Source organism: Phyllobates terribilis, unplaced genomic scaffold (assembly GCF_046119375.1).
Source record: "Phyllobates terribilis strain yellow unplaced genomic scaffold, ASM4611937v1 Scaffold_1__5_contigs__length_1240528914, whole genome shotgun sequence".
NCBI lineage: Eukaryota > Metazoa > Chordata > Amphibia > Anura > Dendrobatidae > Phyllobates > Phyllobates terribilis.
The window spans coordinates 45,156,941-45,229,029 of record NW_027362761.1 but is presented as its reverse complement, the minus strand read 5'-3'; the positions used below and the strand labels follow the sequence as shown (position 1 = coordinate 45,229,029).

At 46.5% G+C, this 72,089-nt stretch overlaps 1 protein-coding gene across 2 annotated transcripts; it reads right to left on the bottom strand.

Moving 5' to 3' along the window:
* Window positions 1-43,094: 43,094 nt before the first annotated feature.
* HOPX (HOP homeobox) lies at window positions 43,095-60,801 on the bottom strand. 2 transcript variants are annotated; one of them, XM_073661210.1, is made up of 3 exons: window positions 60,628-60,801; window positions 54,608-54,804; window positions 43,095-43,374 (listed from the first exon to the last, which is right to left on the bottom strand). In XM_073661210.1, exons 2-3 carry the CDS (start codon window positions 54,770-54,772, stop codon window positions 43,297-43,299), a joined length of 243 nt encoding a protein of 80 aa, XP_073517311.1. In that variant the 5' UTR covers window positions 54,773-54,804; window positions 60,628-60,801; the 3' UTR covers window positions 43,095-43,296. The 2 variants fall into 2 exon arrangements, with proteins under 2 accessions (XP_073517311.1, XP_073517302.1); XM_073661201.1 differs by lacking the exon at window positions 60,628-60,801 and adding an exon at window positions 60,454-60,613.
* Window positions 60,802-72,089: the final 11,288 nt, after the last annotated feature.

The following is a 72,089-nucleotide window of genomic DNA, read 5'->3' as shown; positions in this document are numbered from 1 at the left end:
CTTGGGAGAGTCCTGAAGTGCACCCTTCACCCTACAGTGCCCTGGATCGTGCCTGAAACACCACCAGTAAAGGTACTGAAGTGAACTGTTGTGAGTGTGCCTATTCTTCTCCTGAACTGGCTGGGTCCCCTCTGTCCTGCATCCCCTCTCCTACGCTGCCCTGAGGCCCTGCTCCACCTGTGGGGAGCCGCACCAACTAAGCTGCCTAACCACTGGCCTCAGAGGACTGCAGCAGCGCTGGTGATCCTCACCAGACACCACGGGTGGCGTCACAAACTTTTCCTATCCCACACACCTTTCCCCCATCTTCCCTTGTTTTTCTTTAAGAGTGACCCCAGGGTACGGCCCCGGGAGCCAGCCACCGCGGCATCCCCCAAAACCAAACAGCAAGGCCCGGGCGCCGAGTCGCCCCCATCCCCTGGGCGCGTCACTACTGTCACCCCAATGCTGAACCACTGATGCCTTATGTGTCCCTATTGCTGATCCTTTTAGTACCCCACATAGTAATGCCCACAACTGTGCCCCTTACAAGTAAAATGCCTCCTTTTGTTCCTCTAAAATCGGGAGTGGGGAACCTTTTTTCTTCCATGGGCCATTTGGATATTTATACCATCCTTCGGGGGGCCGTACAAAACTATCAACTTGAAAATTAACCTCCTATATTTGGTCAAACATTAAACTAACTCACCCCTAATGTGATGGCTGGAACTGCTTCTTTTTGGTGCGGCGTGTGTTGCTAGGTGGTATGGATGATGTTGCTACTCATAACTGCTTTTCATGAGGCTGCGGAATATACATCACCGGAGACCCTGGGTTAGGCATATACGTCACTGGAGACACTGGGTTGAGCTTATACATCCCTGGAGACACTGGGCTTGGGCATATACTGTACATCATATATACATCACTTGAGGCACTGGGTTAGGCATATACATCATTGGAGATACTGGGCTGGGGTCATATACATCATATATACACAGGGTCGGACTGGGCTGGCGGGGTACCGGGAATTTTCCCGGTGAACCCCGCCCCTTGCTACAGAGGAGAGGGGGAGAAGAGAACGAAAAAAACCCCAAAAACCTGCGGTTTTAAGGGGCATGGGCCCTTTAAAAGCGCAGACACAGTGTATGCAGGGACGCGCTCATGCGACGTTTATTACCTGAACCTCTGCGGCGCACGTCCCAGTGAAGCAGCTGAAGCTGCACGTCTCCCTTCGCCGGCCGGCATATGACGTCATCATCATGCGCCTGCTGTGAAGGAGGCACGCAACTCAGCCTCCAGAGAAGGAGGACACCGCACGGGAGCGCAGGAAGGTAAGAGGAATCTGTGTGTGTGTGTATGTATGTATGTATATGAGTGGATGCAGAATGGGATGGGCCCCTTCCTGGACACACAAGGGGCAACTCTGGCTTGATACACAAGGGGGGGCCCAGCTGGACACACAAGGGGGAACCCTGGCTGGACACACTAGGGGGGGCCCGGATGGACACACAAGGGGGAGCCCTGGCTTGACACACAAGGGGGGCACTGGCTGGACACACAAGAGGGAACCCTGGCAGGACACGCAAGGGGGAACCCTGGCTGGACACACAAGGGGGGGCCCAGCTAGGCACACAAGGGAGGGCCCGGCTGGGCACACAAGGGGTGAGCCGGCTGGGCACACGAGGGGGAGCCCTGGCTGGACACACGAGGGGAAAACCTGGCTGGGCACACAAGCGGGAATGCTGGCTGGACACTCAAAGGGGAACCCTGGCTTTAAACTCAAGGGGGAACCCTGGATGGACACATGAGGGGGAACCCTGGCTGGACACACGGGGGGGGGCCCTGGCTGGACACACGAGGGGGAAACCTGGCTGGACACATGAGGGGAAACCCTGGCTGGACACACGATGGGGGAGCCCGGCTGGACACCCAAGGGGGGACCCTGGCTGGACACACAAAGGGGCCCTGGCTGGACACACATGGAGGGACCCTGGCTGTACACATGAGGGGGGGCCGGCTGGACACACAAGGGGGAGCCCTGGCTGGACACACAAGAAGGAACCCTGGCTGGACACAAGGGGGACCCTGGCTGGAGACACAAGGGGGAACCCTGGCTGGACACACAAGGGGGGGCCCAGCTGGACACAGAAGGGGGAGCCCTGGTTGGACACACAAGGGGGGCCCTGGCTGGACACACAAGGGGGAACCCTGGCTGGACACACAAGGGGGAACCCTGGCTGGACACACAAGGGGGGGAGCCTGGCTGGGCACACAAGGGAGGGCCCGGCTGGGCACACAAGGGGTGAGCCGGCTGGGCACACAAGGGGGAGCCCTGGCTGGACACTCAAGGGAGAACCCTGGCTGGACACACGAGGAGGGGCCCTGGCTGGACACATGAGGGGGGAGCCTGGCTGGACACATGAGGGGGAGCCCGGCTGGACACATGAGGGGGGAGTCCGGATGGACACATAAAGGGGGGCTGGCTGGATACATAAGGGGGGAGCCTGGATGGACACATAAGGGGGGGAGCCTGGCTGGACACATAAAGGAGGGAGCCTGGCTAAACACATAGGGGGGGGAGCCTGGATGGACACATAAGGGGGGGAGCCTGGCTTGACACATAAGGGGGGAGCTTGGCTGGACACATAAGGGGGGCCTGGATGGACACATAAGGGGGGGCCTGGATGGACACATAAGGGGGGGCAGGATGGGTGTATGGGGGGCAGGCTGAACACATGGAGGCCAGGACAGATATATGAGGGGGCAGGCTGGAGACATGGAGGCCAGGATGGATATTTGGGGGGGCAGGCTGGACACATGAGGGGCTAGGATGGATATGTGGGGGGGCAAGCTCGATACACATGGGCTAGGATAAATATATGGAGGGGCCACGCTGGACATATGGGGGCCAGAATGGATATATGGGGGGGTGTCAGGATGGATATATGCAGGGGGGAAGGGCAGGATGGATATATGAGTGGGCAGGCTGGACACATGGAGGCCAGGATGGATATATGGGTGGGGGGGCAGGCTGGACACATGGAGGCGAGGATGGATATATGGGGGGGCAGGCTGGACACATGGAGGCCAGGATGGATATGTAGGGGGGCAGGCTGGACACATGGAGGACAGGATGGATATATGGGGGGCAGGCTGGACACATAGAGGCCAGGATGGATATATGGGGGGGCAGGATGGACACATGGAGGCCAGGATGGATATATGGGGGGGCAGGCTGGACACATGTAGGCCAGGATGGATATATGGGGGGGTAGGCTGGACACATGGAGGCCAGGATGGATTTATGGGGGGCAGGCTGGACACACGGGGCGCTAGGATGGATATATGGGAGGAGGCAAGCTGGACACATGGAGGCCAGGACAGATATATGGGGGGGAGGCTGGAAACATGGAGGCCAGGATGGATATGTGGGGAGGGGGCAGGCTGGCCACATGGGACTAGGATGGGTATATGGGTGGGGGAAGGCTCGATACACTTGGGCTAGGATAAATATATGGAGGGGTCACACTGGACATATGGGGGCCAGAAGGGATATATGGGGGGTGTCAGAATGGATATATGCAGGGAAGGGGGGCCAGAATGGATATATGGGGGTGCCAGGCTGGACAAGGGACTTAATTACTGTTTGGGGGCCAGATTGAGGAACATACTTTATTAGTTTATGGTGGCCAGTGGGGAACATTATTATTTTAGAGTCCAATTAGGGACATTATTACTTCTGTAATATAATTTACTTTTTAGGAAATTGTTTTCCATGGGATGGGACAAAAGAGGGGTCCTGTTACTGTGCAGGGCGGCACTATATCGCTTTTTTTCTTCAACTGGTGTAGTGTAGAAGTTGTGGGGGGAGTGGGAGTGTGCTCTAGAAGAGATCAGTTATTGATAACTGTGTGTTATTTTCTGCAGAGATGATTCCTGGCTGGAAGAAGTGATGGCCGTCTGTGCCAGATGAAGAAGGAAAGTGAAGATGAAGGACTTCACCTAGTGACGTCACTGGTGAATGGTGATGTATTACAAGCATACTTACACTACACACGTGGTCAAAATTGTTGGTACCCCTCGTTTAATGAAAGAAAAAACACCAATGGTCACAGAAATAACTTAAAAAGTAAGTAATAAAAATAAAAGTATTAATAAATTAAAAATCTATGAAAATGAACAAATGAAAGTCAGACATTGCTTTTCAACCCTGCTTCCACAGAATTTTTAAAAAAAATTAAACTGATGAAATAGGCCTGGACAGAAATGATGGTACTCTTAACTTAATATTTTGTTGAACAACCTTTTGAGGCAATCACTGCAATCAAACGATTCCTTTAACTGTCAATGAGACAGATATTTTGGCCCACTCCTCATGAGCAAACTGCTCCAGTTGTCTCGTCTTTGAAGGTTGCCTTTTCCAGATGGCATGTTTCAGCTCTTTCCAAAGATGCTCAATAGGATTTAGGTCAGTGCTCATAGAAGGTGACGCGTCCCCTGGGCCGAGTGTGCACGCGTGTGGGTTACCCGGAGCCGGGTCTCTGGGGGTTGTAGTTTCCATGGCGGTGACCCGGTCCCGTGGCTCAGGGTGGTCAAACCAGTGGCAGTCTTTATAGGGTTTTTGTGGTTTAATGTCCGACTACGCCACCCGTGGATTGCGGTCAGGGTGTACCGCCGCTGTGAGGCAGTCCGCTGAGGCTGGTGTGGTGTGCGCAGCTAAAGATGGGATAACTCCCCACGGGAAGAGTATGGCCTCAGGGCAGGGAATGTGGATGATGGGAGTGATGGTGTGCGGGCGTCCCAGTACTAGTAGTGCTGTATGCGGTGAGAAAGCAGGAACGACTCAGAGTCTTTGCAGTGCAGTTCAGGGTCTTTACTGATGATATTAAGGCAGACCCTCCCGGGAGTACTGGCTAACATAAGGGGCCTGGTCAGTCTGCGAGCAAACAGGAGTTCCCCTGGCCAGGTGGAGTTGTAGGCCTCCCCGTCTATCTGCACTCTTCCTGGCTACCTTGCTGTAAGCGAGTGGAAGTAGCCCACGTCCCTGAGTATACCGTGTGGTGCTCACCCGCATAGCTGGTGACTTGGGGCCTTCTGATAGCCTCCGCTCCTCGATGGCGGTGCTGGTCCCTTCCTTGTGACTGAGCCTCTGGGCTTCTATGGCCAGAGGACCTGGAATCCCCTGCCGGCTGGGTTCTGCTGCTGGACTTAGAGGTTCCCACAGCCTCGGACTCCGTTGTCCGGTAGTAGTCTCTTCAGCCAGGACGAGCAATATATCTGCTTCCAGTCCCGGGCATTCAGCTCCTGCTCCTACAGAGCTCCTGCTGTTTCTTGCCCTGTGTCTGGAACTTCACTCCAGGCTCTGACTCTGACTAACCCCGCCCCAGACCCAGTTTATATAGGGCAGATTCCTCCCCTCCCAGGTCTGGGCAGGAGGTGTTGCATGCTTAAGGGCTCCTGACCAGGAAACCTCCCACTTGCTCTCAGACGTAATATTTCTATTACTGTTGTAACCAGACCCCTGGGGTGCCACAAAGGCCTCTTCAGAATAGTCCAATGTTTTCTTCTTAGCTGTTCTTGGGTGTTTTTAGCTGTGTGTTTTGGGTCATTATCCTGTTGCAAGACCCATGACCTGCAACTGAGACCAAACTTGCTGACACTGGGCAGCACATTTCTCTCTAGAATCCCTTGATAGTCTTGAGATTTCATTGTACCCTGCACAGATTCAAGACACCCTGTGCCAGATGCAGCAGACCAGCCCCAGAACATAAAAGAGCCTCCTCCATGTTTCACAGTAGGGACAGTGTTCTTTTCTTGATATGCTTCATTTTTCCATCTGTGAACATAGAGCTGATGTGCCTTGCCAAAAACTTCCATTTTTGTCTCATCTGTCCATAGGACATTCTCCCAGAAGCTTTGTGGCTTGTCAACATGTAGTTTGGCAAATTCCAGTCTGGCTTTTTTATGATTTTTTTTCAACAATGGTGTTCTCCTTGGTCGTCTCCCATGAAGTCCACTTTGGATCAAACAATGACGGATGGTGCGATCTGACACTGATGTTCCTTGAGCTTGAAGTTCATCTCTTTAGAAGTTATCCTGGACTCTTTTGTTACCATTCATATTATCCGTTTCTTTGATTTGTCATCAATTTTCCTCCTGTTGCCACGTCCAGGGAGGTTGGCTAGAGTCCGATGGATCTTAAATTTCTGAATAATATGTGCAACTGTAGTCACAGGAACATCAAGCTGCTTGGAGATGGTCTTATAACCTTTACCTTTAACACGCTTGTCTAAAATTTTCTTTCTAATAGTCTGAGACAACTTTTTCCTTTGCCTCCTGTGGTCCATGTTGAGTGTGGTACACACCATGTCACCAAACAGCATAGTGAGTATCTGTAGCCCTATATACAGGCCCACTGACTTATTACAAGATTGTAGACGCCTGTGATGCTAATTAGTGGACACAACTTGATTTAACATGTCCCTTTTGTCACATTATTTTCAGGGGTACAATCATTTCTGTCTAGGCCAATTTGATGAGTTTCATTTTTTTTTTAAATTCTGTGGAAGCAGAGTTGAAAAGCAATGTCTGACTTTCATTTGTTCATTTTCATAGATTTTTAATTTATTATTACTTTTGTCAGATTCAAGTTATTTCTGTGACCATTGTGGGTTTTTATTTCATTAAACGAGGGGTGCCAACAATTTTTACAACGTGTGTGTATCACTGGAGACACTGGACTGGGGCATATACATCACTGGAGACACTGTGCTGGGCATATATATCACTGGAGACACTGGAATGGGGAATATACATCACATATACATCACTGGAAACACTGGACTGGGCATATACATCACTGGAGACACTGAGCATGGCATATACAGTACATCTCTGGAGACACTGGGCATATACATCTCTGGAGACGCTGGTGTGGCACCCCAAGGGTCCGGTTGCCACAGTGGCATTGCCTCTCTCACAAGGGGTGATGCCATGCCTGGAAGCAAGGAGGGGTCCTCTAATCAGGTTTACCAGCATACAACACTTTCCTGGCTCCAGACCAGAAAGGGGAGCTCCTTCCCTTAACAACTGGAATCTGGAGGCGGGGTCAGTAGGAGTGAGTTGAAGAGGAGTTGGAGTCAGGCTGCGACGAGGAAGGACCTGGTGAAGGGAGCTGTGAACAAGCTCGCCCCAGAGGAGAGAAGTGCAAGTGAACCAGACACCGGAGTCCGTGGTTGTGGGGCACTGAAGGCCCAGCAGCTAAATCTGGAGGGCAGGAGACTGCAGGTCTCCTAGCCCCACCAGACGCCCGGCGGCACAGCAGCACCATAGGACCCAGCACCGCCACGTGGGAGCGACACTTGAGGAAGGCCCGAGCTGCCTGCCATATGGGTGAGGAAAAAGACGTTTTACTCAGGGACGAGGGCCACAGCATAGCTTCAAGCAGCAGGGCTAAAGAGAATAGCGCAGAGGGAAGGCTTACAACTCCACCTGGTGAGGTGGATCCCCAACTTGCTTCCTGGCCGCCTGGACCTCCACTACCAGATAGCACCCGTGCCCAGGTCTGCTCTGCCAAACTGCAAGTAAAGCTAAGAGGAAACCGCCATTAATGTGTTGTCTGTTCATTACTTGTGCCCTCAGCCCTGCACGACACTGTCCTTGCCGACAACATCTACTCTTCAAATCATCTACACTGCCCCGGAGTTTCGATTTGCCTGTGGAGAGCTGAACCAAATCTGCTTTAATTGACCGCCCTGGGTCACGGACCAGGTCACTGCCACCGAGACATTCCCCAGCATCGAACGGCCCGGCTACTTAGTACCCCACGGCCCAGGGGGCGTGTCATACTTGGCGTCACGAACAGGATAAACGAAGCCCGGTATAACCGGGTACTGTGTGCCATAGACTTCACTGAACTGTATCATCACGTCATTTGCCGTCAGCCGAGGGGAAGCAGGAGGCCCCGATCCGGAACCGCCGGGTAAGCGATCCCTCTCGCCGGCAGAGCAGCATACTGGTACGTCAGCAGAAACCCAGGACCTGACTGAGGTTCACTAAGGGGGAGGAAGATGCTCAACCTGGGAGAGGATTCAGCCGCGGGCGCGGCCGCCGCCACTGTAATGTCATTATCAATGCCATATATACCAGGGGCGGCGTGGTTGCCCCAGTACTCAGGGGAGTTGCACACGTTGAGTGACTTTGAGGAGAGACTGCGCAGTTTGTTCCAAGTGTACCCCCTGTCTGAGGAGCAGAAAGTCAGCATCCTTATAGGCCAGCTAATCGGTGCAGCCCAGAGAGAGGTGAAGTCCTGGCCGGGCAGGGACAAAGGCACTATTAAGGACATACTGGCGGATACCTTTGACACCCGCACAGCAGCAGAGATTAAAATGAAGTTCTACTGGTACAAGCAAAGGGTGCAGGACAGTGTACGGGATTATGCTCTAAACCTGCAGGAGGCGCTGTAGGCCATTAAACAGGTAGACCCCGACAGTGTGCGAGACAATGACAGGTTGCTAACCGAATAGTTTATTGAGGGGCTCCTGTATAATGCTCACCGGACACAGCTGCGCATTATGGCTCTGCAAAACCCTGATCTGGACTTTGTGCAATTTAAAGACTGGGCCATCCGGGTGCTGTGAGAATCAACCCCAAGTGGCACTGCACCCCTCTGGCGCCCAGCTATCACATACCACCAGGAGGTGGCGTCCTTTTCCCCGGCACCTGTGGAGGCTGACGCGCAGACCCTAGAGAATGACCCGTCTGCAGACCTACTCCTTCAGGTTCAGGAGCTGACAAAAAGTGTGGCTACACTAATTAAAACCGTGCAGGCCATGCAAATGTCTCCAAAGGAAAGAATTCAACTGGCTTCAAGTCCAGATGACGTCCCGTGGCGACGGCAGAAAAGAATTCCACAGACCAGAGGGAGAAACAGCGATCGCTACGACCAGAACGGACAACCCATCTGCCGCCGCTTTAAACGGCGGGGCACCTCGCAAGATTCTGCGATTTAAAACGAGCAACCCCTGGGGCAGAGGGCTAACCCCCAGGAGTAACACGACCAGGCCCACAAAGCTGGCGAGACAAGTACATGGGAGGACGACCGGTCCTACCTGCGTGCTTGATGGCATCCCGATGAACGCATTGCTGGACACTGGTTCCCAGGTGACAGCAATGCCATATATACTTTATAAACAATACTGGACTGATCCAGACATCACCCGCGGTCCAGATGAACATATTAACATTAGTGTTGAGCGAGCATGCTCGACACTGCTCTGTACTCGCCTGAGCTTCTCACTACTCGGGATGTTCGGTGAGCACCAAGCATTTCTGGGTTACTCGGGCGGGAGCTCGGGTCTCCGCCCTGCACGTTTGGCGCTCTTTACAGAGCCAATGAACATGCAGGGATTGCCAGCCAGTCACTGGAATGCCGCAGCCATGTTGTTTGTGGGCATTACAGTGATTGGCTGGCCGCACAGCGTCACCTCGAGTATTTAAAACCGGGCACCACCATCTTGGACACAGTTTATCTCTATCAGACAGTGTAAGGAGAGTGCTGCTGAGTTAGGGAGAGATATATAGTGCGAAATAAGTAGTGTAGGGTCTCTAAAGCCTGCCAAATCAAACAAACAGTCCTTCTCAGGACTAATATCCATCACAGATATCAGGCAGGCTGTATAGGAGACGCAGTGGTTATACCAGCAAACGCTGCATTACAGTCCTGTGTGCTCCTGTTGGTCAAATTGCTAGACTTATCCCCCGGTCTCAGGGGCCAGGAAAATTCCTTTTTTTTTCATCTAAAAGCTGTATTTTTTTTCCTAAGTCAAACTGTACAAATACGCATCTTATTAACCTTTTGGTATTTCCCCCCCCAAAAAAAACAATTGAGTGTGTCTGTGACTGTTCAGACACCAATATATCTGTTTAAGAGAGTCTGGTGTAGGCCAGAGAAATAGAACTGTGGTTTTGCAGTTCCACGGGTCAAATCTCTGTATTATTCTGCTTTTGGCATTTTTTGCCGTAAAAAAAAAACTGTAATAGTGTCTCCCTGACTGGTCAGACACCAGTATATCTGTTTAAAAGAGTCTGGTGTAGGCCAGAGACATAGAACTGTGGTTTTGCAGTTCCACGGGTCAAATCTCTGTATTATCCTGTGACACCCCAGGGGTCTGGTTGCCACAGTGATAGAGATATTATGTCTGAGAGCAGGTGGGAGGTCCTTTGGTCAGGGATCCTGTGCATGCCACACCTCCTGCCCAGTCTTGGGAGGGGAAGAACTTCCCCTATATAAACCCGGGGCTGAAGCAGGGTTAGTAGTCAAGGAGAGTAGAGACAAGAAACAGTCACAGGAAGAAACAGCAGCAGCTCAGTGGGAGCAATACTACTACAAGTCAGGGGCTGGCAGCTGCAGAGCTCGCCCTGACTGAGAAGCTTTCTTACCGGACCCGGCGTCCGAGGCTGTGGGGACTAACTCTTACCCAGCAGCAGAAGCCGATCGGCAGGGGATTTCAGGTCCTCAGGCCCAGAAACCCGAAGGCACGGTCACACGCGTGGGACCAGCACCGCCATCGTGGAGCGGAAGCCATTAGAAGGCCCCGAGTCACCGGCCATACGGGTGAGCACCGCACGGTACACTCAGGGACGTGGGCTACTTATATCCGCTTCTAGCAAGGTAGCCAGAAGAGTACAGTCAGTTTGGGAGGCCTACAACTCCACCTGGCCAGGGGAGATCCCATCTGCTCAAGGACTGACCAGGCCCCGTACACTAGCAAGTACTCCGGGAGGGTCTATCGTTGTTACCAGTAAAGACCCTGAATTACACCGCACCGTCTCTGAGTGGTTCCTGCTACCCCCATCATCCACATCTGCTGCCCTGAGGCCATACCCCTCCCGTTGGGGGTTATACCATCTACGCTGCACCATTCATCCACCGGCCTCAGCGGACTGTTTTGCAGCGGCAGCTCCATAGCTGCATTCAACGGGTGGCGTAGTCGTCCTACATCTACCGCTGTTACATCGCCGCTCAGTTTGACTTCCTGGGCACGGACCGGGTCACCGCCACGAGACTACAACCCTCAAGAGATCCGGCTCCGGGTAAGCTCCCGCGTGCGCAACGCAGCGCGACACAGGCCCAGGGGCGCGTCAACTTTGGCGTAGTCGGCAGGATTTCGTGCCCGCAACCACCGGGTACTGCGTGCCTGAAAAAGAGACTTTTCAAACTTACCTGTGGTGAAGATTCCCGCCATCCGGCGCCATCTTCAGCCTTCTTCCCGCCATCGGTGAAGTTTCCCGCCATCCGGCGCCATCTTCTGCCTTCTTCCCGCCATCCGTGGAGTTTTCCCGCCATTGGACGCCATCTTGAGGACGCCGCGCGGGAAGAAGAAAAACTGAAGCCCCGCCTCACGTCCGGACGTTGCGTAAGGTCCTGGAAGGAGCCCAGCAGACGCCGACGTCACAGGAGCGCGACGGAAGGTCCTCAACCCTGACGATCCACTGCGGAGCCGCGGCCTACGGAACAGGATCATCGCAAGGTAGGCCACGGTCCACTAGGGGGGAGGAAGATGTCGGATACGGAGGAGAGCTTCACTGCCTCAACCCCCGCCAGCGCTACCGCTGCTGCAGTTATGCCCTTCACCATGCCCTATATCCCGGGAGCAGCTTGGCTACCCCAGTACTCAGGGGAGTCACATACCCTGCATGACTTTAGAGAAAAGCTGGATAGCCTCTTCCAGGTGTACCCCCTCACAGAAGAGCAAAAAGTGAGCATCCTGGTGGCCCAACTAACCGGGGCAGCCAAAAGGGAAGTAAAATCCTGGCCACCTGGGAGGAAGACTGTCGCAGGGATACTAACCCGGCTGAAGGACACCTTTGATACCCGCACCTCAGCCGAGATTAAGCTTAGATTCTACGGGTGCAAGCAGCGAGCGCATGAGAGTATAAGGGACTATGCACTAAACCTACAAGAGGGCCATTAAGCAGACCGACCCTGATGGAGTGGGAAACGAGGACAGGCTGTTGACCGAACAGTTTATAGAGGGACTGTATTGTAATACCCACCGAACCCAGTTGCGGGCAATGGCCTTACAGGATCCCCATCTGGGCTTTGCACAGTTCAAGGACAGAGCCATCCGGGTGCTCCGAGAACCGGCACCGGGTGGCGTTGTGACCCACAAGCGCCCTGCTATCACTTACCACCAGGAGGCGGCGCCCTTGTCGGCAGGGCCTGTGGGAGCTGATGCGCAGGCTTTGGACAATGACCCGGCTCCAGACCTACACCATCAGGTCCAAGAGCTAGCTAAGAGCGTTGCTGCGCTAACCCGAACTGTGCAGTCTTTACAGGCTTCCACCCCAGGGAAGATCCAGCTGGCATCCGGACCGGAGGACATCCCGTGGCGTCGACCAAGGAGGACCCCACCGGCCAGAGGAAGACCCAGTGACCGATACAGCGAGGACGGACGACCCATCTGCCGCCGCTGCAATCAACCTGGACATATGGCAAGGTACTGTTCTTTAAACGGGCACAACCTGGGGTAGAGGGCCAACCCCCAGGAAAAAGATCACCAGGCCCATCGAACTGGCGCGACAGATATGTGGGAGGACGTCCAGTCTTGCCTGTGGTACTGGATGGCATTCCCATGAGTGCCCTACTGGACACCGGGTCACAGGTCACCACCATCCCGTACGTGCTCTTTAAGCAGTACTGGAATGACTCGGATATTACCCGCTACCCTGACGACGACTTGAGTATCATCGCCAGCAATGGCCAGCCCGTGCCACAGATCGGATTTAAAGAGGTGACCATCAAAATCGGTAGAGTCGAACTGGCAGCACAGGGACTGATCATTGTAGATATTGACAAACATGAGAGTCACCCAAAAATAACTCTAGGAACTAATGTAATTGAAAATTGTCTTGCAGAGGTGATTTTCCTTTTACAGCAGGTTGCCAAGAACGCCAGCTCCGGCGAGCAGCGGGTGCTCCAGAAAGAGATCCGGTCACTGATGCGACGGCAACAGGTGGAACTCTCCGGCGGTGAGATTGGTAGCGTAAGAATGTGTGACCCTTTTCCTATTGCCATGCCCCCAAAAAGTGAAATGATGATTTGGTGCCGGGCAGCTATTGGTCTGAGAGGTAGAGATTACCAGGCAATGGTAGAACCAGTTTACTCAGACAGTAGGCCCACCATTTTGACAGCACGGGGGGTGGTCAATGTACGCCATGGGAGGGTGCCCGTTCGCATAATCAATATCGGGGAGAGGGAAGTGTACCTGCCCCGGTATGCCACGCTAGCCAAATTATATACCATCAACCAAAACTCTATACAGTCTGTGGAACCCTTGCCTCCATCTCACCCGGAGGAAGGTAACGGCTCTAAGAAAGTAATGGAGGATTGGTGTCAGCAACTACACTTGGGAACTGACTCCACTCCCTCCCACCAGAAACAGGGAGTCTACCGGGTGGTTCAAGAGTATGAGAGAGTGTTTAGTAAACACCCGTTAGACTTCGGGCGAGTCAAGGGGGTAGAACACCGCATCCCCACGGGAGATCATCCTCCCATAAAAGAGAGGTATCGACCCGTACCCCCTGCACATTACCAACACGCCAAGGGGATGCTTAGAGACATGAAGGAGGCTGGGGTAATCCGGGATAGCTGTAGCCCCTGGGCAGCCCCACTAGTTTTAGTCAAAAAGAAAGACAACACTATGAGGATGTGTGTAGATTACCGGAAAATCAACCGTATCACACACAAGGATGCGTACCCTTTACCAAGGATAGAGGAGTCTTTGGCTGCTTTAAGATCTGCTAACTTCTTCTCCACCTTGGATCTCACTAGCGGGTACTGGCAGGTTCCTGTAGCAGAAGCGGACCGGGAGAAGACCGCATTCACCACCCCGATGGGACTTAGCGAGTTCACCTGCATGCCGTTCGGACTCTGCAACGCTCCGGGAACCTTCCAACGACTAATGGAGTGTTGTCTGGGCCACAGAAACTTCGAGACGGTCCTGTTGTACCTGGACGATGTCATCGTATATTCCAAGACGTATGAGGACCACCTGAAACACCTGGCGGAAGTGTTCGAAGCTCTGGCAAGTTACGGCCTAAAGGTGAAACCCTCCAAGTGTCACCTCCTGAAACCAAAGGTGCAGTACCTGGGACACGTGGTGAGCGCTGACGGAGTGGCTCCCGACCCTGATAAGATCACCGCAATTAAGGAATGGCCAAGCCCCTCCAGCGTAAAAGAAGTGCGGCAGTTCCTCGGGTTGGTAGGCTACTACCGAAGGTTTATTCCCGGTTTCACCAAAAAGGCAGCACCTATGCAGGACCTCCTGATAGGCCAGTCCCGGAAGGCCAAGAACCAGAAGCCGCCCTTCAAATGGGAGGAGCTGGAAGAAGAGTCCTTCCGCCAGCTGAAGATGGCCCTCACGGGGGACGAAATCCTGGCGTACCCGGATTATAGCCAGCCCTTTATTCTCTACACCGACGCCAGTAACATCGGGCTAGGAGCCGTACTGTCCCAGATCCAGCAGGGGAAGGAACGAGTAATCGCCTACGCCAGCCGAAAACTGCGACCCACCGAAAGGAACCCCGAGAATTACAGCTCATTTAAGTTAGAGTTCCTGGCCGTAGTATGGGCAGTCACCGAGCGCTTTAAGCATTACCTCGCTTCTTCCCGGTTCACCGTGTACACGGATAACAACCCGTTGACACACCTGGACACGGCAAGACTCGGTGCCCTGGAGCAGAGGTGGATGGCCCGTCTGTCCAACTACGAGTTCACAATCAAATACCGGGCAGGACGCTCCAATACCAACGCGGACGCCCTGTCCAGGATGCCCAACCTGCCGGACGGAGGAGAAGATCCGGAGGGACTGGAAGAAGTTGAACTCCCTGCGTTCCACCGTCATGGGACTATCCAGTATTCCCACCGGGTAAGGAGTAAGCAGGCTGCTACGTTGAACCCCTTACCCCACTACAACTGGGCGGAAACGCAAGACAGCGACCCTGCCGTCCGACTGGTGAAGGAGATGCTGACTCGGCCGGAGGCTCGCCTTGAACCAGACGCTCCGGAGGAAGCCAAACAACTATGGGCAGAGAAGAGTCGACTGTTCCTTTACAAAGGGAAGTTGTGCCGCAGAATGGTTAACTCCCGGACGCATGAATTACTCTGGCAAGTAGTGGTGCCACGAAGAGATGCAGCCATGGTGATGGAGGCATACCACGACGGAGCTGGACACTTCGGGTGGAAGAAGCTGGAGTTCCTGCTGCGCGAGCGGTTCCACTGGGTAGGCATGAGGGGAACCATCGAGAAGTGGTGCAGAGACTGTGGCCCGTGCAACCTGAGAAGGAAGGACCGTGCCAGCCAGAAGACTCCCCTGCAGTCCATCGTCACCCGGCAACCGTTGGAACTGGTAGCCTTGGATCATGTAAAACTGACCCCAAGCAGAAGTGGCTACGTCTACGCGTTAACCATCGTGGATCATTACTCCCGGTTTCTGGTTGTCGTCCCCGTCAAGGACTTAACGGCTCAAACAGCAGCTAGAGCCTTCCAGCAGCACTTTTGCCGTCCACACGGGTACCCGGACCAAGTGCTGACAGACCAGGGACCTGCCTTTGAAGCGGAGGTCTTCCAGGAATTCTGCAATCTGTATGGCTGCCGGAAGATAAGGACGACACCCTACCATCCGCAAACTAATGGACTTTGTGAGAAAATGAACCAGGTGGTAATGGATCTTCTAAAAACGTTGCCCCTGGAAGAACGCAGTCTGTGGCCTGAGAAGTTGCCCGATCTGGTGGACCTATACAACCACATCCCGGTAGGTTCCACCAACTGTACCCCGGCTTACCTAATGAGGGCAAGACCTGGTAAGTTACCTGTTGACCTGGAAATGGGAGTCCTGACACCCGAGGACACTTCACCAGAAACAGACTGGGACACAGAGAGGCAGCAGCAGTACCGGAGAGTACAGGAGAGCGTGGAGCGAAGTCTCTGTCAGGCTAGGGAAAGACAAGAGAAAACTTACAACCAGTATGCTCCCGCTGTTCCCCTGGTACCCGGAGAGCAGGTCTTGAAGAGGAAGAGACGGCTCCACAAGTTGGATGACCAGTGGGAGAAGGACCCGTACACCGTACTGCCCTCAAGCCACGAGAACCCGAAGGTTTGTACCATCAGTAAAGACGGAGGGGAAACCACAGCCATTGTATCCCGGGACCACCTGAAGAAGTGTCCCGAACAACTGAGGAACCCTGAAGAGGAACAAGAAGACCATCGACCCGTAGAGGAAAGGGAAGATATGGTTAGTACTGTGCTCGGGGACTTCCCTCGGTCTTGGACTCAAGTCAATGGTGCAGTTGTGGTACCCGTACTCACCTTCCTCCAACCAGCATCCCAAGCACCTACGGAGCAACAGGTAGAGCTGGAAGAACAGCCGGTCCAGGAGGCAGAAGACTCCACACAAGCAGGACAGGAGGATCAACCCTCTGCTTATAGTGAGCCTGCCGTACCCCTAGTGAGACAAAGAGCCGGTAGACAGCTGCCCAGTTTACCCTTGACAGCTCCTACACCCTGTAGTTCAGGGCCAGACAGTCAGCTCCGTAGGTCCACTAGGGCCACTAGAGGCCAGTTACCCGCACGCTGGAGGATTTGAAGTGTATAAATTGTTTTATTTATGTTTATCTGTGTATTGTTGCTTGTGTATAATTTTGTGTTTCCAGTTATTTTTAGGAATCCTTGGTGGATTTACCGGGAATCCTTGTACATAATTGGAGCGTAACCCAGGATGGACTAGAGACTGTTAAGGACTCGGGGTAGGACAGACCCCTACCTGGTTACGTCTCCCTGTTTTGGTGAAATGGACACCTTGCTTTTCAAAACTGCACCCGGTTGCGGACACGCCGTAACCATCTTATGTGTTTTTCTTTATTGTATTGTTATTGTTATATCTTGTTATGTTTTTCTAAAATATGTTTAGTCCCGGAGTACTAAATTTCACTAGGGGGGAATGTGACACCCCAGGGGTCTGGTTGCCACAGTGATAGAGATATTATGTCTGAGAGCAGGTGGGAGGTCCTTTGGTCAGGGATCCTGTGCATGCCACACCTCCTGCCCAGTCTTGGGAGGGGAAGAACTTCCCCTATATAAACCCGGGGCTGAAGCAGGGTTAGTAGTCAAGGAGAGTAGAGACAAGAAACAGTCACAGGAAGAAACAGCAGCAGCTCAGTGGGAGCAATACTACTACAAGTCAGGGGCTGGCAGCTGCAGAGCTCGCCCTGACTGAGAAGCTTTCTTACCGGACCCGGCGTCCGAGGCTGTGGGGACTAACTCTTACCCAGCAGCAGAAGCCGATCGGCAGGGGATTTCAGGTCCTCAGGCCCAGAAACCCGAAGGCACGGTCACACGCGTGGGACCAGCACCGCCATCGTGAAGCGGAAGCCATTAGAAGGCCCCGAGTCACCGGCCATACGGGTGAGCACCGCACGGTACACTCAGGGACGTGGGCTACTTATATCCGCTTCTAGCAAGGTAGCCAGAAGAGTACAGTCAGTTTGGGAGGCCTACAACTCCACCTGGCCAGGGGAGATCCCATCTGCTCAAGGACTGACCAGGCCCCGTACACTAGCAAGTACTCCGGGAGGGTCTATCGTTGTTACCAGTAAAGACCCTGAATTACACCGCACCGTCTCTGAGTGGTTCCTGCTACCCCCATCATCCACATCTGCTGCCCTGAGGCCATACCCCTCCCGTTGGGGGTTATACCATCTACGCTGCACCATTCATCCACCGGCCTCAGCGGACTGTTTTGCAGCGGCAGCTCCATAGCTGCATTCAACGGGTGGCGTAGTCGTCCTACATCTACCGCTGTTACATCGCCGCTCAGTTTGACTCCCTGGGCACGGACCGGGTCACCGCCACGAGACTACAACCCTCAAGAGATCCGGCTCCGGGTAAGCTCCCGCGTGCGCAACGCAGCGCGACACAGGCCCAGGGGCGCGTCAATCCTGCTTTTGGCATTTTTTGCCGTAAAAAAAAACTGTAATAGTGTCTCTGTGGCGCCCCTGAGGGTTCAGTCGCCACAGAGGTACTGCACCTCACCCAGAGGTGTGGTGTCTCCTTCTCTCAGGTAAGGAGGGAGTGCTGCCCGGAACCCCAACACCCACATTCAACACTACACTACTCCAGGCCGGCTGGAAGGGCAAGATGCATTATGTTCCTGCTGAGCCCTGTCCCTGGTTGGAGTGGGGGGAACCAGTAGTGGGTGTGGGTGGAGGATGTAGACTAGGGGAGCACCATTGTAGGAGGTATGAAAAGGGAAGCCATCTTAGGGTGGCAGAACAGAGAGGAGAGAACAGAGAGTGAGCAGTAAGGAGAGGAGGGGAGCAGAGTCTCTTCAGGAGCTCTGCTCCATAAGTGGGGCCTAGTAATAGAGGCCCACGAGGGGAGCAGAGGAGAAAGGCTCCGTTTTGCAGAAGGGATCCCAGGGGGTACGATGAGTGCAGGACGGCAACCGTACGCCCCGAATCTGCCAGGTGTCAGAGGGATCAGCCCGCAAGAAGGGACCTGTCCCTGGCCCAGCCGTTTTACTCCAGGTCTCGGCTAGAAAAACCGGAGGCTTCTGCACTTCCATGGTGCACTCGCCACAGTCTCACTCTAGTCACCGTGAAGATCAAGTAGGTCCGAGAACTCCAGGTTGCCCAGAGGGACTTCAGAGCACCCGATCGGGACTGTGTGTGGGAAGCGCAGGGCAGGAGGGAGAAGACCCAGCGCGAGAAGTCGGTCTAGTAAGGAGCATAAAGAAAGTGGGGTTCCGTCAAGCGCTCCTAATAAATTTGAGAAAGTGCTGAACCCCTTATCTGGTAGACGCAGCGCGACTCGGGAAGCTGACACCCGTACAGTGTACCTGAGAACCTTGAACAAGAACTGCGAGTAAAACTCGGATGACTGCAATGCACTGCCTCTGTCAGTTATTCCTGCTGCGCCATCTCTCCTGCACCACAAGTCCCAGCATCACCACTATTTGCACCTACACTGCCCCGGGGGCCCGCTCCGCCTGTGGGGAGCAGAAACATCCCTGTTGCCATCCCATCACCCCCTGGATGTCTGCAGCAGCGCAGGTAACCATTACCGGAAACCACAGGTGACGTCACAAGACAAACTGTACACTAAAACCCCTTTTTAAAGAGAGACCCAGAGTACGGGCTCGGGAGCCGACTGCCGTGACCTCATAAACTAGGTAAAAGGCCCGGGTACCGAGTGCCCTATACTCCCCCTGGTGACACATCTCCCTGACTAGTCAGACACCAATATATCTGTTTAAAAGAGTCTGGTGTAGGCCAGAGAAATAGAACTGTGGTTTTGCAGTTCCACGGGTCAAATCTCTGTATTATCCTGCTTTTGGCAAATTTTGCCGTAAAAAAAAAAACGTTAATAGTGTCTCCCTGACTGGTCAGACACCAATATATCTGTTTAAAAGAGTCTGGTGTAGGCCAGAGAAATAGAACTGTGGTTTTGCAGTTCCATGGGTCAAATTTCTGTATTATCCTGCTTTTGGCATTTTTTGCTGTAAAAAAAACTGTAATAGTGTCTCCCTGACTGGTCAGACACCAATATATCTGTTTAAAAGAGTCTGGTGTAGGCCAGATAAATAGAACTGTTTTTTTTGCAGTTCCACGGGTCAAATCTCTGTATTATCCTGCTTTTGGCATTTTTTGCCGGAAAAAAAAAACTGTAATAGTGTCTCCCTGACTGGTCAGACACCAATATATCTGTTTAAAAGAGTCTAGTGTAGGCCAGAGAAATAGAACTGTGGTTCTGCAGTTCCACGGGTCAAATCTCTGTATTATCCTGCTTTTGCCATTTTTTGCCGTAGAAAAAAACTGTAATAGTGTCTCCCTGACTGGTCAGACACCAATATATCTGTTTAAAAGAGTCTGGTGTAGGCCAGAGAAATAGAACTGTGGTTTTGCAGTTCCATGGGTCAAATCTCTGTGTTATCCTGCTTTTGGCATTTTTTGCTGTAAAAAAAACTGTAATAGTGTCTCCCTGACTGGTCAGACACCAATATATCTGTGTAAAAGAGTCTGGTGTAGGCCAGAGAAATAGAACTGTTTTTTTGCAGTTCCACGGGTCAAATCTCTATATTATCCTGCTTTGGGCATTTTTTGCCGTAAAAAAAAACTGTAATAGTGTCTCCCTGACTGGTCAGACACCAATATATCTGTTTAAAAAAGTCTGGTGTAGGCCAGAGAAATAGAACTGTGGTTTTGCAGTTCCACGGGTCAAATCTCTGTATTATCCTGCTTTTGGCATTTTTTGGCGTAAAAAAAAACCTGTAATAGTGTCTCCCTGACTGGTCAGACACCAATATATCTGTTTAAAGGAGTCTGGTGTAGGCCAGAGAAATAGAACAGTGGTTTTGCAGTTCCACGGGTCAAATCTCTGTATTATCCTGCTTTTGGCATTTTTTGCCGTAAAAAAAAACTGCAATAGTGTCTCCCTGACTGGTCAGACACCAATATATCTGTTTAAAAGAGTCTGGTGTAGGCCAGAGAAATAGAACAGTGGTTTTGCAGTTCCACGGGTCAAATCTCTGTATTATCCTGCTTTTGGCATTTTTTGCCGGAAAAAAAAACTGTAATAGTGTCTCCCTGACTAGTCAGACACCAATATATCTGTTTAAAAAAGTCTGGTGTAGGCCTGAGAAATAGAACTGTGGTTTTGCAGTTCCATGGGTCAAATCTCTGTATTATCCTGCTTTTGACATTTTTTGCCGTAAAAAAAACTGTAATAGTATCTCCCTGACTGGTCAGACACCAATATATCTGTTTAAAAGAGTCTTGTGTAGGCCAGAGAAATAGAACTGTGGTTTTGCAGTTCCACGGGTCAATTCTCTGTACTATCCTGCTTTTGGCATTTTTTGCCGTAAAAAAACCTGTAATAGTGTCTCCCTGACTGGTCAGACACCAATATATCTGTTTAAAAGAGTCTGGTGTAGGCCAGAGAAATAGAACTGTTTTTTTGCAGTTCCACGGGTCAAATCTCTGTATTATCCTGCTTTTGGCATCTTTTGCCGTAAAAAAAACTGCAATAGTGTCTCCCTGACTGGTCAGACACCAATATATCTATTTAAAAGAGTCTGGTGTAGGCCTGAGAAATAGAACTGTTTTTTTGCAGTTCCACAGGTCATATCTGTTAGAACCTTGCTCTTAGGTTTTTTTTCCTTTGCTGGTCACATGACCTTGTTGGCCTATTTAATCCTGCTCCGCCCTTCTGGCTTTGCTGGACTTCATTGTATATCTACTTTCTAGCTAGCCTGTGCTCTGTGTCTTGCTCTGTTAGTTTGCTTGGTCTACTGACCTCTATGTTCTATACTTTTTGTTTGTTCGTCTGTCTGCTACTATTTCTGTTAGGAGGTGTCCCATATTCCTCCCAGTCCTTAGTACTTGTAGGGATTCCTTCCCCACATCTATAGGTCTCCGTACAGACTAGCTTAGGACTTTAGCAGGTCTGATCGCAGGATCAGGTCCCCTGTTACATCGTAGGGATTAAGCTGAGTTCTATCGTAGGGACAGATCTCCTCTCTTTCCTTAGCTCTGGTAGCAGAACATAACAGTAAGTCCAGCCAGCAAATTCTCTAAGGAAAGATTTTTCTGTTCCATCATGGTGTCGGTTCAGGATTTGGTTCATCGCCTGCAGGGACTCTCTCTGGAGGTGGCCGAGCTCCGTCAGCACGTGAGTAACTGTCCTGGAGCACATTTCTTGGAGCCTAAGGTATGTTTGCCGGATTTATTTTTTGGTGAACACCGAGAATTTTTTTCATTCAAAAATGCTTGCTTATTGTATTTTCGTTTGAGACCTAAGTCCTCTGGGGATGAATCCCAGCGCGTAGGGTTCATAATGTCACTTTTGCGCAAAGAGCCTCAGGAGTGGGCCTTTTCTTTGCAGCCTAGTGATACATGCTTCAGATCAGTGGATAGTTTTTTTTTCTGCTTTGGGACTATTATATGATGATCCTGACCGTGTCGCATCAGCTGAGACTGAGTTGAGACGTTTAAAACAGGGATCAGGTAATGTGGAAAAATATTGTACTCATTTCCGTCATTGGTCTACTCAAACAGGGTGGAACGATTCTGCTCTGAAAAGTCTATTTCTTGCTGGGCTCAGTGAAAGGGTTAAAGACCTGCTAATTGCTTATCCTACACCTGAAGATTTGCAACAGGCTATGCAATTAGCTATACGGGTGGATAGGAGACTGCGTGCTAGGGTTAATGAGAGCAAATCCTCTGCTATGTCAGTTTCTGGTTATGAGAATGTGTGTACTAACAGTGGTGAACCGATGGAGATTGGATCGGTGGCACCTCGCTCTCAAGAAAAAGACCGTCGATTTTCTGAAGGCTTGTGTTTCTATTGCGGAAAATCTGGTCATTTGATTAAAGGCTGTGAGCTTCGTATGAAGAAAGAAAAAAAAATGGTCAGTCACGCCCGTATTGCCTGTTTAAATTCCAAGGGTATATTTTTAGCTGCTTCCACGATTGCTCAGAAAAAATTAATGGAATTTCGGGTGTTTGTTGATTGCGGGTCTACTCTGAATGTAATTGATGGGGGATTCGTGGAAAGACTCAATTTAAAACCCGAACCTTTATCATCCCCCATTGCTGTGGTTTCTGTGGATGGTTCCCCTTTGAAGAATATTACTCTCAAGGTCTGTGAATTTCCTCTCACTATTAATGGTGTTCACCATGAGAAATTGGATTTGGTAGTGTTGAATAACTTGCCTTCTCCAGTAATATTGGGATTGCCCTGGTTAAAATTTCACAATCCTGTACTGGATTGGTCTACCAGTGAAATTAAATCCTGGAGCCATAAATGTTATGACAAGTGTTGTAACGGGCGTATTGCAGCTTTGGATAGGGGATAATTGCCTGTTCCTATTCAGGATTTTTGGAGAGTTTTTTCTGAGAAGGAATCGCAGGTTTTGCCTCCCCATAGAGACTATGATTGTTCTATTGAATTTGTCCCTGGAGCGACTCTTCCTAAAAGTCGTTTATTTAACCTTACTATTCCTGAGAGGAAGGCTTTGGAGGAATACATACAGACAAGTTTGGCCGCCGGTCACATTAGGCCCTCTAAGTCTCCTGTGGCGGTTGGATTTTTTTTTGTAAAAAAAAAGGACGGCGGTTTACGTCCTTGTCTGGATTTTCGTGAGATTAACAAAATTACTGTACGCAATCCTTACCCACTGCCATTGATTCCTGATCTGTTTAACCAGTTAATGGGGGCCAAGTGGTTCTCTAAAATTGACCTTAAGGGGGCATACAATCTGTTGCGCATGAAGGAGGGTGATGAATGGAAGACTGCTTTTAACACTCCTGTGGGTCATTTTGAGAATCTGGTTATGCCTTTTGGTCTTACTAATGCTCCTGCATTTTTTCAGAATCTGATTAATGACATCCTTAGACCTTTGATCGGCAAAAATGTGGTTGTGTATTTGGATGACATTTTGATTTATTCGCCGGATCTGGAGTCTCATTGGCGGAGCGTGCGTGAGGTATTACAGTTATTAATGGACAATTCGCTTTTTGCTAAGCTGGAGAAATGTGAGTTCGCTGTACAGAGAATTAGTTTTTTGGGCTACATTATCTCCAGCAAAGGTTTTGAGATGGATCCGGTTAAGGTTCAGGCTGTGCAGGAATGGCCTAGGCCTATTGGTTTGAAATCGATACAGAGGTTTTTGGGTTTCACCAATTACTACAGAAAATTCATAAAAAATTTTTCTAGTATTGTCAAACCTCTGACTGATCTCACCAGGAAAGGTGCTGATGCGGTTCAGTGGTCTTCTGAGGCCATTGAAGCTTTTGTGTATCTCAAGGAGAGGTTCACCTCTGCTCCCATCCTTATGCAGCCTGATGTGACTAGGCCGTTTTTGGTTGAGGTTGATGCTTCCTCTGTGGGGGTTGGCGCAGTATTGTCTCAGGATAACGGGGATGGATTACATCCCTGTGCCTTTTTTTCAAAAAAATTTTCGGAGACTGAACTGAATTACGATATTGGTAATCGGGAATTATTGGCTATTAAACTCGCATTTGAACACTGGCGCCACTTCTTGGAAGGTGCGGAATTTCCCGTTCAGGTTCTTACGGATCATAAAAATCTGATATATCTTGATGCTGCCAAGCGCCTGAATGCCCGTCAGGCTAGGTGGGCACTGTTTTTCTCGCGGTTTAATTTCTCCGTTACTTACATCCCTGGTACTAAGAATGTTAAGGCGGATGCCTTGTCTCACAGTTTTTCTCCCATAGTCGGTGCTGAGAAAGAGGAGAACATTTTACAAGAAGGTGTTGTGATAGCTGCTTTGGACTCCGTTTTGGAAAATGAGATTCTTAAAGCACAGGAGAATGCCCCTTCTAACACTCCTCATGGGAGGTTGTTTGTGCCTGGGACCTTTAGGAGAGATTTGTTTGTTGAGTGTCACGAATCTCGGTTGGCAGGTCATCCCGGAATCTCTGAGACCAAGAGACTGGTGGGTCGCAGTTTTTGGTGGCCTGGATGGCAGAAGGAAGTCATTAAGTGGGTGCGTCAATGTACTATATGTGCTAGATCTAAGTCCTCACATACTCCTGCTGTGGGGTTGCTTTGTCCTTTGGAGGTTCCCAGTGCTCCTTGGACACATTTGGCTATGGACTTTATAACTGACCTTCCCCCCTCTGAGGGTTTTACTGTCATCTGGGTGGTCGTGGACCGTTTTAGCAAGATGTGTCACTTGGTTCCTTTCGTCAAACTGCCCTGCGCTAAAACTCTCGCTAAGGCCTTTGTCAAGGAAATTGTCAGACTTCATGGCGTTCCTACTGACATTGTTTCTGATAGGGGTCCTCAGTTCGTGGCTCGTTTTTGGCGTGCCTTTTGTGATAGGTTGGGAGTTCATTTGTCGTTCTCGTCCGGATATCATCCTGAATCTAATGGCCAGACAGAAAGGAAAAACCAGGATGTTGAGCAGTTCTTGCGTTGTTTTGTGGCAGACAATCAAGAGGGGTGGTCTGAGTTTCTGCCACTTGCTGAATTTGCTCTGAACAATCATACATCTTCTTCTGCTGGTTGTTCGCCTTTTTTTTGTTGTTCTGGGAGACATCCGTCGTTTGGGTCGTTCTCCAAGTTGGGATCTGCCGTGCCTGAGGAGGAGAATTTTTCCGGTGATTTGGAGAGAGTTTGGACGGATGTGCGTGGTAATCTTCAGGAGGCCAACAGAAAATCTAAAGGCTACTTTGATAGGAAACGACAGGAGGTTTTGTTCGCTGTTGGTGACATGGTTTGGTTGTCCTCTAGGAATCTGCGGTTGAGGATTCCTTCAAAGAAATTGGGTCCCAAGTTTGTAGGGCCCTTTAAGGTGCTTCAGGTTGTCAACCAATCTGCTGTTAGGTTGGAGGTTCCTACCTCCTGGAGAATTAATCCGGTATTTCATGTCTCTCTGTTGAAAAAAGCTGTTGTATCGGATTGTGACGCCTCTGCCTCTGTTCCTCCGGTGGTGGAGGATGGGGAATATGAAATTTCTCGCATCCTTAACTCTAGACGGTATAGAGGTAGTTTGCAGTATCTTGTGGCCTGGAAAGGTTTCGGTCCCGAGGATAACTCTTGGGTGAGGTCGAATGATGTTTCCGCGTCCAGACTTATCAGAGCATTTCACAGGAGATTTCCTGATAAGCCTGGTCCTAGGGGATCCGGAGGATCCTCTTAGAAGGGGGGGTACTGTTAGAACCTTGCTCTTAGGTTTTTTTTCCTTTGCTGGTCACATGACCTTGTTGGCCTATTTAATCCTGCTCCGCCCTTCTGGCTTTGCTGGACTTCATTGTATATCTACTTTCTAGCTAGCCTGTTCTCTGTGTCTTGCTCTGTTAGTTTGCTTGGTCTACTGACCTCTATGTTCTATACTTTTTGTTTGTTCGTCTGTCTGCTACTATTTCTGTTAGGAGGTGTCCCATATTCCTCCCAGTCCTTAGTACTTGTAGGGATTCCTTCCCCACATCTATAGGTCTCCGTACAGACTAGCTTAGGACTTTAGCAGGTCTGATCGCAGGATCAGGTCCCCTGTTACATCGTAGGGATTAAGCTGAGTTCTATCGTAGGGACAGATCTCCTCTCTTTCCTTAGCTCTGGTAGCAGAACATAACAATATCTCTGTATTATCCTGCTTTTGGCATTTTTTGCCATAAAAAAAACTGTAATAGTGTCTCCCTGACTGGTCAGACACCAATATATCTGTTTAAAAGAGTCTTGTGTAGGCCAGAGAAATAGAACTGTGGTTTTCCTAACTGACCCAACATGGCAGGAGGACATGCAGAGCGAGGCCAGCAGCACACAGGGGGAGGGAGGCAGAGTACCCCAACAGGCAGGAAGAAGCAGTGTGGTGGCCACACACAGAAGGCAGGCAACAGTTCCCCGTAACACCAACACGAGGGACGTTGCCAGTACAACCGGTAGGTATTCCAGAGTCTGGAATTTTTTTAAAGACTCTGCTGATAACCCCAAAAAGGCCATTTGTACCACCTGCCATGCCAGCATCAGCAGGGTTGACAAAACTACCAGCCTGACCAGCACCAGCATGATCAGGCACATGTCAGCAAAGCACCCGACTTTGTGGGGCGAACCCCAGGGTCCACGACCAGTGTCAGCGGGTGTCACCACTGCTTCTTCCGCTGTTGTGCGTGTAATAGAACACCCTGTTGTGCGTGCAAGGCAATCCCCTGTCCATACTGCATGCAAAGATGCCCCCTCCTCTCAGTCTTCACTTGTTCTCAAGAAACAGCATCAACGTCCACGTCCACTTCCCACCGCAGCGTTCAATTGTCCATATCCCAGAGCTTTGAATGAAAGCACAAATTCGCAGCCAACGCCCCACATGCCACAGTCCTAAATTCGCACATTTCACGACTGCTTGCGTTGGAAATGTGGCCTTTTAGGCTGGTGGAGACGGAATCCTTCCGCAACCCTATGGCGGGGGCCGTCCCTCGGTCCCCAGCCGACACTATTTTGCGCGGTGTGCCATCCCCGCACTACACAAGCACGTGTCCCAAAACATCTGCTATGCCCTCAACAACGCAGTTACTGGGAGAGTCCACCTGACAACGGACACGTGGACAAGTGCTTGTGGCCAGGGACGGTACATCTCCCTGACGGCACACTGGGTAAACATAGTGGAAGCCGGGACCGAGTCGGACCTTGGGACGGAACACATCCTCCCCACACTGAGGATTGCGGGCCCTATGTCAGTCCGAGTAGCCCCCACAGTGTACAGCTCCTGCTCATCATCCTCCTCCTCATGTTCAGCCTCCATATCACCTAATCAGTTACAAGCTGGAAGCACTGCAGTACTGCCTCAGCCAAGTGACAACAGGCTGTGCTGAAACTCATAAGCTTAGGTGATAAACCTCACATTGCTTGTGAGTTGTGGACAGCTGTGAAAGAGCAGGCAGATCTGTGGCTGAGACCGCTGAACCTACATCCAGGCATGGTCGTGTGTGACAATGGCCGTAACCTGGTGGCGGCTCTGAAGCGAGGCGAGATCACATACGTACCATGCCTGGCTTATGTGCTTAACTTCGTGGTTCAGTGGTTTCTTAAATCGTACCCCGAGTTGCCAGATCTGCCCGTCAAAGTACGCCGCCTGTCAGCTCATTTTCGGAAGTCGGCTACAGCTTCCGCCACCCTTGCTGTGTTGCAGCAGCGTTTGCAGCTTCCGGCACACCGACTGGTGTGTGATGTCCCCATACGTTGGAACTCTACCCTCCACATGTTGCAAAGGATTTGTGAGCAGAAGAGAACAGTTGTGGAGTACCAGCTGCAACAAGGCCTTCGATATTCAGGTCAGACTCCACACATAAGACCTCAGGAGTGGACCTGGAAGTCTGACATATGTACCATCATGACAAACTTTGAGGAGTCCACCAAGATGGTGAGTGGTGATGACGCCATCATTAGCGTCAGCATCCCACTTGTCTGTCTTTTGCAACGCTCTCTGCAGAGAATTAAAGAGGAGGCATTGCAGCCAGAGTATGATGAGATGGATTAAGAAGCCGTAATGGGCGATTACACACAGCCCAGCCTCATCTCATCCCAACGTGCATTGGGGGACAATGAGGGAGAGGAGGAGGAGGAGGAGGAAGAACAGGAGCTGGTATCATGCGCTGTAGACAGTAGTACCTGTACAACTGTCATACAGTCGGTTCAGCGTGGGTGGCCTGAGGATAGGGGGGAGGAGGAGGAGGAGGAGAGCATGGTCAGTCGTCATCTTGGTGAGGACATGGAAATCTTACCCATTACCAGTCTGGCACGCATGGCTGACTTTATGTTGCGCTGCCTTAACCGTGACCCTCGCGTTGTCAAAATGTTGGGTGACATTCATTACTGGTTGGTGACACTTTTAGACCCCCGCTACAAGGAGAACTTTCACTCTCTTATTCCTGAGGTGGAGAGGTCTACAAAAATATGGCAGTATCAGAAGGCCCTTGCTGCAGAACTGTTAAAAAAATTTCCAACTGAACATGCTAGCGGCAGAGGTTACAGTTCGTTGACCAACCAAGGCGTACAGGCGAGAGAGACGCAACTCCAATCCAACAGAGGCAGGGGAACACTGTCAACATTCTGGGACAGTTTTCTGAGACCCGCCCAGCTTACAGGCCCTGAGGCGCGGGTTACTCTCACAAGGAGTGGAAAGTTTCAAAAGATGGTGAGGGAGTACTTAGCCGACCGTACCAGCGTCCTCCATGATTCCTCTGTGTCTTTTAATTATTGGGTATCCAATCTGGACACTTGGAATGAACTCGTTCTGTACGCCTTGGAGGTCCTGGTCTGCCCTGCCACTAGCGTGTTATCGGAGCGTGTTTTTAGTGCCGCTGGGGGAATTATAACTGATAAGCGCACTCGCCTGTCAACTGACAATGCTGACAAGCTGACCCTTATCAAAATGTACAAGGGCTGGATTGGGCCAGACTTCTCATCACAACCAAATGACAGCAGAGTAACCTAAAGTCAAATCAACTGTGTTATTTCGGGAGGTGTATTCCGATACACCGCTTCTCACCCACACATGGGTATATGCTTCCTCATTTCGGCTGTATTTTGCTCTTCTCCTTATCCTCAGCCTCCACCACCACTATACCACCAGGGTGACCATGGTCCGTGTTGTCAGCATTGCAAGTTCCTCCGTCCTAATGTTTGCCAGCTTTTGCTTGGAAGGCATAGGCAAAAACTATGGGAGACCCACTCCCCAATAATGGGAATGATGATTTTAATATGCTGTACTGCATGGCTCTTGTAAGGGGCCTGAAAACCGTCTTGCTAAGCTACTGCTACCTCTACTACTTTTCCAAGGGGCATTGATATTGTCTTTTTATTCCACTGCGACCTCCACCATTCTTCCAAGGGGCATTAAAACCGTCTTGTTAAGATACTGCGACCTCCACATCTCTTCCAAGGGGCATTAAAACCATCTAGTTAAGCTACTGCGACCTCCACGTCTCTTCCAAGGGGCATTAAAACCGTCTTGTTAAGCTACTGCGACCTTCACCACTTTTCCAAGGGGCATTGATATTGTCTTTTTATTCCACTGCGACCTCCACCATTCTTGCAAGGGGTATTAAAACCGTCTTGTTAAGATACTGCGACCTCCACGTCTCTTCCAAGGGGCATTAAAACCGTCTAGTTAAGTTACTGCTACCTCCACGTCTCTGCCAAGGGGCATTAAAACCATCTTGTTAAGCTACTGCTACCTCCACGTCTCTTCCAAGGGGCATTGAAACCGTCTAGTTAAGCTACTACAACCTCCACGTCTCTTCAAAGGGGCATTAAAACCATCTAGTTAAGCTACTGCGACCTCCACTACTTTTTCAAGGGGCATTGATATTGTCTTTTTATTCCACTGCGACCTCCACCATTCTTCCAATGGCATTAAAACCGTCTTGTTAAGATACTGCGACCTCCATGTCTCTTCCAAGGGGCATTAAAACCGTCTAGTTAAGCTACTGCAACCTCCACGTCGCTTCCAAGGGGTATTAAAACCGTCTTTTTAAGCTACTGCAACCTTCACGTCTCTTCCAAGGGGCATTAAAACCGTCTAGTTAAGCTACTGCGACCTCCACGTCTCTTCCAAGGGGCATTAAAACCATCTTGTTAAGCTACTGCTACCTCCACCACTTTTCCAAGGGGCATTGATATTGTCTTTTTATTCCACTGCGACCTCCACCATTCTTCCAAGGGGCATTAAAACCGTCTAGTTAAGCTACTGCGACCTCCACCACTTTTCCACGGGACATTAAAACCGTCTTGTTAAGCTACTGCGACCTCCACCACTTTTCCAAGGGGCATTTAAACCATCTTGTTAAGCTACTGCGACCTCCACGTCTCTTCCAAGGGGCATTAAAACTGTCTTGTTAAGCTACTGCGACCTCCACGTCTCTTCCAAGGGGCATTAAAACCATCTTGTTAAGCTAATGCGACCTCCACCACTTTTCCAAGGGGCATTGATATTGTCTTTTTATTCCACTGCGACCTCCACCATTCTTCCAAGGGCATTAAAACCGTCTTGTTAAGATACTGCGACCTCCACGTCTCTTCCAAAGGGTATTAAAACCGTCTTTTTAAGCTACTGCAACTTTCATGTCTCTTCCAAGGGGCATTAAAACCGTCTAGTTAAGCTACTGCGACCTCCACGTCTCTTCCAAGGGGCATTAAAACCGTCTTGTTAAGCTACTGCGACCTCCACCACTTTTCCAAGGGGCATTGATATTGTCTTTTTATTCCACTGCGACCTCCACCATTCTTCAAATGGGCATTAAAACCGTCTTGTTAAGCTACTGCAACCTCCACGTCTCTTCCAAAGGGCATTAAAACCGTCTTGTCAAGCTACTGCGACCTCCACCACTTTTCCAAGGGGCATTGATATTGTCTTTTTATTCCACTGCGACCTCCACCATTCTTCCAAGGGCATTAAAACCGTCTTGTTAAGATACTGCGACCTCCATGTCTCTTCCAAGGGGCATTAAAACCGTCTAGTTAAGCTACTGTGACCTCCACGTCTCTTCCAAGGGGTATTAAAACCGTCCTTTTAAGCTACTGCAACCTTCACGTCTCTTCCAAGGTGCATTAAAACCGTCTAGTTAAGCTACTGCGACCTCCACGTCTCTTCCAAGGGGCATTAAAACCATCTTGTCAAGCTACTGCGACCTCCACCACTTTTCCAAGGGGCATTGATATTGTCTTTTTATTCCACTGCGACCTCCACCATTCTTCCAAGGGGCATTAAAACCGTCTAGTTAAGCTACTGCGACCTCCACCACTTTTCCACGGGACATTAAAACCGTCTTGTTAAGCTACTGCGACCTCCACCACTTTTCCAAGGGGCATTAAAACCATCTTGTTAAGCTACTGCGACCTCCACGTCTCTTCCAAGGGGTATTAAAACTGTCTTGTTAAGCTACTGCGACCTCCACGTCTCTTCCAAGGGGCATTAAAACCGTCTTGTTAAGCTAATGCGACCTCCACCTCTTTTCCAAGGGGCATTGATATTGTCTTTTTATTCCACTGCGACCTCCACCATTCTTCCAACGAGCATTGCATTTCCTCCTAATTTTAGTCAGCTTTTGCTTTTCAATGCTTAGGCGAACAGTAAGGGAGACCCACTCCCCAATAATGGGTAGAAGGTTTTTAGTATGCTGTAATCTATGTCTGTTTCAAGGGGCATTGCAGTTCCTCATAATTTTTGGAAAGCCTTCCATTCACTGCTTAGGCCAACAGTGCACAGGAGACCCAGTTGCTATAAATGGAAAAAACGGTTTAGTTAAGGCCCTCTGACCTCCATGTCACTTCCAAGGGGCATTGGAGTACCTCAAAATTTTTGGTAGGCATTGCACTCACTGCATGCCCTATAACTGTGTAGCCGAACCGCTCCTTTTGGTACAGAAACATATCCTACAAGACATGTGTGGTTGACTGGCCTGATATTGATGTGAATGGTCCCTGTTCCTCCTGCTCTTTCTCCTTTGCCACCACCTCATCCATCATTCATCACCTGAAGCTTTGTTTTAATGGAAGTCATAGAACTGGGATAGTAGCAGTTAAACATCCAGAAATCTTCAGAGGAGGTAGGATATGCGCCAAAACGCTGACCACCTCAGGCCTATCCGCTACTACATACATGCGCTTGCATTCCAAGAAAACAAAGCAGACGCTTACTTCTATCATCATCATCATTCTCCTCACCTTGGCACTCTCAACTCCCCTGATGGAGAAGCCAGGGCCCACCGGAAGAGTCTGGTTCTCTGGTGGGCTCGTCCAATGCTGCCGTAAAGCAGGCCAGGCTAAGAAAAGTGCGGGGGAAGTTCCCAGGAGAAATAGGGGCGGCTGGGGACCGTTTATGGACACCCGGCCGCCCCCAGGCGGCTGGGGACCGTGTGTGGACACCCGGCCGCGGGGCGGCTGGGGACCGAGTATGGACACTCGGCCGCCCCCTGGCGGTTGGGGACCGAGCGTGGACACCCGGCCGCCTGGCGGCTGGGGACTGAGTATGGATACCTCGCTGCCGAATCAGCCATGAGATAGTGGTCAGCTTCGGCATCCTCCAAACTAAAAGGCCCCATTTCAAGTGCAAGCTAGCAGTATGGTATTGCAGCCTGGGGGTGGGTGGGTGGCAGGCTGCATACTTGCGCTTGCATTGCAAGGAATGGGGGAGGTACAATTGAACACTGCCCTGGGACAAGGACTTGCACGGGGATAGTTGCAAGTCTGCATCTTCTGATGCGGACAGGATCACTTCTGATGGGCACACTTTTAGGCAGTGACCTGGGTGTCAGAGATGCTTCCAGGGGTCTTCCCCATGCTGTTCCCATGTCTTTTCAGCACTGTATACATGTGTCACACAGCACATGGCCAGATAAGATTGTAAAATGTTAAAATGACATTTCCCGGGGAATGCATTTGTCACGGTTGAAAGCAATACAAAAGTGCAAAAACGCATAAAAAATGCTACTTGTGAACATAGCCCAAGGTGTGGAGGAGTATTTTTGCTTTTGGTTATTTATTTTACCTTATACACAAGTCTTTACCCTGGAAAGGAAGTTCCTTAACATATTTCACAGGAAAACCGTTTCAGTTTAGTTTTTGAACATTTTATTGTGAGGCCGTAAAAGTGGCTTAATACCTCTGACCACGTTGTTGACAGCAGTGACATGGGGGTCAGAAATGCTTCCTGGGGCGATGCCCATGCTGTCCCCATGTCTTTTTAGCACTGTCACTATCGTTTTGGGCACTTTTTAGGCTTTCTACAGACTCCCGGGGGTGCCGCCGCAAAAATGCTCGGGTCTTCCATAGACTAACATTGGGCTCGCTGCTCGGGTCGAGCACCCAAGTATCACGGTGAGCTCGGCCCGAGTTTCGAGTACCCGAGCATTTTAGTGCTCGCTCAACACTAATTAACATCTGTGCCAGCAATGGTCAGCCCTTGCCTCAGGTGGGGTATAAAGAGGTGAACATAAAAGTTGGCCGAGTAGAATTGCCATCACAAGGGTTGATTATTGTAGATATTGATCGATGAGAAAGCCATCCTTTGATAACTTTAGGCACTAATGTGACAGAGAGTTGTCTTGGGGAAATGATTGTTTTGTTGCAACAGGTCGCAGAGACTGCCTGCTCTGGTCAGCAGCGAGTTCTGCAGAAAGAGATCAAAGCCCTGATGCAAAGACAACAGGGAGAGCTGTCTGGAGGAGAAGTCGGCAGTGTCAGAATGAGTGATCCATTCCCCATTGCAATGCCCCCTAGGAGTGAAATGTTAATATGGTGTCGGGCAGCAATAGGTCTCAGGGGTCATGATTATTAGGCCCTGGTAGAACCCGTGTACTCTGATAGTAGGCCCACCATCTTGACAGCCAGGGGTGTAGTTGATGTCCGCAAGAGGAGAGTACCGATACGCATCCTGAATTGTGGGGAGAAAGAGGTCCATTTACCCCGGTATGCTACCCTTGCTAAGTTGTTCACTGTCAGTTACAACGCAATAAAAGCAGTGGAACCCTTGCCTCCGTCCGAACAGGCGGAAGACAATGGCCCCAAGGGGCAGATGGAAGATTGGTGTCAGAAGCTACAAGTAGGCACTGACTCCACCCCTTTGCACCAAAAGCATGGAGTATACCGGGTGGTCCAAGAATATGAGCGAGTCTTTAGCAAACACCCACTTGATTTTGGGCAGGTAAAAGGGGTCCAACATCATATCCTCACAGTAGATCATCCGCCCATTAAAGAGAGGCACCGGCCTGTACCCCCAGCTCACTATCAATGTGCTAAGGGAATGTTATGGGAGATGGAGGCTGGGGTGATCAGAGATAGTTGTAGCTCCTGGGCAGCTCCATTAGTCCTCCAAACTGTAAAATTGCTCCCAGTAGTCTCCCCCATACTGTACAATGGCCCCCAGTAGTCTCCCCCCACACTGTACAATCGCCCCCAGTAGTCTCCCCCACACTGTACGATGGTGTCCAGTAGCCTTCTCCACACTGTATGATGACCCCAGTAGCCTCCCCCACACTGTATGGTGGCCCCCAGTATTCCCCTCCTCCATGATACTGTATGGTAGCCCCAAGTACCCCCCTCCACCACACTGTGTATGGTGGCTCCCAGTATTCACCAGCCCCACACACTGTATGCTAGCCCCCAGTATTTCCCACACACACTGTTAGAACCCTCCTGTTTGTTTTTTCGATCTTGCGTTTTGCTGTCACGTGACCATCTGCCTTTATATTCCAGCTCCGCCCTTCTGGCTGTGCTGGACTTCAGTGTTTGACTGTTTCTCTAGCTAGGTGCTTCTGTGCCGTTCTCTGTCAGTTCGCTTGGTCCTTCTGAGACCTCTAGTACTTTTTTGTCAGTTTGTCTTTTTGTGTTCTGCAACTACTTTTCTGTTTAGGAGGTGTCCCATTTTTGTCCCAGTCCTTAGTTCTTCTAGGGACCCCTCCCGTTATGCTATGGGTCTTTGTTCAGACTAGCCGAGGATTAAGGCGGGTCTTTCCCCTATCTTTCCTTAGTTCATGTTGCAGATCATAACAGTAAGTCCAGCCCAAAAAACTAAAAGGAAAGAAATTCGGGGATCAGTATGGTTTCCGTCCAGGATTTGGCTCAACGCCTGCAGGGATTGTCTCTGGAGGTGGCCGAGCTTCAGCAACACGTGATTAGCTGTTCTGGAGCGCATTTTGTCGAACCCAAGGTAGGACTGCCTGATGTTTTTTTATGGTAAACAGCAAGATTTTTTTTCCTTTAAAAATGCTTGTTTGTTATATTTTCATTTGAGACCAAGGTCCTCTGGGAATGAATCACAGCGCATTGGTTTTATTTTGTCACTTTTGCGCAATGAACCACAGAGGTGGGCCTTTTCTCTCCAGCCTTTTCTGCTATGGGGCTGTTATATGACGATCCTGATCGAATCTCATCTGCTGAGGCAGAACTCAGGCGTTTGAATCAGGGGTCAGGTGATGTTGAAAATTATTGCACACACTTCAGGAGATGGGCCTCAGAAGTTATATGGAATGATCCTGCACTAAAATGTTTATTTCTTGCTTGTCTGAGTGAAAAGGTTAAGGATCTGCTAATTGCATTCCCTGCACCTGAGACTCTGCAGGGTGCCATGCAATTAGCTGTTCGTGTGGACAGAAGGCTGAGGTGCAGGCTGAATGAGGTAAAAACTCCTGTAATGTCAGTTCCTAGTCCCCAGAAAATCTGCTCAGACGGCCGAGAACCAATGGAGGTTGGGGCGATGTCACTCCGCTCTCAGGAAATAGACCGGAGGTTCGCCGAGGGATTGTGTCTAGTGTTGAGCGAGTATGTTCTGCTCCGAGTATGCTCGGGCCGAGCTCCGAGTATTTACAGCTGCTCGGTGATATGTTTGAATCGCTCCCGTGTGCATGATTTGCAACTGTTTGACAGGTTTATTACATGTGAGGAATGTGTAAGAAATAGACATTCCTCACATGTATTAAAACTGTCAAACAGTCGCAAATCATGCACACGGGAGCGTTTCAAACATATCACCGAGCACCTGTAAATATTCGGAGCTGGCCCCGAGCATACTCGGTGAAAGGGTTAATAGAGCATACTCGCTCAACACTAATTGTGTCTTTATTGTGGTAAAGCTGACCGTTTGATATTGTGAGCGTCGTTTAAGTAAAGAAAAAAAAAGGTCAGTTACGCCCGTATAGCTTGTTTATGCTCTGCAGGAGTATTTCTTTCTGGGAGTACTACTTTGCAGGGAGATTTGATTGAATTTCAGGTATTTGTGGATTGTGGTTCAACACTTAATGTGATTGATAAAGGGTTTTTGGAAAACCTTAAATTGAAATCCAAACCTTTGTCATCACCTATTTCTGTGATTGCAATTGATAACACTCCCTTGAAATGTATTACTCACAAGGTTGCTGCATTTCCCCTCACTATCAATGGAGTTCACCAAGAAATTTTGGACTTGGTTGTTTTAGATAATTTACCCTCTCCAGTTGTTCTAGGATTGCCTTGGTTAAAATTGCACAAACCTTTACTGGACTGGTCTACTAATGTGCTTAAGTCTTGGAGTCCGAAGTGCTATGATAAATATTGTAATGGTCGCATTGCGGCTGTGGAAAAAGGGGAATTACCTGTACCTATTCAAGATTTTTGGAGGGTTTTTTCGAAGGAGTCCCAAGTTTTACCTCCTCATAAGGATTATGATTGTGCCATACAGTTTGTTCCTGGAGCTACTCTTCCCAAAAGTCGCTTGTTTAATCTGACTTTCCCTGAAAGAAAGACCTTGGAGGAATACATACAGATTAGCCTGGCTGCTGGTCACATTAGACCTTCTAAGTTGCCTGTGGCAGTTGGATTTTTCTTTGTTAAAAAAAAGAACGGGGGTTTACGTCCATGTCTGGATTTTCGTGAAATTAATAAGATTACCATACGCAATTCCTACCCATTGCCATTAATTCCTGACTTGTTTAGTGGTTCTCTAAAATTGATCTCCGGGGGGCATACAATTTGTTACGAGTGAAGAAGGGTGATGAATGGAAAACTGCTTTTAACACTCCGGTAGGTCATTTTGAGAATCTGGTGATGCCTTTTGGTCTTACCAATGCACCTGCTTTTTTCAGAACCTTATTAATGACATCCTGAGACCTTTGATTGGTAAGAATGTGGTTGTGTATTTGGATGACATTTTGATTTACTCACCAGATCTAGAGTCCCATTGGCAGAGTGTATGTGAAGTTTTGCAGTTATTGAGTGATAATTTACTCTTTGCTAAGCTGGAGAAATGTGAGTTCGCTGTGCAGAAAATTAGTTTTTTGGGCTACATTGTCTCCAGCGAGGGCTTTGAGATGGACCCTGTGAAGGTTCAGGCTGTGCAGGAATGGCCTAGGCCTATTGGTTTGAAATCTATACAGAGATTTTTGGGTTTTGCCAATTATTACAGGAAATTCATTAAGAATTTTTCTGTAATTGTTAAACCTCTAACCGATCTCACCAGGAAAGGTGCGAATACGGCCCAGTGGACTACTGAGGCCAATGAAGCATTTGAGTATCTCAAAGAGAGGTTCAGTTCTGCCCCTGTCCTTATGCAGCCTGATGAGACCAAGCCTTTTTTGGTCGAGGTCGATGCTTCATCGGTGGGGGTCGGAGCAGTTTTGTCTCAGGAGAACAAGGGTGGAGTATATCCTTGTGCCTTCTTTTCGAAAAATTTTTCGGAAACCGAACTGAATTATGATGTTGGAAATCGGGAGTTGCAGGCTATTAAACTCACGTTTGAACATTAGCGTCATTTGTTGGAAGGTGCTAGATTTCCTATTCAGGTTTTCACAGATCATAAGAATTTGATCTATCTGGATGCTGCCAAGCGCTTGAATGCCCGTCAAGCTAGGTGGGCACTTTTTTTTTCTCGGTTTCATTTTTCTGTTACCTATATCCCTGGTACTAAGAATGTTAAAGCCGATGCTTTATCTCGCAGCTTCTCTCCTACGGTCGGTGCCGAGGAGGAGGAGAGCATTTTACAGAAAGGAGTTGTGGTGGCAGCATTGGACTGGAGAATGGGATTCTGAAAGCTCAAGATGATGCTCCATCTAACACTCCCCATGGGAGGTTGTTCGTGCCTAGAGCCTTTAGGAGAGATTTGTTTGTGGAGTGTCATGAGTCTCGGTTGGCAGGTCATCCAGGAATTTCGGAGACTAAGAGACTTATCAGTCGCAGTTTTTGGTGGCCTGGATGGCAGAAGGAAGTCATCAAGTGGGTGTGTCAGTGTACTGTGTGTGCTAGGTCAAAGGCTTCACATACTCCTGCTGCGGGGTTGCTTTGCCCTCTGGAGGTTCCTAGTGCGCCTTGGACGCATCTCACAATGGATTTTATTACTGATCTTCCTGTGTCCGAGGGTTTTACTGTCATCTGGGTGGTCGTGGACCGTTTTAGTAAGATCATTTGGTTCCATTCATTAAATTGCCCTGCACCAAGACACTCGCTAAGGCGTTTGTTAAGAAGATTGTCAAGCTCCATGGCGTTCCCACGGAATATTGTTTCTGATAGAGGACCTCAGTTTGTGGCTCGCTTTTGGCGTGCTTTTTGTGACAGGTTGGGAGTCCATTTGTCATTTTCATCTGGTTATCTTCCTGAGTCTAATGGACAGACAGAAAGAAAGAACCAGGATGTTGAACAGTTTTTGCGTTGTTTTGTGGCGGACAATCAAGAGGTGTGGTCTGAGTTTCTGCCTCTTGCAGAATTTGCTCTTTACAATCATACATCCTCCTCTGCTGGGTGTTCTCCTCCTTTTTTTTTGTTGTACTGGGAGACATCCGTCTTTTGGTTCGTTCTCCAAATTGGGGTCGGCGGTGCCGGAGAAGGAGAATTTTGATTTGGAGAGAGTTTGGACTAATGTACGTTGCAACCTTCAAGAGGCTAACAAGAAGTCCAAGAAGTATTTTGACAGGAAACGTAAGGAGGTTTTGTTTACTGTGGGTGACATGGTTTGGTTGTCCTCGAAGAATCTGCGGTTGAGGATTCCCTCTAAAAAACTGGGTCCTAAGTTTGTGAGTCCATTTAAAGTGCTTCAGGTTGTTAACCCGTCTGCTGTTAGGTTGAATGTCCCTACTTCCTGGAAGATTAATCCTGTGTTTCATGTTTCCTTGTTGAAAAAGGCTGATGTATCTGATAGGGACGCCACTGTCACTGTTCCTCCTGTGGTGGAAGACGGCGAATTTGAAATTTCTCGTATCTTGAATTTTAGATGGCATAGAGGGAGATTACAGTATCTTGTTGCCTGGAAGGGTTTCGGTCCCAAAGACAACTCCTGGGTAAGGACTGATGATGTCTCCGCTCCTAGGCTTGTTAAAGCTTTCCACAGGAGGTTTCCGGTTAGGCCTGGGCCTGGAGGATCCGGAGGATTATCATAAAAGAGGTGGAACTGTTAGAACCCTCCTGTTTGTTTTTTCCATCTTGTGTTTTGCGGTCACGTGACCATCTGCCTTTATATTCCAGCTCCGCCCTTCTGGCTGTGCTGGACTTCAGTGTTTGACTGTTTCTCTAGCTAGGTGCTTCTGTGCCTTTCTCTGTCAGTTCGCTTGGTCCTTCTGGGACCTCTAGTACTTTTTTGTCAGTTTGTCTTTTTGTGTTCTGCAACTACTTTTCAGTTTAGGAGGTGTCCAATTTTTGTCCCAGTCCTTAGTTCTTTTAGGGACCCCTCTCATTATGCTATAGGCCTTCGTTCAGACTAGCCGAGGACTAAGGCGGGTCTGTTCGCTATGAACAGGCAGCCCGCTACATTGTAGGGATTCAGCTTAGTCTTACTGTAAGGACAGCTTTCCCCTATCTTTCCTTAGTTCATATTGCAGATCATAACACACACTGCATGGTGGTCCCCAGTATTTCCCCCCACACACTGTATGGTGGCCCCCAGTATTTCCCTCCCTCAAACACACACTATATGGTGGCCCCCAGTATTCCCTCTCACACACACACCTCATGGTGGCCCTCAGTATTTCCCCTCCTCCCACCCAATGTATGGTGGCCCCCAGTATTTCTGCCCCCACGCACTGTATGGTGGCCCCCAGTATTTCACACACACAGAATAGTGGTCCGCTGTATACCCCCCACACTGTATGAGGGCCCCCAATGTTCCCCCCTACACTGTATGATTGGCCCCAGTATTTCCCCCCTACACTGTATGGTGGCGCCCAGAATTCCCCCCCACACACTGTATGCTGGCCCCCAGTATTTCCCTCCCCCACACTGTATGGTGGTACTCAGTATCCCCCCCTCCCCACACTGTGTATTGGCCCCCAGTATTCGCCCCCACCCACTGTATGGTGGTCCCCAGTATATCCCCTTCCACACTGTATTGGCCCCGAGTATTCCCAAGCACACACACTGTATGGTGGCCTCCAGTATCTCCCCCCACACACACTGTATGGTAGCCCCCAGTATTTCCCCCCATACTGTATGGTGGCCCCCAGTAGCACCCCCCCCCACATACACACACTGCATGGGGGCTCCCAGTATTACCCCAACGAACACAATTAAAATAGAATAAGTTAATCGTATACTCACCTAACCATGCCTCCTGAGGAGTGGAGTTCGCGGGTAGACAGGACCAAGGCATGGGCGGAGCAATGCGGTGATGTTATAGTGCCAAGGCACGCAGAGTCCTAGCATCGTGATGTCATCATGCCTCTCCGCCCCCTCCTGACTTGTCCGTGCGTCCTCCTGCCTTTCTGTAGGCTGCAGGCCTAAATCGACCTGCAGGTTACAGAACTTAGTTTGGTAGTGTGGGGAGAACATGTCTTCCTCCTTCACCGCAGTTTTGTATAGGCTCACTGCACACACCAATACAGTTAACCCCTTCGTGACCTTGGGATTTTCTGTTTTTGCGTTTTCGTTTTTTCCGTCAATATGGCCGTGTGAAATTGCAAAAAATTTTTACCATGTTCACTAAATACTAAAACTGACCTGCCATTATGATTCTCCAGTAAATTACGAGTTTGCAAATAACAAACATATATAAGTTCTTTTTTATTTGTAAAAAAAAAAAAATGATGGGGTTGGTTTGTGACGCAGAGATTGACAGCAGCAATTAATATGTTAATAGCCGAGAGTGGATTGCGATTCCACCCGTGGCTGTTAGGAGCACATGACAGCTGATCAAATTTTTTGCCAGAAAAGATGCAGGCTGAATGCCGGAGCCCGCATCACAGGTGGATACACGACCTATGACGTACACATACACCATAGGTCGTGAAGGGGTTTAAGGGTAGCGTAGCTACTGGTGGGCACCTCTACGCGTAGGGCCCGGGGTGATCACCCCCACAGCCCCCCCAGTAGCTATGGTACTAAATAGATCTATTACCTCCCTGTCCTATAGTAGTGCATTAAAATTTGTGCTATTTTAGCGGTGCCGGAACGACACCACTGGGCGGGTCTCAGATACGGTACAGTAGTCGAGGAGGCAGAAACAAAACACCGGTTTATTCTTGAGCGACAGAGGATTATATGCCAGAAAATAAGACTAACAGTTGTAATGATAAATACAATAGTGGTTACAAGAAGAGATAGCTGGAGCGCGTCACACAAGCCGTGGTCCAGCTATGACAATGCAAATTACAATACAAATAGTAAAAACAATTTCTATCAACTACTCTCTGCTAATTCCCTATCTGGCTTCTGATAATCGGGCCACGCTGCTACAGCGCCCTAACTAGAGAAACCTGCTCTAAACCCTAAGTCAGTTTGACACCGGTGTCACTCGCAGCTTTGTAGTATTAGAAGAAGGTCTTATAACTGCTACTTGGTCCTGATGCGATGAAGCAGAGCTTGTTGTGTTGAGCTCTTCCTTCAGGTTAATAGATCCGTCCTCTTCCAGATCCGGGCAAGTTTCGTTCCCACTTTCCATGTTGAAGGATCACTGGTACCACAGAGTAGTTTCCCTCCATCAGACTACAGGCACTCGGGGAGAATTACCCTGGATGTACAATGCGCCTTTCTCCTTCTGTTACGGTCCTGGAGATCGATCCTGTGGTAAACGGGCACTATCTTTTCTCTTATTAGGACAGACTTAATGTCTTGCCTGTCTCTTTCTCATGGCAGCAGAAGGCTCACCATGGCAAAAGTCTCTCACAGCATCCACGAGTCCCCCTCGTTCATTGCTCAACCGACACCAACTGCCCCACATCCCAACCAACCTACAGCAGGCTGCAGGGGAGGAAATGACTAGTCCGCATACACACAAATCAGAGGAGAATATTGTCTCTTTAAGTAAAAGTGTAATTCAGTTGGTAGGCTAACTAGGGGCCAACCCCCTACACTTTTAAAGCCTCCACTTCTTTGCAGGGAAGTTTTAAAGGGAATCTGTCAGGTGATTTTTTTTCATAGCATACTAATAGTATCCTGAAGTAGGGCTTGGGCAGCCCTTTCAGAATATGTAACATTTATTGCTGTACCTTGCCCCGTTGTCTTACTGTAAGCTCCGGACAATTCAGAGTTGTGAGCCGGCTAGTCAAGAGAATGTAAATCAAAAGTAAATATTCACTCCGCCCACCCCGCCCATAATCCCACTCATCCCTCTGCGCCGATGTCAGTGATAGTTAGGGTACAGTCAGACGTATTACTCGTGCGAGGATCTTATCGCAGTCCTTGGACTGGCCGTCGGCTCTCCTCCTGGCCTGGGCGTGACAGATGCATACTGTTGCTGTAACTGGATGTCACTGTTCTAACAAGTCAGTTCATGAAATTTCTTTCCTCCTACATATTGTTTAATCAATTGTGAGTCATTTCATTAAAAAGTGGAAGGAGCCACAGCAACTTAGCCAGAAAGTTACAGTGTGCGGTCACTGAGGTGTTGAGGTTCATAGTGCATGACATTAACCAACACTCTGTGCCTCCATTATTACAGAGCTCCAAATCTCTCCTGGTACTAGCATCTGAAGAAAAACTGTGCGCTGGGATGGTATGAGAAGAGTGGAAGCTGTTATACCTACGAAGAGGGGACCAAATCCATATTAATGCCTATAAATATAGAATGCGCTGTCATAAAAGCTCCTGGTGTAATGTGCAGGTGGCCCTCTGTATATAGTACAACATAAGTATTATTGCCATATGTGTTAGATAGAAATTTATTTATTGGTCATAAACCAAGCAATATTTAAGAGTATACATTTAAAATATATTACATTAGTATATATACACAATATTTAGATAAGTAATATTTATTACATCTGCTTTCAATAAGTGCCTTTATTTTATAATTATATAATGGGGTAGAAAAATAATAAAATATAATGTGTGAAAAAAAATCTGCTCTAGTCCATGACTGAGCCAAACTCTGAAGGTAAGCCCTCTGATCTTCTCCATTTAGATAACCGGACTTTGAACCATTTCTAGAACAAAAAGGGAAAAGAAGAAAAGAATATTAATTTCCTTGTATAACTGATTTTTGAGTGGTTAAATAATTCTTTCATATGTCACTTCTCAAATTATCAGCCTCTATGGTAGTAAGAATAACCTACTAATATGTTAATATTTGAATTTATGGCCAAAAATAAAAAAGCAGCCAAATGAGGTTGCATATTAGTTCATACTGTTATTCTCAACAAAAGTTCACCTATAATTACACAATCAGAAATAGAGTCTAATATTAGGCAGCTGCGCATTGGGACGTAGTTAACAGAGCTGTGGTCCCCAACCAGTGGCTCGGAAGCTTGATTTGTGAAGGCCGCCGTGTGGCTCGCCACAGTAGCCTTTGAATTATGGCCATATGCACTGACAATAACATTAAGACTATGTTCACATGCAGCGTTTTTGCAGCATTTTGTTGCTGTGTTTTTTTATGCAAATTAAAAGCAGCTTTTTACAGTATCAGCAAAAGCTGTGAGGTTTCAGAAATCCCATGCACACATGTTTTATTGTTTTTAAGATTGACTGAGAATTGCAGCATTTTTGACATCTGCAGTATCTCAGTTCTTTCAGTGTTTTTGCAGCGTTTTTTAACCCATAGAAAGTAATGAGGCAATGAAAAAACGCTACAAAAAAGCACAACGGTGTTTTTAAGTGTTTTTGCTGTATTTTTAAGTGTTTTTTAATTTTATTAAACATGCACTGTAGGCAAAGCACAGATGTAATCTTTACCCCAAAAATATGGAGAAAAAAGCAATGAAAATGCTGAAAAAAATTTGACATTTTGAATGCAGTTTTTTTACTACCAAGAAAGCAGGTTTTGGTCGCAGAATAAAATGTGACAAAAATGCTGCATGTGAACATAGTCTAACAGTATTATAGCTATATTGTATACTCAGAACATAATCAGTTTGTTGGTATATTACAAGTGCATCAAATTTCAAAATATAAATGATCAATTTTGTGTTCTTAAAGTTTAATATGTTCAAATTTTTTACTTGAATTTGGCTCCTGACATCACTCATTGTAGCTCACAAGGTATAAAAAGGTTAGAGATCTCGGCTATAGGGCTTGCAGCGGTAGTAGTCACATTCGGGCACTGGTGCCAGAGGTGGTTATGAGGCCCTTCTGCCACATAAGAAGGCACCAGTATTATAAATGACACAAGGAAGGTGGGAGACCTGTTAGAAAAGTTCTATTAGGGTGCAGGAACTTAGCGTTAGCCCTCTGACTGTACATGTGAAGTTTTTCCTCACTTTTTAATAGCCACTCTGACATTCTATGGTGATTTAAGGAGATGGAGATGTTACACACGTTCCCCCTTGAAGAAACAAGTTTATTGCTGTAATATGTTATGTGATGTAATGTGAACTGTGATGTATAATGTGAATTGTGATGTGCGTATAGGTATTAGTAATGTTGATAATGTGTGTAGTTTGACAGTGGAGATAGTGAGAGTTAATGTTTGGGATTAGCCCAGACTGGGAGGGTATAAGTCGAAGGGAAAATGACAATTTCCTCGTAGTAAGGCAGATAGGACCTTGTGTGTATAGCAAGAGGACCTAAGGTCTATTGTGAGCAGTGCCGCATTTTGAGTGTACCTAAGAGAGAGGAGACCAAAAGGAAAGAGAAAAGAGATAGTGAGATCCGAAGCAGAAGTGACTAATAGACAAAATGATCTACCTGAGACAGGTCCTGGGAGAGGATGCCTACCCACAAGGCCCAGAGTTTATAACTCTTAAAGGTAACGGGCCTAAACAGGACTGAGTACATGAAAGGAGTAAAGTGCCCCGAGCGGCAGATCCAGAGCGTCAGTATTAGAGGAGATAAGTACCGTCCATACCCATCCTGGCACCCTTAGGGGAAAGAAGATGAGGAACCGAGGGACGAGTACATGACTGTTCCTAAGCAGGACTGTAGTGTTGAGCTGGGTTGTGGTGAAGTAGTGAGAAACAGTGGAAACAGAGGACCAGTAGAAAGAGTAAAGAGGAAAGGTGAAGATAGAGAACAATAGAGGAAAGAAGGAAGGGAACTGTGTGGAAAATGCTTTGAGTTGTAAAGGAAAAGTTGATAAGATTGTGTACCCACTATCTCTTGTATATATTCCCTACCAAGTTCTCATTCAGTAAAATGTTTATTTTTGAATGGTGGTCTCCCTCATTACACTGTCCAACATCTGGTCCTGGCAAACTAGAAACATCAGTTACATGCAGCCTGCATGGGAGTAGCGTTCTCACAGTACAAGTCCACACACCCAGCCAGGACCCCCACTTTCATGTAACGTGCCAGGGGTTCATGGCTACTGCCCTGCGACATGTTACAGTGACATGCACAGCACTCTACACAATGAGATGAGGGCCACCTTTCCTCTTCCCTCTCCTTTCTCATGTGCCTCTATATACCCTGTAAACATGTATTAGATTGGGGTTGTGTGAATTGTACTCCACATTCAATATTAGGTCAGGTAGGTAAAATCTAAACTGCTCAATGAAGAATCGTCTCCAAAAATATTTGGCTTTCAGATGTGATGACAGTATATAATTTGAACCATGTTGAAGATCACACAGTAAATAGTGGCCATTGATAGAATGAGAGATATACTACAGGCTGTTTGACCTCAAGTAAGGTTACATTCACACATCTGTGCGCCACAGGCCATGCATAGTCCAGCTGCGGGTCTCCTGAGGCAAACGCAGCAGCCTCATATGCCTGTATCAGGATAATTTACCGTAGGTCAAGAGATCTGCGGCCATTCTATACTTGGACTGCGACACATGGAAGTGTGAATATAGCCTAATACTTTTTGAACCGATACTACAACCAACTATTCTTGGGTGGGGAGAAGCCGCCAGGGACCCGCCTGTCCGACTAGTCTTTCATGCGGCTCGGTCTTTGGCGGCTTTTAAAGTATGTTTTTGAGATCATAAAGCCAATGTCTAATACATGGTGTCTGTAGATCAGCAGCACATATCAGCTGTCAGGTGCCCTTTAAGTAAAATTATGACACTATGTAATGTATAGCATAGTAAATCAATAGCAGGTAATGTAATGACTAGGGCTATTATAGTGTTTACTTTCAGCTTTAGGCTATGTGCCCACGTTGCATTTATGAAGCAGAAAATTTCTGCTGCATAAATGCAAGTCCTCTCCCGGAAAAACGCATGCGGAATTCCGCACGCGTTTATCGCGCATTTTTCGCGCGTTTAGCACGTTTTTTCCACATGCGGAATTGCCTTGCGTTTTTTATGCATTGGACAAAGGCAATTCCGCTTGCGGAAACGCAAAATTAAATGACATGCTGCGGATTTTTGAACGCGGCATAAACGCTGCGGAAAAATCCGCAGCATGTGCATAGAACTTGCGGAATCCCATTGGGGACCATGGGGTGCGGATATACATGCGTTTTTCAAGCATTTACGCTGCGGAAATTCCGCAGCATATACGCTTGAAAAATGCTACGTGGGCACACAGCCATAGAGAATATCTTTAAATATGTAGGAAATAAGTGTAAAACTACAGCAAAGCCATCAGCTCCCTCCTCTATCATTCTCCCTGTGTGTCTGATGTCTCAGTACAGTGCTGTGCAGAGCTTCAGACCACATGCTGCAGAGCCCGGAGCAGAGGGGCAACTGGGAGATGTGAGTATTTTTTTCTGTTTTTTTTAATCAATGAGTACTTTGTGGGGGCCATTATACTATTTGAAAGGCTATGTGAGAGCCATTATGCTATTTGGAGGGCTCTGTGGGGGCCATTATACTGTTTGAAGGGCTATGTCGAGACCATTATACTGTTTGGAGGGCTATGTGGGGGCCATTATACTATTTTGAGGGCTATGTGGGGCCCATTATACTATTTTGAGGGCTATGTGGGGCCCATTATACTATTTTGAGGGCTATGTGGGGGCCATTATACTATTTTGAGGGCTATGTGGGGGCCATTATACTATTTAGTGGGCTCTGTGGGGGCCATTATACTATTTGGAGTGCAGTGTGAGGCCATCATACTCTTTGGAGGGCTATGTTGGGGGCCATTATACTGTTTGGAGGGTTGTGTGGAGTCTATCATACTGTGTGAAGCTCATTATAATATGTGGAGGGTTGTGTGTGGGAGGGGCATCATACTCTGTGGAGGCCACTATACTGTATGGAGGACCATTATACTGTATGGAGGACCATTATACTGTATGGAGGGCCATAATACTGTATAGAGGGCTATGTGAGAGCCATCATGTTGTGTTGAGAGCTGTGTTGGGGCCATCATACAGTGTGTGTGGGACTGTGGAGGCATCATACTGTGTTGGGATCACTGTGGGGGTATAATACTTTGGGGGGAGGTACTGTAGGGTACTCATACCGTGCGTGTGGAGTGTATTGTGGAGGAATTCACTGTGGGGGTATCATGCTGTGTTTGTTGACATCATACTTTACACGGGTCATGAAGGAACACTAAGGTGCTTCAATAGGGGCAAAATTACTTTGTCAGGACTGCAAAGTCGTGAGATACTCCCTTCTGTGACCCCACCCATTCCCCCCAATTTTTTTTTTTGGGGGGGGGGGGCAATTAGGACTTTTGCGATGAGGCCCCATGATTTCTATGTACGCCCTTATTTACTTCCTTTTGTAATATAGCTGGTGGCAAACATTTATTTAAGGAAATGAATTGGTAAATATACCATTAACATGTTCAGTAAATTAATAATAAAGCATTCAAATATTTTTCATCTATGATAGTCAATATTCTATTGCTTGCAGAAAGATGCAGCGCTAGACAGCGATTTCCTAAAAACGAGATTTCATGCCAATACAGGAACAAGCATCTCAGTGTGAGGACAGATGCAAGGCGATGTCCACCGTTACCCATTAATGTATCAGTTTCCCTCCCTACTGAAAGGAGAGACACAATTGATGCCTTTATGTACCCTCAAGGTCATCCAGGGAAAGGCAGAAAGAGCAAGCTGCAGCCTGGTAATACCACTGTACAAAGAGCGTCTAGTGCCTGCATATTAACTGTTTGTGACAAAGTGTAATCTGTTTATGTCTTATGTGTAGCCTACTGTTCAATGAGTAGGACAAGTGGGCCGCATGACAAACCGAGGAGGCAAGTGCCTTTAGTTATTTTTAAAAGCAATGAAGGCTGGTACCACCCGGTTCACTGCTCAGGAGATAAAATGACAGCTCATTCCTTCAGCCAGACACATTTTATTTTTGTAACATTTTTATGAGACAATGGGTATGTAGAAATATGCAGGGGTCTGTAAATAATAATAATAATACAAAAAAAATATAATACTGTGTTTCTGCAAAAATAAGATATTTTTTGCTCCGAAAGATGTGCTAGGCCTTTTTTCTCAGGGGATGTCTTACTTCCCATGAACAACAATTTCCAAAAGAAAATGTATTAACAAAATTTCGATAAAATAATTTTTTTTTGAAAATGCAAATTAAAATATAAATATATAATTTAGCCAGTAGATGGCACCACATAACTAATAAATAGGGAAAGGTATGCACCTATAAACTACCGTGGCAACCCTGAGTGGAGTGTTCATCAAATGATAAGACCTACAATTACCAAAAGGAATTTTACCTAACATGTATATAACAAAGAGATGTGGTATCAAATCCTTTTGGAAATTGAAGGTCTTATCATTTGATTAGTTATTTGTTATTATGTGGTGCCATCTACTGCCTAATTGATATGTTTATATTTTAATTAGAATTTTTCAATAAATTGTATTTTATGTATATTTTGTTAATACATTTTTGTTAATCCTATTACTGGTTCAGTTGCACATTTTCTTATCTGATCTGCTGTTCTCATGGTGCAGAACCATACATACCAGTCGTATAGTGGTGGGTACATACCGTATTTACTATGGTTTAAATTATCTACTTAAATTTCCAATTATTATTCTCTATGTACTTGGTCTGATTGCTAATATTGGTTTACCCTCAAAAGAATCACACTCACCAGACCCCAAACAAGTTCATCCACCATCGGCACTTGCCAGCTCTAATTGTTTAGAGCCTGGTGAGTGCGGTTCTTTTGGGGGTGTCAGCTTTCTTTTGGGGGTGTCTGCTTTCTTTTGGGTGTGTCTGCTTTCTTTGGTGAAAGGTACTGCTGTACTCTTTAACTTTTTTAACTGCCTGGACACTTTCTTATTGAACCGCAACTAGCGCTTATTTTTGGAGTAGGACTTATATTTTAAGCATACTCCAAAAAGCCTGAAAAATCATGCTGGGGCTTATTTTCGGGGTAGGTGTTATTTTCAGGGAAACACGATACAACTGTTTGATATATGTATAAGCATTATTGAAATCCAAGTTACAGACTTATCAAAGTGACCTGGTTGATTCATCATGAATGTGACTACTTGAATGCTTCTGGTATCACTTGTAAAGGGGTTTTCGAGATATTGATATTGAGGGTCTATCAATATGAGATTGGTGGAGGCCAGCACCCGGCTCCCACAACTGTTTGCAGCTCCGTCAGAGGTTGAATGTAAACCGTGTATGGAGCTGGTCACCAAGGCGCTATCACACCGTTTTGTGGCTGGTCTTATGTAATGTGGAAAAGCCACAATAAAGGGACGAAGCAGTGATGCAAAAAGCTGATCAATTGGGGTGCTGGGTGTCTGACCTCCGAAAATCTAATACGGATGACCTATCATAAATATTTGTCATCAGCATCAAAGTGGTGGGAAACCCTATTTCAATTCTGTGTGTAAGGTAATTAAGGCCATAAAGTAAGTGGTTATTAAAGGGAATATGTCATCAGGTTTTTGCTATGTAATCTGAGGAGAGTATGATTTTGGGTGTTAAAACACTGAATTTAAGTATGTGTCACATGTCAGGCTGTGTGCTGCTGTTTACTTACACTGAAGGATTTATCACCTGGTGCATTGTCTGGACTACACCAGCTACAGCAGTGCATGCATACTGGTCCGAATCCGACCCCTCCCCTGATAAGAATCTCACTGTCTTTAGACAATGTAAATAAAGAGCCTGGTGTGGTTGGGGTTAGCTTTCTCAGCTCTGCTGCATTGCTACATCTAAAAACTCTGATTCTGTGTCAGAACCGCTGCACCCAGTAAGCTAAGTGATGCATCATTGGATTCAGGGTCTCTGTGCCTACATCATGCTGCTCTCAGATGGGGTGGCAAAAAACTCCTGACAGATTCCTTTTAAATTCTGTGTGCTTCACACTGAAGGCATCAAAACTATGAATTAACACATGTGGAATTATATACTTAACAAAAAAGTGTGAAACAACTGAAAATATGTCTTATATTCTAGGTTCTTCAAAGTAGCCACCTTTTGCTTTCATGACTGCTTTGCACACTCTTGGCATTCTCTTGATATTTTCAGTTGTTTCACACTTTTTTTAAGTATATAATTCCACATGTGTTAATTCATAGTTTTGATGCCTTCAGTGTGAATGTACAATTGTCATAGTCATTAAAATACAGATAAATCTTTAAATGAAAAGGTGTGTCCAAACTTTTGGTCTATACTGTATATTGATATATATATATATATATATATATATATATATATATATATATATATATGACACACACAAAGTGGCTTGCAAAAGTATTCACCCCTTGGCATTTTCGTGTTTTGCTACCTCACAACCTGGAATTTCACTGTTTTTTTAGGGGGTTGCATCAGTTCGTATAAAGAACATGCCTACAACTGTGAGCATTTGATTTTCTTTTTATTGTGAAGCAGACAACAAATAGGACAAAATAACTGAAAGCTTCAGTGTGCATAACTATTCACCCCCATAAAGTCAGTACTTTGTAGAGCCTCCTTTTGCGACAATTACAGCTGCAAGTTACTTTGGATAAGTCTCTATGAGCTTTCCATATCTTACTACTGGTATTTTTGCCCATTCCTCAAGGCAAAACTGCTCCAGCAATCTTCAAGTTTGACCACAGATTCTCAAATGGATTAAGGTCTGGGCTTTGACTAGGCCACTCCAAAACATTTGCAAGTTTTCCCTTAAACCACTGTGGGATCTCCTCCCAGACTTGGACTAAAGCATCCGCCAACTCCTGGACAGTCTGTGGTGCAACGTAATGTTGGTGGATGGAGCGAGACATGAGGTCCCAGATGTGCTCAATCGGATTCAGGCCTGGGGAACGGGCGGGCCAGTCCATAGCTTCAATGCCTTCATCTTGCAGGAACTGCTGATACACTCCAGCCACATGAGGTCTGGCATTGTCCTGCATTAGGAGGAATATGGCATATGGTCTCACAAGGGGTCTAAGAATCTCATCTCGGTACCTAATGGCAGTCAGGCTACCTCTGGAGAGCACATGGAGGGCTGTGCGGCCGTCCAAAGAAATGCCACCCCACACCATTACTGACCCACTGCCAAACCGGTCATGCTGAAGGATGTTGCAGGCTGCAGATCGCTCTCTACGGCATCTCCAGACTCTGTCACATCTGTCATATGTGCTCAGTGTGAACCTGCTTTCATCTGTGAAGAGCACAGGGCGCCAGTGGCGACTTTGCCAATCCTGGTGTTCTGCGGCAAATGCTAAGCGTCCTGCACGGTGTTGGGCTGTGAGCGCAACCCCCATCTGTGGATGTCGGCCCCCATACCACCCTCATGGAGTTGGTTTCTAACCGTTTGTGCAGACACATGCACATTTGTGGCCTGCTGGAGGTCATTTTGCAGGGCTCTGGCAGTGTTCCTCCTGTTCCTCCTTGCACAAAGGCGGAGATAGCAGTCCTGCTGATGGGTTGTTGCCCTCCTATGGCCCCCTTCACGTCTCCTGGTGTACTGGCCTGTCTCCTGGTAGCGCCTCCAGCCTCTGGACACTACGCTGACAGACACAGCAAACCTTCTTGCCACAGCTCGCATCGATGTGCCATCCTGGAGGAGATCCCACAGGAGACCATCCGCAACCTCATCAGGAGCATGCCCAGGCATTGTAGGGAGGTCATACAGGCACGTGGAGGCCACACACAATACTGAGTCTCATTTTGACTTGTTTTAAGGACATTACATCAAAGTTGGATCAGCCTGTAGTGTGTTTTTCCACTTTAATTTTGGGGGTGACTCCAAATCCAGGCCCCCATTGGTTAATAAATTTGATTTCCATTGATGATTTTTGTGTGATTTTGTTGTCAGCACATTCAACTTTGTACAGAATAAAGTATTCAATGAGAATATTTCATTCATTCAGATCTAGGATGTGTTATTTGAGTGTTCCCTTTATTTTTTTGAGCAGTGTATATACAGTACAGACCAAAAGTTTGCACACACTTTCTCATTTAAAGATTTTTCAGTATTTTCATGACTTTGAAAATTGTACATTCACAATGAAGGCATCAAAACTATGAATTAACACATGTGGAATTATATACTTAACAAAAAAGTGTGAAACAACTGAAAATATGTCTTATATTCTAGGTTCTTCAAAGTAGCCACCTTTTGCTTTGATGACTGCTTTGCACACTCTTGGCATTCTCTTGATGAGCTTCAAGAGGTAGTCACCGGAATTGGTCTTCCAACAATCTTGAAGGAGTTCCCAGAGATGCTTAGCACTTGTTGGCCCTTTTGCCTTCACTCTGCGGTCCAGCTCACCCCAAACCATCTCGATTGGGTTCAGGTCTGGTGACTGTGGAGGCCAGGTCATCTGGCGTAGCACCCCATCACTCTCCTTCTTGGTCAAATAGCCCTTACACAGCCTGGAGGTGTGTTTGGGGTCATTGTCCTGTTGAAAAATAAATGATGGTCCAACTAAACGCAAACCGGATGGAATAGCATGCCGCTGCAAGATGCTGTGGTAGCCATGCTGGTTCAGTATGCCTTCAATTTTGAATAAATCCCCAACAGTGTCACCAGCACGGTGGGAACCAGGCATGTAGAGTCCATCCGTTCACCTTTTCTGCGTCGCACAAAGACACGGTGGTTGGAACCAAAGATCTCAAATTTGGACTCATCAGACCAAAGCACAGATTTCCACTGGTCTAATGTCCATTCCTTGTGTTCTTTTGTCCAAACAAGTCTCTTCTCCTTGTTGCCTGTCCTTAGCAGTGGATTCCTAGCAGCTATTTTACCATGAAGGCCTGCTGCACAAAGTCTCCTCTTAACAGTTGTTTTAGAGAAGTGTCTGCTGCTAGAACTCTGTGTGGCATTGACCTGGTCTCTAATCTGAGCTGCTGTTAACCTGCGATTTCTGAGGCTGGTGACTCGGATAAACTTATCCTCAGAAGCAGAGGTGACTCTTGGTCTTCCTTTCCTGGGGCGGTCATCATGTGAGCAGTTTCTTTGTAGCGCATGATGGTTTTTGCAACTGCACTTGGGGACACATTCAAAGTTTGCCCAATTTTTCGGACTGACTGACCTTAATTTCTTAAAGTAATGATGGCCACTCGTTTTTCTTTACTTAGCTGCTTTTTTCTTGCCATAATACAAATTCTAACAGTCTATTCAGTAGGACTATCAGCTGTGTATCCACCTGACTTCTGCACAACACAACTGATGGTCCCAACCCCATTTATAAGGCAAGAAATCCCACTTATTAAACCTGACAGGGCACACCTGTGAAGTGAAAACCATTTCCGGTGACTACCTCTTAAAGCTCATCAAGAGAATGCCAAGAGTGTGCAAAGCTGTCATCAAAGCAAAAGGTGGCTACTTTGAAGAACGTAGAATATAAGACATATTTTCAGTTGTTTCACACTTTTTTGTTAAGTATATAATTCCACATGTGTTAATTCATAGTTTTGATGCCTTCAGTGTGAATGTACAATTTTCAAAGTCATGAAAATACTGAAAAATCTTTAAATGAGAAAGTGTGTCCAAACTTTTGGTCTGTACTGTATATATATATATATATATATATATATATATATATATATGTATATATATATATATATATATATATATATATATATATACATACATACATATCTCAATTGCCCATTACATGAGAATAACATAATGCAATCTGGCTTTCATAATCCATTGCACAAGAATGAATTAGCAGATGTAGTATTTCATAAGGTCCAAGTGTCCTACTAAACTTTATGACACAAGTAACAGACCGCCAATGCTCATTAGTATCTTCAGTTGCATAGTGCTGAAAGTTTTTGCCATATATTGTACTATGTACTGTATACAAATAAGTATTTACAAGGACATACTAAGGGACTAAGGAGCATTATCATTATGGTGCTGCAGCAGTATTGCGTATACCTCTGTTTCCTGCTCTGTCAGTCCAGCTTCAGCTGCTATAAGCATAAGGGTAGCATGTTCTGGGTGTTTGCACACTTTTGTGAAATTATATTCAAGTATCTCGATCTGCTCCTTGCTCAGGCCGTTATCTTCATTTTCACAGGTTTCTTTTTGATGGGAGCTCATCTTTAATGGCAATATTCATGTACCGGATAGAACTGTAATTACAAAAATATTTATATATATATATGTATATATATTGTTGATTTACATCTGTATGTAATGCACCTGTGTGGTACAAATCTCCTGATTAATATACAAATCTAGCCGAATACAGTATAGTAGGGTGCATAATAAAGACCCACTTATATGGAATGAGGATACAGTATGAAACGTCTGTTACTGATTGCTGCCCTATGTATACATGATCCCAGTGTCGTACTCAAGTTTCAAGAGCCCACCAGTGATATTGATTATGGCGAGCCACTGTTATTGAAATTCAATATTAATTGTATACTTGTTCCCAAATTTGCTTTTGTTTCTATATAATAAATAACATGGGTAGCATGTTAAATGAATGATGAACTTCTACCCTTGCCTATACATGTTGCATTAAGTGTAAAATGCCAAACGCTGATCATTTAGGGTGATGGGCAGCCCATTCCTGCTGGTGGCCCACCTGTTCCCCTGTGGGCCAGTCCTGCATGTCTCCAATCAAATAAATGACATGTAATCACAGCTTTTATGTGGACATAAAAATCATTGTTGTCAGCAGCACATCCACTCAATCATGTAATTCAACTACCGATAATATTTCCATGCAAATAGAATCACACTCTGACGCTAGTCACTACTCACAGACAAGCCATGAGGTTTGGGTAGTCAAGAAATCGGGGGTCAAATAACAAGAGGGCTCATTTTATACAAAGGGGTAAGGCAAAAGGCTTAAGTCAGGTCACAGTCCAAAGTCAGAGTGCGTCAAGACAAAAGGGGTAATACAAACGGGTAGTCAATAGGCCAATCCAGGGTCCGGCAACAAAATATCAATATTCAGAGTACAAGGCACAGAGGACAAGCCACACAGAGCTGAAAGCTACGACAGGCAGCTATCTGGGACAGACAGCTTAGTTAAGTAGCTGAGTAATCATTAGGAACAGCGAACACCTGATGGAAGCGCAGCCAGTCTCAGATTAGACCGCTGAGCTGTCACTCAAAATACCGAAAGCTCAGCCCAGCCCTGCACTAGATTGGACAAGTGAGCTGTCAGTCACTGTATCCAAGAGACACTGAGTGGTGGAATAGTGACAGACACGTTCGCGCTGTCCGACTTCCCATATTGTTGAATAGCACTCAATTTGGCAGATTATCCCATGTAAATAAGCCTGTAATTATACTTTGAGTCCTTCATGCAAATGAGTGGGTGACACAGCCACTAGTAATTCATGCTTTTTTCATAATTAATAATTATGAATGCTAAAGAGCACATGAGCATTAAGACTGGCTCCTGTCCTGGCGCCCCCAGCCGCTCTATGCATTACATGGTAAATAACTTGGATAGCATGTAATACTGCATGGTAAATGCATCTGCGGACGCCGGGAACTAAATCTGTGCAAATACCTGACAACTGGTGCCTTCCTTAACAGTGTAGGTTGTTTTCATTAAATTTAAGTGAGAATGGTTATCAGTTTAAAGACGTTGTCTACCTTGAAAAATCACTTTTTTAGAATAAATAAGTCACAGGGTGTCTTGTTCAGGACCCTGACCGATCAGATATAATCCTCAGGGTAACATAGCAGCATGTGTGCACTTCTTCTGCAGTGCCACCAAAGAGGAAGCTCAATTTTACTTAGTCCTCATTGAAATTCATGGCATGATTGTAATTAATGGAGGTGCTGGGTCCTCCACAGCGAGAAGCGCTTTTTGTAGCCACTCGCTGCTCTGGGTTACAATTGAATGTTGTTCATCGGAACTGGAAATGTTTCTCTATTTAAGTCTAAAACTTTCATTTAACTTTTAGTCCAGTCTAAAACTGGCTTTGTAAGCCAAAAAACCCTAATTCTCAAGATTGTTGTCTTTTCCCTGCCTCTAATTTCTTAGTAAATTGAGAAGAGTCGTCTGTTACACATTCCGTGTGTCATATGGAAACTGGTGATGTAATATTTTTATTGTGTCTTCTACAGGTCAATGCACCACTTCTTCCCAGTAGAGCTTAATTTGACATGACCCATATTCGATGCTGCGTCATACATTCACAGACTGGGACTTTCTGTGCAATGACATGGAATGCCCTGTTAACAAAATACTTTCCATGTACAGTCAAGTGTTGTAGGGCTAATTGTATGTACAATGTTTAAAGGGTAACCGGAGTGTCCTTAGTGTTACTGGTAACCAAACGACTAAAATGTGCAGGACTGATTATATTACATATCAGTGTAGTTTACTGTAGTATAGTTTCAGTGAAAACTCCTCTTTGGAGTCAGTTAAGCTGTTATATTATACAAAAGGATATTGTGTTATTAAGTAATATAATGAGGAAATAATACTGTATATCAACACCCTTTAAGACTATAGAAGGCAATTCACAGCATCTATATTGTTGTAAGTAGTAACTGTATTCTGCTGATGATTCTCGCTAGCAGTTCTACTGTATGTCCTGAAATTCTCAGGAGCCCTTTACACATTATCAAGATCACATGCCAGCGTGTTAGCTGGATATAAGCACTGGAAATATTTCACACTCTGATCTACTTGTTGAATTCATATTTAGAATGTTTAGAGGACTTGCTGCAAATTTGGCACATAGGGGCCAATTCATGAAGGAGTAGGTGCAATGAATTCATTAATAACATTTGATGATTTGGCCGGACTGGCACTGCCACACCACTTACCACGCCATGTGCCACACACATTTTGGTGGAGCTTGCTGGGAGTTGCATAAAAATGCCAAAAGTTGCAAAATTTTTGTGCAACTTGGCGTTGAGCTAAAAGTTTGCGACTTTTCAAAGTGTTTGATGCCAGATAAAACATTGATGAATCGGCCCCATAATTTTTAATGATATATTAAGTCACTTTGTACTTCTTTCCACCAAATTAAGAATTATTTTTCAATTAGAAAAAATTCTATTTTATCTATTTGTAAAGGACATCAGTAATTGCGTCTCTTCAAACCGTCTGCCAATATCTCTTAGGGAGTGTATCAGAGACTTTATCGGTTCTCTCAATCCCAAATTCCCTCATATTTGATTGGAAGAACAGAGCAGCATACAGAGCTATTCTCTTTATCAAAATGAAGAACACCATGATGGAACCTGACTGGTCCTATTATAAGTTAATGGGGTTCCTCATGTGACATATTTTGACATGATAAAGCAGAAGTGAACTCATTGTTTGGATGTGGCTTGGAAAAACAGGCAGAATATCAGTAATGACTGTTCATTGATTAGATAAGGCTTTGTCCCCATTCATTTCTTGAGGTTCAAAGGACCATTTTTTTTAAATTCTCCCTCTGGGAGCAATGAGTGCAATAACATACTCACCAGTTTCCTTCTTAGGCTACATGCATATGTTCAGTATTTGGTCAGTATTTCACATCAGTATTTGTAAGCCAAAATCAGAAGTGGAACAATCAGAGGAAAAGTATAATAGAAACACGTCACCACTTCTGTATTTATCACCCACTCCTGGTTTTGGCTTACTGAGGTAAAATAGTGACCGAATACTGAATGTGTGAACATGGCCTTATGCTGTTTTTAGTGGCCCACCATTACCCTTTGGCGTCATGTAACTACATTTGTAACCTATCGGATCACACAATGTCTGCTTTCTCAATGCAATCTATGAGACTCAGAATGAGACTCTGTAGCCTTTTTCCGAGTCTTGTAGACTTGCATTGAGAAAATTTTAAAAAAAGGACCTCTGCTTCACACAGCAGACACTTTGTGATTCGTCAGGTCACAATATAGTCAGGTGATGCTGTAGTGGACCGATGCGTTGCTGAAAACGACAGAGGACGGCAACAGGTGAGTATTTTTACTGCACTCATTACACATAAACACAAAGGGAGAGTTAACCGACTGCAGTAAAGGAATTGAAGTGCTGCCTAGATAACCCAACCAATTGGGTACATTATATATACTATACCTTATTTGTGAATTGTGGGTACCTTTTGGCAGTACACTGTATATGTTACGTATTATGTACGATGCACAACAAAGCACAAATATATCAGATTTACAAAGGCGGCTACAACCAATTACCAATACTTGAACAAGGTATGAGTCACAAACCAAATTCCAGGTTTATTCTTAATGAACAAACCATCAAAACATTACCATCCCTCCTGCTCTTGATGAAACCTGTCTTTACACGTTGCATTGTGGAGACTTCATTGATGATGATTTTGGTTGGGGAGTGTTACAGGTTTCCTCCAGTAGGTTTGTCTGCCCTATAAATGTTTTCTTAAAGATAAATTTTACTAAAATGTTTCTGTTTGTGAATTTCCACACACTACACTACTTTTACTTTATTCTGCAATTATAATACATCTGTAAGCCATAGTGGGTATTCTACGAACTCTACAGCCCATGATGGCTTCTCCTACTGATGAAGCATGCCCTTTTCTTTAAGGAACATCTTAATAAACCAATTATGTCGAAGAAAAGAGAAAAAGTTTTCAGAATTAAGAAAGTAATACTCTTACTGATATTCCTGGCTTACATTTCTGCAGCCCTAACTAGTAAAAACAGAGCAGAAAATAATTTTTGTATATAGTAAAAAATATATTACAGCAGAAAATATAACATATTTTTAGTATTATTACCATGTTTTAATTTGCCTTAACTTCGCACTAAATTACCAGTGTTTGGTACTTAGTGGTCTTACGTGTAGTAGTATTATGACTTTTAAATGACAGTGTTTTAAGTGTCCAGTACACCATTGATTTTATAGATATCACATAGTTTATTATAACTTTGCTTTATAACAATGCTTTTTAATAAATAGTGCAATTTAAGGAAAAATATATTCTACCCTGTAGTAGTTGTATATTATTTTGTCCTTAAAAAGTTATAAGATCAATGTGTTTTTCCATCTAATTGTCTCTTCAAACATAGTGAATTACCTGTCAATATGTGTATATAGCACAAGCATATTCTGTAGTGCTCTATTAAGACTATTAATTAAGCCAAATAATAGTATATTTGGAATGTGGGAGGAAACTAAAGTGTCCAGGGGGAAACCCATGCAGAAACAAACTCCATGCAGTTGTAGTGTTGGTCACCCTATTATTCACCTCTAGTCAATCAGTTATTTGAAGTCAAACATATACAAAAAGAGTACTCTACATCCCATGGACGGTTTAAATCAGGCCTGTTTAAATTCCCTATCAATATGTCTTTGGAGTGTGGGAGGAAACCTGAGAACACAGAGAAAACCCACACAAACATGGGGAGAACATACAAACTCCTTGCAGATGTTGTCCTTGATGGGATTTGTACCCAGGACCCCAGCGCTGCAAACTATACATGAAAGCTGCTGTAATCATTTAATAACATTGTGCTCAGTCTTCCTGGGCATATATCTGAGTACAGCAAATATATAAAATGAGTCTTCAAAGCAGGATTATTCCCTTTCCCTAGTAACATTACTTTCCCCATATACTGAACTGTGCTGCACAGACATATTTTCCCATATTTGTCTAAATAAAATTCCAACGATATTACAGAAATGTGAATTAAAAAAATTCAACGTGAGAAAAACTGGATAATTTTTCTCAACCTTTAGTCCACTGTAACCTCCACCAAACTCCCCATACAACAATCCTTTCTGCCTGAGCCTACAACTGTGTGCAGAAGAAGCATCTACTTACATATTGAGAGAATATGTCGCCTGGAACAGCTCTCACTCACTCAGCCAGCACGTCTTGATTTCATAAAGAGCGGCGGTGTACTAAGAGGCTTTTTAGCTGCTTTGCTGGCTTGTGAGATGACGCCTACTTGTTTGTCGCACATTGTTGTGTAAAAAAGTGAGCAAACACAGGTACCTGAAAAACCTGCAGTACAGGCCCAGTCAATGAGATGCTGACAATTCGGAGATCACTTGTCAGCTGAGTGATCACACACTGCTGCTTCCACTGGTCGACGCTGCGAGTTTCTATGGAGCTGTTGTTCCTGTCACAGCCTTAGTTTTCCATATGCTGCTCAATGGGTGTTTCATATTTCACATGCAGCACACGCCTATTGAGCCCAGCACAAGGTTATGTAAGCTATGAAAGAGCTGCTAAAATCTCTTTTCACTGAAGTGACAATATGTACTTGTAAGTGGTGTTAGGCGGTGTGTGTAAGAGGATGAGCTCATCCCAAAGCCTGTTCTTTTCTTTGGATCCATTGTTGCGTAATGCCAATCATAGTCTTCAAGTGTGGATTTCTCTATTAAGAATGCGTTTCAATATGTGATTGTATAAATATTGCATGCGGAGACTGGATTGAACTGTCCTACTAGAGTACCAGATGATCCTCCAGTGTACCCAGTTCCAACACCATGAAGGCTGATCGTGAAACCTGAGATTTAGAAGAAGACAAGGGGCTGGACCCTTTTAGTGATGCAGCAGATAGGTGAGACCAGAATGGCTGCTTGCTGGAGAACGCTTGCATGCTGCGAGGTGGATAGAGTGGTACGCAGAAGCTGTAGTATGGGTGGTCTGAGTTATTTTTGGAGGCCCATAGTCATTAGGCAATACCTCAAAAAGGTCTGTTGTGCCAAAAGAGAGGACTGTGAGCTGACATGTTGTTAAGGTCACTTTTGGATTAGCATTGAAGAGTCTAAGTCGCAGAGATAGTTCACAGCTGAGTGCACCATTAGCCCATCCATTTGGGGTCTTTAACGATAAGGGGTCTTGGCAGTTAGGCTCAAACCTGATGGGAAGGGTTGCTGATGCCTAAGAAGGCGTTGATGGTTAGCTAGTCGTGGAGGTAGGCCTGAGTGTGCCTGGTGGGTAGACCCTATAAGTAGGGTCAAACCGAATTTTGTGTGGAGGGGTAGTGTGTAGGTGTGTTTTGTTGTGTGGACCTGTTTGGTATGTGTGTAGACACATGTGTGGGGGATGTGTGCCCTATGCAAACTCTACTAGATGAAAATTGTCACGCACGCAGGTGGCGCATGTGGTTTGTGGACCCACTGTGCCACGGGGCCGGGCTTGCCTAGGAGGGGCACAGCTAAGCAGCTACAAGGTGTACACTGGAGCTCCTGATGGTGGAGTCAGGCTTGAGCTACAGGTAGCTGCCTGGTACCACTCATAGGCAGTCCCCGGTACTGTAGCTTCTGACCCCAGTGGTCACACACACAGACATGGACACAGATTAGGGCTCCGTTCAGACTACTCCTCTGGTAGCACAGATACTGACATGGAGTCACAGATAGGACTGGATTCAGAGACTGGTTTAACAGTCCGGACAACTTGGAATGCAGGGATAGGTACACGTTCAGACACATAGGTCTCGGAAACTGGTTCAGGTACTGCTAATGTGGTTTTGGATTCACGTACTGCCGGATGCGGTTTCAGGATTCAGGCTCTGGCCACACAAGGACCAGGGGTTCAGGCACTGACTGAACAAGGACCAGGGATTCAGGCTCAGGCACTGCCTCACATGGACCAGGGAACCTAACAAGTTACTAGTAGGACACCAACAAACTAATGAATTAACGTTGATTCGGCATATCCCTACTGGGGAGGTTGCCTTTTATACTAAATGCCTGGGGAGCATTTACACAGTGCGCACTGACCCTTTAAGAACAGGGGAGAGTGCGCGCAATAGGCGCGCCGTCGCGATCACAGCGTGGCATGCACAGGGGCAGGAAGCACGTCGATGATGTGCCGAATGACGGGGAGGTGACAATGCGGCTGCTGCAGTGAGTATGTTGGCATCCCTTCATGGAGGGTGGAAGGGGAACCATGCAGGTGCTCGCTGGCATTAGCGTTACAAAAATAAATTAAACATTGAATAGTGAACCCAACGCTATTGTTAAGCATTCTTATTTTGGAAATATATGTTACCTTTTCAGCACATTACTACATTATTATTGCAGGGGGCAATTTTATGATGCAATTAAAAGTCAAAACCATTCGTTCTACTGGGCCCAGAAATCCGATATGGTCTGGAGATTATTATGAAGAAGGGTGTGGATTGTACAAAGTTGTTACACATGGCAATGGTAGGCAAGTTAACCCCGTATTACACTTCTTCACGACTATGCATTACAACCTCATTGTATTGTAAGATATGAAAGAGACATACTACTCACGGTAATAATGGAGGTTCTTGTTCAAATAAGACTAATGCAATGATAAGCTTAGTTTTGGGTACTGTTGGAATGTATACAATGTAACCTTGCAATCACCGATATCCTATAGCATACAGGAACAATGACACGTAGTTCTTAGGTCGCTAACATCAGAATATCATGCATAGACCATACATGGTGAGTGCTGGTGGATCTGTGTTCCTGGGTAGAGATTTCCAAGATAAGAAAAATAGAAATCCAGACAACCATTATTTCCTTATACAGAATCAATAATATACATAACTGACACTAAAACATGCATTATGTGGGAGGATACAGATGTGAGAGCCATAAAATTATGTTTTATATAGGCAGAGCAGTGAGGGCTCCAGAATATACATATATACACTACCATTCAAAAGTTTGGGGTCATTTAGAAATTTCATTATTTTTGAAAGAAAAGCACATTTTTTTACAATAAAGCTAACATTAAATGAATCAGAAATACACTCTATGCATTTTTAATGTGGCAAATGACTATTCTAGTTGCAAACATCTTGTTTTTATTGCAATATCTACATAGGTGTATAGAGACCCATTTCCAACAACCACCACTCCAGTGTTTTAATGGTACATTGTGTTTGCTAACTGTGTAAGAAGGCTAATGGATGTTTAGAAAACCCTAGAAAACCCTTGCACAAGTATGTTAGCCCAGCTGAAAACGGTTTGGCTGATTTGAGAAGCTATAAAATTGACCTTCCTTTGAGCTAGTTGAGAATCTGGAGCATTAATTTGTTTGTTCTATGAAACTCTCAAAATGGCCAGAAAAAGAGAACTTTCATGTTAAACTCGACAGTCTATTCTTGTTCTTAGAAATGAAGGCTATTCCATGCGAGAAATCGCCAAGAAACTGAAGATTTCCTACAACGGTGTGTACTACTCCCTTCAGAGGAGAGCACAAACAGGCTCTAACCAGAGTAGAAAGAGAAGTGAGAGGCTCCGCTGCACAACTGAGCAACAAGACAAGTACATTAGAGTCTCTAGTTTGAGAAATCGACGCCTCACAGCTCCTCAACTGGCAGCTTCATTAAATAGTACATGCAAAACGCCAGTGTCAACGTCTACAGTGAAGAGGCGACTCCGGAATGCTGGCCTTCAGGGCAAAGTGGCAAAGAAAAAAACATATCTGAGACTGGCTAATAAAAGGAAAAGATTAATATGGGCAAAAGAACACAGACATTGGACAGAGGAAGATTGGAAAAAATTTTTATGGACAGGCGAATCAAAGTTTGAGGTGTTCGGATCACACAGAACATTTGTGAGATGCAGAACAACTGAAAAGATGTCAAGCATGGTGGAGGTAATGTGACGGTCTGGGGTTGCTTTGGTGCTGGTAAAGTGGGAGATTTGTACAAGGTAAATGGGATTTTGAATAAGGAAGGCTATCACTCCATTTTGCAATGCCATGCTATACCCTGTGGACAGCGCTTGATTGGAGCCAATTTCATCCTACAACAGGACAATGACCCAGAGCACATCTCCAAATTATGCATGAACTATTTAGGGAAGAAGCAGGCAGCTGGTATTCTATCTGTAATGGAGTGGCCAGCGAAGTTATCAGATCTCAACCCCATTGAACTGTTGTGGGAGCAGCTTGACCGTATGGTATGCAAAAAGTGCCCATCAAGCCAATCCAACTTGTGGGAGGGGCTTCAGGAAGCATGGGGGGAAATTTCTCAAGATTACCTCCGCAAATTAACAGCTAGAATGCCAAAGGTCTGCAATGCTGTAATTGCTGCAAAGGGAGCATTCTTTGACGAAAGCAAAGTTTGAAGGAGAAAATTATTCTTTCAAATAAAAATCATTATTTCTAACACTGTCAATGTCTGGACTATATTTCTAATCATTTTGCAACTCATTTGATAAATAAAAGTATGAGTTTTCATGGAAAACACAAAATTGTCTGGGTGACCCCAAACTTTTACATGGTAGTGTATATGACTCGCCCCCTGGGCCGTGGGGCACTCGGATCCAGGCAATAGGGGAACAATGGGGGTAGTAGTGGCAACCCGGTTCCGTGGCTCAGGGTGGTCAGGCCAATGGTAGTCTGCTATGTGCTGTTGATAATGTCCGACTACGCCACCCGTGGATTGCGGTCAGGGAGGACCGCTGCTGCAAGGCAGACCGCTGAGGTTGGTGTTGGGGATGCAGCAGGGAATGGTACAACTCCCCACGGGAGGAGTGTAGCCTCAGGGCAGTGTGATAGGATGCTGGGGGTGATGGTGCAGGCGCAGCAGTAACCACACAGAGTCCAATAATGCAGTCCAGGGTGTTTTACTGATCCTTTCTTAGACCCAACAGGAGTACAGGGTAGGAATGGACCTGGGTGTCTGAGGGCATTCAGGCGAGCTCCGCTGGTCAGGGTGAGTAGGTAGGCCTTCCGTTCTCTCTCTGCCTTTGCTGACTATCTCCCCCCTTTAGTGGTATGATAGCCCACGTCCCTGAGCTTGCCGTGTAGTACGCCTGTATGGCTTGCGACTCGGGCCTTAGGTACCTGTAGCTTCTCCGTGCTGTACCGGTCCCTCTGTGTGGCGGAACCTCCAGGCTTCTTGGCCAAGGGACCTGAAATCCCTTGCGGGTTGATGATCTGCTGCAGGACTTGCAATCCTGACAGCCTCGGACCCCAGTGTCCGGTATGCGGTTTCTCTCTGCCAGGACCGGCTCTCGTCGCCTCTGTCCCTGGCTTTCTGCTCCTACTTTGCCTCCTGGACTCCTCAGCTGCGGCTGACCTGTCCCTCTGCTTCTGGGAACCCTTCTGGATACTTCAGAAGCGGGTCCTGGTCTCTCTAACCCTGCCCTCAGTACCAGTTTTTATAGGGGCAGCCTGCTCCCCCTACTGGCCTGGGACAGGAGGTGCGGCATGCAAATGGTCCATGACCAGAGAACCTCCCTCCTGCTCTCAGACACAGCCTTTCAAGTTTGTGGCATCCAGACCTGGGGTGACACATATACAGTCATATGAAAAAGTTTGGGCACCCCTATTAATCTTAAGCTTAATGTTTTATAAAAATTGGTGTTTTTGCAACAGCTATTTCAGTTTGATATATGTAATAACTGTTGGACACAGTAATGTTTCTGCCTTGAAATGAGGTTTATTGTGCTAACAGAAAATGTGCAATCTGCATTCAAACAAAATTTGACCGGTGCATAAGTATGGGCACCCTTATCATTTTCTTGTTTTAAATTCTCCTGCCTACTTTTTACTGACTTACTAAAGCACTTTTTTTGGTTTTGTAACCTCATTGAGCTTTGAACTTTATAGCCAGGTGTATGCAATCATGAGAAAAGCTACTTAAAGTGGCCACTTGCAAGTTGTTCTCCTGTTTGAATCTCCTCTGAAGAGTGGCATCATGGGCTCCTCAAAACAACTGTCAAATGATCTGAAAACAAAGATTATTCAACATAGTTGTTCAGGGGAAGGATACAAAAAGCTGTCTCAGAGATTTAACCTGTCAGTTTCCACTGTGAGGAACATAGTAAGGAAATGGAAGAACATAGGGACAGTTCTTGTTAAGGCCAGAAGTGTCAGGACAAGAAAAACATCAGAAAGGCAGAGAAGAAGAATGGTGAGATCAGTCAAGGACAATCCTCAGACCACCTCCAGAGAGCTGCAGCATCAACTTGCTGCAGATGGTGTCACTGTGCATCGGTCAACTATACAACGCACTTTGCACAAGGAAAAGCTGTATGGGAGAGTGATGCGAAAGAAGCCGTTTCTGCAAGTACGCACAAACAGAGTCGGCTGAGGTATGCAAAAGCACATTTGAAGAAGCCTATTTCTTTTTGGAAGAAGGTCCTGTGGACTGATGAAACCAAGATTGAGTTGTTTGGTCATACAAAAAGGCGTTATGCATGGTGGCAAAAAAACACAGCATTCCAAGAAAAACACTTGCTACCCACAGTAAAATTTGGTGGAGGTTCCATCATGCTTTGGGGCTGTGTGGTCAATGCCGGCACTGGGAATCTTGTTAAAGTTGAGGGACGCATGGATTCCACTCAGTATCAGCAGATTCTTGGCAATAGTGTTCAAGAATCAGTGATAAAGTTGAAGTTACGCAGTGGATGGATCTTTCAGCAAGACAATGATCCAAAACACCGCTCCAAATCTACTCAGGCATTCATGCAGAGGAACAATTACAATGTTCTGGAATGGCCATCCCAGTCCCCAGACCTGAATATCATTGAACATCTGTGGGATCATTTGAAGAGGCTGTCCATGCTCGGCGACCATCAAACTTAACTGAACTGGAATTGTTTTGTAAAGAGGAATGGTCAAAAATACCTTCATCCAGGATCCAGGAACTCATTAAAAGCTACAGGAAGCGACTAGAGGCTGTTATTTTTGCAAAAGGAGGATCTACTAAATATTAATGTCACTTTTCTGGTGAGGTGCCCATACTTATGCACCTGTCAAATTTTGTTTGAATGCAGATTGCACATTTTCTGTTAGTACAATAAACCTCATTTCAAGGCAGAAACATTACTGTATCCAACAGTTATTACATATATCAAACTGAAATAGCTGTTGCAAAAACACCAATTTTTATAAAACATTAAGCTTAAGATTAATAGGGGTGCCCAAACTTTTTCATATGACTGTATGTATGCATGTATATATATATATATATATATATATATATATATATATAAAGGGGTGTCTGTACAGTAATTGTAATGCGTAAGTTTTATGATTGTAATACTGTAGATATTGTACTTTTAGGGAAGATTGGAAGGTCTGACTTTACATTGTGTTACTCCTGCTCTGCCAATATATAAGCTTTTTACAAAGAAGTAATTATTAGAAGCAGTGAAAGAAATACATTAACCTAAGTGCAAAGGATTTATACTTTTTTTATAGGTGCTTGTTTCGGAAAATCATCGACAAAAACCCATTTATCAATCCTAAAGAGCGAAACATTTTTAATTTGTAATACTAGTTGTAGGAAAGGAGAGACACAATCAGTCAAAGGTTAAAAATAACGCAAATATTGAGATAATGGTCATTTTTCCAGTAGAAAATATAGGATTGGGAAGATTTTTACTTTTGAGGGTACACTCACATTGGCGTATAACACAGCAGAGTGCTATTGGATGTTTTATCAGATAGCACTTGGACCAATGTTATATATGGGGCAGTGCAGATCTGTGATTATTTCTCATGCCGATTCAGCATTAGAAAACAATCGCAGCATGTTGCAAGTGCATCCAAGAATCGGATCGCACACACCCATACAAGTCTTTGGGTTCATGTGAAACATGTCATCCGAGTGCAGTCCGATTATCGCGGACGCTGGCAATGGAGGAGATGGAGAAATTACTTTCTCTGGCTCCTCCACACCTTTCTGGCGATTCTCTCATTCGAGAGGATCAGAGCACAGTAAAATATCACGCAGAAGAGTTTGAGTCTAGGGTCATTTGCATACAGCAATGAGAGCATCTTTGAATGCTACTCACCAGTGTGTCCAGTTTGCCTATCCATCACTACTGTCCTATCATTTCCCTGTCGTCAGGCATACCCCTCTATCCTTGCTGAATCATGTGACTCTGGCATGACCAGCTTGCTGCACTATTGCCTCCTGTCCCTGCTGCTCAACATGACCTACGGCTTACAGAAATCCACCTCACTAAGTGAGCTATAACAGAGTACTGAAACCATGGATTCCAAAGGTGCAGCAGTATCAACACTGTTACTGTTGAGTACAGAGTACTTATCAAACTGATTAAGTAACTTGCTGTGAGGCAACAGGAGGTTGTCCATGTGCTGTGTGACCTCTCAGTCTGTATGGATGCACTGCCTCAAACTCCAGCTGCTACACCTCTGGTTCTTCAACAGTAGACACAGACATCTTTGAATTCGGTACAATCTTCGTGGGGAATATCTCCACATTGGCATAATCCTGCTCATTTTTATGGAGATCTTTTTGGCTCCGTGCTTGGAAAAGACATCTGAGAAGTCCTGATAGCAGGCAGGAATATTAGAGGCAGCAGATGTAGAGCAGCATTTATGAGAACATGGATGAGGCAGAATTTTGAAGCAGTTATAAAAACAAGATGATCTCCACTGAGCGATCTGGTGGTCGAATGACCAGTCAGTGACGGGGGCATGTGGCCATAGCCACGGATGTCCCAAAAGCACTGATGCATAAGAAGGTGGCAAAACTAAAAGCGAAATGTCCTCAATATGTAGTGCACCAATCTGAAGAGTTACTTTCACTGTCCAGAATTGGATACCACCACCAGGAATTATTGAGCCATTCAAGGAGTTTAGATTCCGGGGCGTCTGCAAACAAGCTATAGGGATTTTCAGCCTTTTGGCTCAAGAGAAGTCAATAAAATTCTTTCCTGCTCCGGAATTAATTAGCGATTGTCCCATGAACACAGAGGAACTGTATTTAACAGACATAGACACGAGAAATTTATATCTAGTGGATGATAGCGTTAATCCTAGGGCGATACCTCCCTCTTTGCCTAGGGTCTGAAGTTCTCCCCTTTTGGCCTTCAGTTTTGAACAATATGTTCGATAATAATCCCATTCATCACAATACAATAAGAGTCTGCCACAGACCCCAGGTATTGGTGCAGCTTCTACAGGACATGTAGAAGCATGGGGACTAGGACTAACTGGAAGCTCAGGAGCAGAAGGACAAATGGAGTGGAACCCAGCAGGGATGGATGCAAGTTGAAATACTGTGGAACAGATAATGGTGGATGCCAAACAAGGAACACAAGGAAAGAAGTCTTAATCCCCAAGACACAGGTGTGTGTGCCAATGAGCCTTAAATAGGTCTAGGGAGATGATGTCATTAATCCACGCCGGGCAACCTGCAAAACCTGACATGGTGCACAAGAGAGGGCAGCAGACCTAGCAGAATGGTGTGAAGCTCGGAATACTCAACAAACTTGTATCACAAATTCTTTATGACTAATTAACAGTGGCATATATTTTTTCTTTTTTACCTGGAAAGACCTTGTCTTAGGCCACACTATTAAAGGAAAGAGATGATCCTGTGATTCATTCTCTACAATCCTTTCTGACAGTCTTTTGTAGAGCGTTTGATGAGCCACATTGTGTTTATTCAGCCGCTGACTCCATACTCCAGCTTAGACAAGAGACTCATTCTGTGGGATGTTATGTCCTCCAGTTCCAGAACAATGACACTCTTCTGTTTATCTTCTATGCCAAGTTATCCAGTTAGATCAAGGGCAAACTTTCTGGTAGGGATTTTGGTGATGGTGACCTCTTGATGGAATGGCTAAATTCCTGATGACCATCTATATGGACCATAAAAATCTGGAATATCTTCAGTCAGCCCGTAGGCTGAATCCCGGTCATGCTTCTTCTCACAGATGGACTTCATCCTCACCTCCCGTCCTGTAATAAAAAAATGCAGAGCTGATGCCCTATCCATGTCCTTTGATGCTTGTAATGCCTTTGAAGGTGAGCCCTCATACTGTATGTAATTTAACCTGAATTTATTCTGGCTTCAATACCTGATGTCAAACACCTCACATCCCTCTTCAGCCTCTTCCTATACCATAAGAACTTTGGACTGAAAGTTTTGTGGACTTTGTGACCGATCATCCTGAGCCTCAAAGGTTCAACACTGACTCGCCCAGGGGGATATGGGGGAAACTCGGTACCCAGGCCTTGACCTTCTGTGGGATGTCACGGCGGTCGGCTCCCGGGCCCGTACCCTGGGGTCACTCTTTAAAAGGGGTTGTTGCTTGAAGGGATGAATAACAGTTTTGTCTCGTGACGCCACCTGTGGTTCCTGGTAATGAGTAGCAGCGCTGCTGCAGACCTCTGGAGCCGATGTTAGGGCAGCTGGATTGGTGCGGCTCTCTACAGGCAGATCACAGCTCCAGGGCAGTGTAAGTGCAGATGGTGATGCTGAGCGTTGTAGTGCAGGAGCGATAGCGTGGTAGAAATAACTGACAGAAACAGTGGGGTGCAGTCATCCGAGTTTACTCACAGTTATTCAGGTTCCTCAGGTAGCACTATACAGCTGACAGTCTCCCACGTCATGTTGTGTTCACCAAGCAGGGGTTCAGCACTCCCTCAAGTATCTCAAGAGCACTTAACGGGACCCCTCTTTGTATGTTCCTTTCTTAGCCGACTTTCCGCGCTGGGTCTCTCCCTCCTGCTCCTTGAGATCTCTCTGGGCAACTTGAAGTTCCCGAACCTTGCTTGGTGCCCTTCTCGGCGACTTAGGTGCGGATGTGGCAACTGCACCTTGAAAGTGCAGAAGCCTCCAGTTTTCTAGCTGAGACTTAAAGTAACTCGGCTAGTCCAGGGACCAGTTCCCTTCTTGCGGCCTGATCCCTCTGACGCCTCGCAGATTCGGGCATACGGGTGCCGTCCTGCACTCACCGTACCCCCTGGGATCCCTTCTGTTCTTGGAGCCTTCCTCCCTTGCTCCCACTCCTCTCTCAGCCTTGAGCATGACAGGCCGAGCCTGCCTTCTGAGCAGAGCTCCTGAAGAGCCTCTGCTCCCTTCAATTCTCCTCTTCTGACTCCCTCTTACTACTACCTACAAAGATGGCTTCCCTATATATATATATATATATATATTTATATATATATATATATATATATATATCTTCAAGTGCTCCCCTGTTCTGCGTCCTCCACCCACACCAACTACTTGGTTCCCCCTCACTTTTGGTTCCCCCACTCCAGCCAGGGACGGGGCAGCAGAAGAAGTTCATAATGCCCTTCCAGCCGGCCTGGAGTAGTGTAGTGTTGAGTGCAGGTGTTGGGGTCCCAGGCAGTACTCCATCTTTACCTGAGAGAAGGAGATGCCACACCTCTGGGTGAGGTGCAGTACCTCTGTGGCGACTGAACCCTCAGGGGCGCCACAACACCATCTGGATCATGGTGGACTGTTTCTGCAAAATATCTCATTTGTTCCCTTACCAGCATTTCCATCTGCTCCACAGCTGGCATGTGTTCTTCAAAGGAATTCTCTGGATCCACAGTATTCTAGCTCGTATAATATCTGACTGTGTTGTGCAATTAGTTTTCTGATTCTGGAGGGCACTCTGCAAGGATCTAAAAATCTCCTTGACCTTCTTGTCTGCCTATCACCCTCAAAGTAATTGACAAAGTGAAGAGAAAATCAGTCAGTCTAAATAATAATACCTATGAATTTTCTCTAACTCCCT

Coding starts and splice junctions, on each gene's coding strand:
- HOPX (XM_073661210.1), bottom strand. CDS start 54,772: ATGAGCTCCCATCAAAAAGAAACCTGTGAAAATGAAGATAACGGCCTG. Junction 43,375..54,607: donor TGACAGAGCAGGAAACAGAG/GTATACGCAATA, acceptor TTTTTGTTCTAG/AAATGGTTCAAAGTCCGGTT.